Source organism: Stegostoma tigrinum, chromosome 33 (assembly GCF_030684315.1).
Source record: "Stegostoma tigrinum isolate sSteTig4 chromosome 33, sSteTig4.hap1, whole genome shotgun sequence".
Taxonomy (NCBI): Eukaryota; Metazoa; Chordata; class Chondrichthyes; order Orectolobiformes; family Stegostomatidae; genus Stegostoma; species Stegostoma tigrinum.
In genome coordinates, this window is record NC_081386.1 from 26,350,158 (window position 1) to 26,422,246 (window position 72,089).

At 44.5% G+C, this 72,089-nt stretch overlaps 1 protein-coding gene across 1 annotated transcript; it reads left to right on the top strand.

The window, feature by feature from the left end:
* The first annotated feature begins 15,469 nt into the window (after positions 1-15,469).
* On the top strand, positions 15,470-22,909 carry LOC125467140 (gonadotropin-releasing hormone II receptor-like). The gene is made up of 3 exons (XM_048562576.2): positions 15,470-16,021; positions 21,427-21,631; positions 22,326-22,909. The coding sequence occupies exons 1-3, from the start codon at positions 15,470-15,472 to the stop codon at positions 22,853-22,855; spliced, it is 1,287 nt and encodes a 428-aa protein (XP_048418533.1). The 3' UTR covers positions 22,856-22,909.
* The last annotated feature ends 49,180 nt before the right edge of the window (positions 22,910-72,089 follow it).

Here is a 72,089-nt window from a genome sequence, read left to right on the forward strand (position 1 = left end):
GAGTAGACTCGATGGGCTGAATTGCCAAATTCTGCTCCCACATCTAATGGTCTACCGTTAGATGATATCTATCAGCAGTCTGGGAGGATTCCATCGGTTTCATATTTGGGTTAGTTTTACTCTCCTGTTGAAAGCAATGGAGAGTAAATGTTGTGTCATATGTGTGGTATGCAAGTGAAAATGAGATCTTCAAACCTGACAAGTAAGGGTTAATTGTTAAAAAATAATGAAACATGGCAATAAGCAAGTGAAGTAAAAACAGAACTGGTGTAAAAAAAAGTCTGTTTTGACTCGGAAATAAGTGCCAAACCTCAATTGTTTGTGGGAACCATTTTCTTATGTAGTTAACACAGAGCCACCGGGAAATGTTTTCTGCACAATTGAACATCTGCAAAATTACTGAAAGTACTACGAAATGGTGAAATAGCACACAACCAGCACAGTATTAATATCAGAGATTCAGTCCCGTCTGTAGGACATTCCCATCGCACTGGGGTCTGTGAGACTGGGACATTCCCATCGCACTGGGGTCTGTGTGGCTGGGACATTCCCATTGTGCTGGGGTCTGTGTGACCGGGACATTCCCATCGCACTGGGGTCTGTGTGGCTGGGACATTCCCATTGCGCTGGGGTCTGTGTGGCTGGGACATTCTCATCATGCTGGGGTCTGTGTGACCGGGACATTCCCATTGCACTGGGGTCTGTATGACCGGGACACTCCCCCATCAAACTGTGGTCTGTGTGACCAGGACGTTCCAATTACACTAGGGTCTGTGTGATGGGGACATTCCCAACGAACCGGTGTCTGTGTGACCAGGACATTCCCATTGCACTGGCGTTTGTGAGACCAGAACTTTCCACATTAGATTAGGTCCTGTGAGACCAGGTCATTCCCCATGGGAATGTGGGCTGTGAGTCTGGAACTTTCTCCAACAGACTAGGCTCCGTGCAACCAAGACATTCCAATTGGATTGGGGTCTGTGAACCTGGAACTTTCCCCATCAGACTACGGTTGGTGGGACCGGGACATTTCCAGTGGACTGGAATCTGTGAGACCGAAGCATTTACCATCAGAGCAGGGTTGTGAACCAATGCTGCGGAATCTGAGAGAGATCTCTAAGGGCCAGCCATCACCTAGTGGTCCCTGTTGAGCTAAAGGCAGCCAGACTCACTCGGTGAACATGTCTAAAATAGTTTAAGTTGATTGGCTCACTGATTAGTTTACACATATCTAAAGTAGATTAAGTTAATAAACTTGCTTTATATCAAAGCCCATGTGCCTTCTTGTATTTATTTTAATCAGACCTTAACAAACCTGCTAGGCACTGTCAACCTAAAAATAGTGTGTAAAACTCATGTTCCACTAAAACCTGTGGGTTCCCTACATGGCAGATTAGCCTGAGTAACACAACAATTTGGTTGACTCTTAATTATACCCCTAAATGGCCGAGAAAGCTCCTCAGGATAGGCAAAAAATAGTTGACCTACTTTGCCAGCAACACTCATATCTTAAAAACCAATACCCTCGATGCCATCATTTTCGTGTTGCTATGAGGTTCTATCCCATTAATGAAAATCATTGTGTAGCTGCCTTATCTCTCAATCTTAATTGTCAAGCCCCTCCATGCTTGCATCTGTGTAATCTACTCCAGCCTCACAAACTCTCCAAGGTATCTAAGCTCATCGTATTCTGACCCCGGGAGTTCACCAGTTGTAATTGTTCCACCACTGGGAACAGTGTAAGCAACTGCCTGTGTCTAATTCTCTGGAATTCCTTCCCTCAACTTCTCAAAGTCAACCATAAAGATACTTCTTCAAAATGATCTCTGTGACCAAGCTTTTTGGGCATCTGCCCTGATGTCATTGTATACAGCCCAGTAACAAATTTTATAATGTTCCTGTGAAGCAGCTGGGGATGTTGTACAATACGTTAAAAGCATGAGCACACAAATTGCTGTAAATAGTAAACAACAGCATCAAAAAAAGTTTGACAAAGTTACATAAGTTCACACAAATAAGTAATTTACACTTTGCGGAATTACTTTGTGAGATATCTTGAAAATATAATTGCAGTTGCTAAGCTCTGACAGGCCTTTAAGTGATAGAATGCAGTCTGTTGACTTTAAATTTCTTATTTGCACCCAAGCACTCCATAGCACAGAATATTTAATTCTTCTATTTTTCTTAAAATATATTTATCCAAATAAATGTAAAGAGGAAAATGAGGCAAAAATAGCAGTAATGTATGAAATATTTATGCATAGGACAGAATTCAATTCCATTAATCTTTTGCTTTATGAATGGGATACTATATGAGCTTAATAAGTATGTTAATGAGGAGGTAAGTCTCCATTGATTCCAGTAGCCATGCTTTATCTTTCAAATGAATTATGACATTGTCTTTAGTTTTCACTTCTCTCTCCTGACAGCAATTGACTCCTGTTGAGCTATAATTTCACAAGCATTTGGCTCCTCAATAACCACAGTCTAACTGTGAACCTAGAGAATTAGTTCTGTTCTATCTTACCATGAAGAACAGTTTCTTTCCCCTCATTTCAGCCAAAAAGCATGAAAACCAGTTGTAAAACAGCATTAAGTGTCAACAGCTAAATTAGCACAGAATAACACAGATTTGTCAACCGTAGGTCTATTTGGCTCAGTTCTGGAGTCAGAAAGTGACATGCCACTGTAAGGAAATTGTAAAGCCATTTTTCAATGTAAACACATAATGGTACATTGAGAAAATGAGTAATTATGGCTTGGAAATGCGCAAAGACAATCTTTTACCAAATGTGTATTTTTAGAACTAACCCTATCCCCATTTAGAAGTAACTGGAGCTCCAGTTATCTCTAAATGCCCTCTCTGCATTGACATCAGGTCTCAGTTCTACCAATCTGAAAATGTTTGGTTCACTTTCAATAAGTGAAATAAGATTCTTTGTCCATTAGTCATTTGTAACCACTGGGCGTCAGGATACCTGTTACAAGTGAGTGCTTGGTGCTGAAGAATTGTACTGCATGCATTCTCAAGTTTAGATTGGCAATAAAGAGGCATAAAATGAGGAAGGTTTGTATTGATATAACACAATTTCTTTAGTTCAGGCTGTCCCAAATCCCTATTATCAAATTCTCCTGAAGTTAGAAGAAATGTAACAATGAATTTGCACACAACACGTTCCCAGAAGCTGCAATGTGATAAAGACCAGATCATTTGCTTTAAAAATGTCGTTGATGGTTAAATATTGACCAGGACACAAGGACATAGGACACAAGTAGGCAATAAGATGGCAAATCATTTCTGCCTTTTCTGGTGTCATTGTACTCATGCCCCAAACGAGGAGTATGGGATTGATCAGCTGTGTGTGGCAACTGTCAAAAAGCATCTAAATCCCTAATTCCTGAATTTTTGAAAATACACTAGTGCCTGAATCATGTTTAGAGACCTCTGTGAACATTTCACTTAAGATTCTCCAACTCAGCCTTATTATAACACAAATGTTAACTTCCTGATTTTAAATTGCTAACATCCATTTAAATATGGCAGCATTAATTTGTTCTGATATCTTCTGTGAAATTTAGAGGAGACACAGAACACAAAGGATGATTTATAGAACGTCTTGCTTTACTTCTTAGTATGATAGAATCCCTACAGTGTGGAAATAGCCCATTTGGCCCATTGAGTCCACACTGGACTTCCAAAAATCGTCCCACCCTAACCCACCCCCTTACTCTCTCTCTCTAACCCTGTACTTCCTGTGGCTAAACCATCCAGCCTGCACATCTCTGAACACTATGGGCAATTTAGCATGGCTAAACCACCTAACCTGAACACCTTTGAACTGTGGCAGGAAACTGGTGCACCCAGAGGAAGCCCACACAGACACGGGGAGAATGTGCAAACTCCACAATGACAGTCACCTGAGGCTGAAGTTGATTGCAGGTCCCAGCTGCTGTGAGGCTGCAGTGCTAACCACTGAACCACCGTGCCACCCTTTATGCAACTAAATAATAAATTGTATATATGCTGTAAAATATTACATTTTTGCAAAAAAAGTACAACATAAGAGAGCAGTGACTGCAATAGAATTAATGCAGGGTGACTTAAAGGATGTTGCCACTAGAATTATCAGTTTCAATTGCAAACTATGCGGTAAAGCAATTTAAAGAGCAAACAGTATGCTGGAAACCATAGAGTACAACTCTATCAATGTTATGCAGTATTACGCTAGACTAAGGTTGAGTACCATCATTTTTAATGAAGGGTTATTGGATTGAAAAGCTAATTGTTTCTTTCTTCACAGGTGCTGCCTGATCTGATGTTCTTTTTTTCATTTTGGCCAGATGATATCTTAATTTATTTCTGATCCTCACACTACAAAAGATAATGTACATGTATTGGAAAGGCTACAGAAAGGAGCAACACAATTGTGCCATTACATTTGTCTTTACTTATGTCAATTTCCACAGGTCACGTAGTTAAGGGCACAAATCAATTCTAAATTACAGGCTATGGCCTGAAATGTTCACATTCTAGTCATTATAGTTTCTTATGCAAGCAATTAAAATCCAACTTACTTTGGCTTGTGCTCAGTCAATGGAAATTAGAGTTTGTACCTTTAAAGGGGTATACCTGAACATTCAAAGAATAACACATTCTGAATTGTATACTATAATGCTACAATCTTTATAAACTAAAATGCCATGACTTTATCATGAACTATACTGCAGTGGATCCAATTGTAAGAAGATCTGGAGACTTCCTGTTACAAAGATATGATGAGTTACATTTTTTTAGAAAAAGAAAAATAGTAATTTCTGAGATATAAACGGTTAAAATGTGTTTTCATAAAGGCTTCAGAAACCATATTTAAATAGACACATTTGTAAAAATGTCTTTTCTGACTATTTCCTTAGATTTCCTTTGGTCATCTACAATGTCATAAACATAATATTGTAGAAATAGCATTGAATCTTGAGACCTGCTTTGCCAATTGGTCATCAGCTTCTTTGTAACACCTCACCTCTGAGTGATTAGGTGTTCAAGTTTGACTCCAGGACTTAAGCATGAAAATGCAGGCTGACACTTTGGTGCAGTACTGATGGACTGATTGGCTTCTGGAAGTGCCATCCCTCAGGTGGGGTATTAAACTGTGCACCTGTCTATCTTTCAGATGGGGTGCTATTTCGAGGAACACCAGTGATGTTCTCCTCAGTGACTTGCCCAATATTTATTCTGCAATCAGGTGCACAAATATGGATTAACTGTTCATTATCACATCACTGTTAGTGAGATCCCCCTACACTCAAATTGACTTTTGTGTTTCTTTCATAGTAACAGTGAATACCCTTCAAAAACAATCTGCTTTCAGGAGTTCTGGGTCTGCCAATGGCCTTGAAAGCTGCTATATAAATGTATTTTTTCTTTTTTCCAATTGACTTGAAATAGTGCAATTTGTTAGATTATAGAAATATGTTATTTAGAATCCCATGACTTTATTTTTTATAGCTTCTGTTGCTTTTAAAGATGCATGACACAAGCTGTATTTTTAATGATATGCCTCAGTATTGAACAGGTTGGCATTTTATTGACAGAACAATTTGCTTTACTAATATTATTCAGCTTTGTTCCTTATTAAAAATGGTTCTGCAGCAAAAGTAAAGTAAATGCATTGGTGGCTTGCTTGAAGCTTGATATTATTAGTTCTCCCATTATCTAGTATTTCAGCGCTCAGTGACAGTACAGTTCTACAGAAGAATACTTCTTCAAAGGTAACTTATGCTTATTTGCCATGAAGTCAGGATTCAAGAAAAATTATATTTGATACCTCTAACTTGTGTAGTTCCCAGTAGGCAGAATATTCATCGTAAGATCACCCATATTGAAATCTGTGAATTTTTTGTCACCTTTCATCTTGTGCTCAAATCTTTGCACTTCAGCCTAGATATCCAACAACTTTCTCAACACAACATTCAAACTTTTCTCTCTCAATCATGAAGTTTCTCCCCTTGCTTTATTTTAACAATAGATGTGGGTTTGGGGATTCAATAATGCTGGGTTTAAATAAAGAGGGATCTCCCTTCTCATGTCCTAAGCCACGTGTGTCCAGCCTGCTTTGGCTATAACAAGAGAGAATAGGCACATATTCTAAGACACACTTCTGATCAATGAAAAGGAAAATGAAGATGAAGAACCAGGAATGGCTCCCACCACTACTTCTCCCCTCCCCTTGCCCTTCAAACACCACAGCTGTTTTCCTCCAATCACAATGGCAGGTCTATGAATATCACCCATTTCTCCAGCTCCCCTTCTCCAGTAGAAAATTCAGCATATTGATGCAATGAGAAGGTGTTAGAACTTAGCATCATGGGTCTTTAGCTCGCTCTTCTCAGCTCTCACCCAGGATCTAAGCGTTTCTTGAGTGTATTGTGAAGAAATGCTCACACGCAGACACTCATAATTGGAATGGCTCATCTTTCTCAGCACTCATTCCTCTGTCAATTAACAATTAATATTCTCAACTTCTCTCATTTCTTCCTCTGTTCCCCACAACTGGTTAGTTATACTACAAGCCAAAGCTTTCAGTCGAGGTTTGTGGTTTCAGAAACAAAGTGTAATACACAATTTTTTGTTCTTGAGGGAAATCTCTTCGAAGAAAAAGCAATGGTTTAGCACTATATGCTTCCACTTTTTGAAGTCTAGGTTCAAATTTAAACTCACCTTTTTACAGGTGCACCATTGAAAGCATCCTATCTGGATGCATCACAGCATGGTATGGCAACTGCTCTCCCCGAGAACACTAGAAATTACAGAGAGTCATGAGTACAGTCCAGTCCCTCACAAAAACTGGCCTTCCATCCATTGACTCCATTTATACTTCCTACTGCCTCAGGAAAACAACCAGCATAATCTAAGACCCTTCCCACCCCTGTTATACTCTCTGTCACCCTTTTCCATCAGATAGAGGGTATAAGAGTTTGAATATATCTATGAACAGATTCAAGAATAGCATCTTCCCCATGTCAGACATTTGATCAGATCTCTGAAATGTTAATGTTTATCTCCCTCTCTGCACCATCTTTGCTGCTGTAACACTGTATTCTGCACTCTGTTCTACTACCCTGATGCCCTTTATATGGGATGATCTGTCTGTATAGCATGCAAAACAACACGTTTCACTGTATTTTGCTTCATGTGACAACAAAAAAATCACATAAACAAACAAATTTGCATTTTGGGGTAATTCTGTGCTTTATGGTGGCTTTGATGTCCCTGGTGAAATAAAAACATAAGAAGCTGGAACTGGAGTAGGCAATTCAGCCTGTTGAGCGACTCCATCATTTCATGTGATTGTGGCTGATCTTATCACAGCTTCAACTCCACTTGATCAGAAATTGTTCATATAGTGAGAAGAAAGTTTCTGATTTCTCTTGAATGGTCCAACAAGGCTTTAGGTTAATATTGTCCCTGAAAGACAATGTTGAATATACAGCATTTTGCCAATATGGGCTACAGTCTCCAACTTATTTATGTGCGACGGTCAAAGAGTGGAGTGGAGAGATTTATGAAGTTGTGATAAACTATAGAACTCTTCTTTTTAAACTTTCATGTAAAGCAGAGTAATACTGCAACTAAAACAGCAGAAAACACTGGAAGAACTCAGCAAGTCTCACAGCAGAGTCTTTCTCTCCACTTTATAGACACTGCTAGCCATTTGGAGCTTACCAGCATGTTCTGTTTCTATTTCAGAGTCCCAGCAACTGCAGTGTTTTGCTTTTGCACTGATTTGGCTTTTTGTTTTCTTGCAAATTCCTGCTGAAGCCAATGCCAAAGGGAAGAGGAGGAATAAACAGTAAGACAAAACCAGCAACTGAAACGAGGCATGAAGAACAAGATGGGTTTGTAAAGTGAACATTAATCAAGATAGAATAGAAATGAATCTTACAGGAATGAGAAATAAGAAAGGCAAAGCAGTACAACAGGATTTAAAGTCCAAGTTTAGACTCAGCAAATTCAAAGAGGAAGAAAACTATATGGGTCATTAAGGTTACGTAGAAAAGGAAAGTGAAGAGAGTTGGAATAAGGGAGGGCAGTCACATAAATGTGCTCCAAGGAGGGAGCTGTGGATTGGGATTTGTTTGAGGGGTTGGTGGGGTCAAGGGGGACAGGAATTTACAGCATGGTTTCTTTCCAGCTGAACTAGTTCTGAGATGTTACTCTAAGCAGTACTCAAAGAAGTGAGTTGACTCTCAGAAATGAACCGTACTACCAGTTGATCCAGGCGGATGGGCAGTCGAGGAAGATCAAATTAGTGCAGATGCTGGAATCTGAACTGAAAACAAAAAGTGCTGGAGATGACAGCAGGTCAGGCAGCATTCATGGTAGTATCTCCACCCTGTTCACCGTCCAAGGGCCTAAACAGTCTTTCCAGGTGAAGCACTGTTTCACCTGGACCTTCTCCAATCTTGTGTATTGTATTCACTGCACCCAATGTGTCCAACTCTACATTGGAGAAACCAAGCATAGACGGGCGACCGCTTTGCAGAACACCTCCGGTTTGTGCGCAAGCATGACCCCGACCTTCCCATAGCCAGTCATTTTAACACAGCGTCCTACTCACATGCCCACATGCCTGTCCTTGGCATGCTGTAGTGCTCCAGTGAATCACAGTGCAAACTGGAGGAACAACATCTCACCTTCAGACTAGGCACTTTATAACCTTCTGGACTTAATGTTTGACTTAATGTTGAACACATCTTCAAATTGTGAACCCATTCCTTCTTTTTCTTTTAGCTTTGCTTGTTACATGTTCTGTCACCCTCTCTCCCCTCCCCTCTGGACACTCTGTTCTTTCCAATCTGGTTGTTAGACACACCATTGTTCTGCCATTCTCACATTCCCAACACTTTATCTGAACGATCAACATCTTTTCTCCCCCATCACTCCACAACCCCACTCTCCACTATTGCATAAACGCTGGCCCCTCATACTTCATGTCAGCTCTGATGAAGAGTCATCTGGACTTGAACCATTAGCTTGTTTTCTCCCCATGGATACTGCCTGACTCACTGTGATCTCCAGTAATTTTTGTTGCCAGATCTGCAGTCAAGATGCGGATGTTTGATTAGGGAGCCTCACTGAATAATGGGAGCTGAGGGGGCATAAACCTCTCATTGTGGATTTTTATTTTCTTCACTCAGATTTTTCTATGTTACAATAGTGACTACAGCAAAACATATTTTGATAGCTTTGATGCACTTGGGGACATCCTTTTCTTACCACAGCTGTAATGCATCAGCTAGGAAAGGAAATTTAAAAATTTTTTTCCCTGCTAATAAGTCACGCTGTATTTGAAGTTAAACTTCAGTGTGATGCTGGAAGTTAAACTATACTAGACTAGACCAAGTGATCTCTCACAACCTATGAATTAGTATACCATTTCCTATATACACGTATCATGTAACTCTGAATATGATGAGCTCTGTCATTGTATTTAAGACTATGATCTCCTCCAAGAGTGGTAAAATAAACAATGCAGCAGCCTGTGCCTTGCATTAAAAACTATGGAATAATTTTATTACTAAAGGAAGCAGTGGAGAAAGCAACACAAGAGATGACAGTAGGTTACAGAACACAGCCTTTTTCACAATGAACTCAGAAAATAAATGGAAGCAATGCTTTTATAATGCTGTTATTAACACTAAGCACATAATACCATCATCATGTGATGACTTCCAATGTTCCTGCTTTTGTGTTGATAGCTTCAGCACAACCAATGAACTGAGGGCACAATCCCTGAAATATAAATTTCCATTCTTTGGCGATTGACTGGCAGCAAAAGAAATGGAAAGTATATCTTATAGAATCAAACAAACCTGCCAGTCAAGCATCAATAAAATTGCCAGATGACTTGTAATCCTGGTGATTAGCTGCTGGGGAGTGTCAGCTATGTCCACTTATGGTGCCAAACCAAAATCTATTGGACCTTTGACTCAAATTCCTTTCCACTGAATGTACCTTTCCCCAGATAAAAGCACATCATTGAGCCAAATGGTAATCATTTTCTCTTACATATACTATATTTAAATATTTGCCCTGAACATAACATTAAACAAAAAAAATGGTTGGACAACGAGGGAATTCTGTTTAATGGACTTAAGATACACACCAGTAAACAAGAGGAAAAAAACACTGCAGATCTTCAAATAGTTGCAGTTAAAAAGTGCTGGAAGTATTTAGTGAGTCAGCCCAGGAATCAGTTATAGAATGGTGCAGCATAGTAGGTGGGCACTTGACACTTTGCGAGAGCTGTTCACTAATGCTGTTTTCCCATAGTCCTGTCATTTTAACCCCCACCAGCGATGTGTTTCCCCAATGCCCCATTTGAGGCGACTGGAACTTCCCCCACCATCCTAAGTGCATTTTAGACCACATATCTGTGCAAAATCTGGCTTTGGAATCTTTTGCCACACATGTCAAACCTTTTTGTCACTGTGGAGACGAGTGACAACTTAACACTTCAAGCCCTTCATCTGTGCTAAAAGATATTGCTGTAAATTCATACTCCATTCTTTCTTCCTGAATGCTGATAGAAGGTTATACCTGAAACAAAAGTTTGCTACTTGACTCTATTAGAGCCACAATATCTGGGCATCCCTGAGGAACTGTGGGCCAGCAGCAGCAGTACAACCTACAACCTCTTGGCCTGCCATATTGTCTGCTCTACCATTACCATCAAGCCAGGGGATCAACCTGAGTTCAATGAAGAGTGCAGGAGGGCATACCAGGAACAGCACCAGGCACACCAGAAATGAGTTTTCAACCTGTTAAAGGTACAGATCAAGACTAGTTGCATGCTATGCAACATAAGAGCAAGAGATAGATAGAAATATATGATTCCTCAACTGATTGGTCAGATCTAAGCTCTGCAGTCCTGCTCTATCCAGTTGTGAATAGTGTGAAATGTTAAACAACTTACTAGAGGAGGAGGTTCCACCAGTACCCCCATCCTCAATGATCGGGGATCCCAATATATCAGTGCAAAAGACAGGGCTGAAGCGTTTGTGCCAATCTTCAACCAGAAATGCTGAGTGGATGGTCCATCTTGGTCTCCGCCAGAGGTCTCTAGCATCACAGATGTCAATCTTCAGCCAGTTCGATTCACTCCAATAAATCTCTCATTTTTCCAACCTCAAAGGGATAAGGATTCAGCTTGTTCAATCTCCCCCCATAAATTGAGCTACGACACATTCCAGATTTACATTTTATTTTGTATCCCAGCTGTGTTTTGAATGGAATTGAATTGTGGCATGACCTGAAATGAAAACAGTCTGTATCTACTGAATGAAGATATATTTTGACTTATTTAGCAATACGATGATGGTGGAACGGTGGCACCCTGGTTAGCACTGCTGCCTCACAGCACCAGGGACCTGGGTTCAAATCCAGCGTCTGTGTGAGTTTCCTCCTGCAGGCCAAACGTGTGCAGGTTGGTTGGATTGGCCATGCTAAAAATTTCCTCGTAATGACCAGAAATGTGTATATTGAGTGGATTAGCCATCGTGCAAAAGCCCATGCTGGTTTGCAAGGAGGGAGTGGATTTTGGGTGGAGTGCTCTGGGGAGCGTCGGTACATGCTCGACGGGCCAAATGGTATCTTTCTGCACTACGGGGGATTTTATGATTCCTAAACAATTGTGGCACCCTAAATGCTCCATACCCCTCATCTCCAAAGCTCGACAAATAATTGGGAGAATCAATCCTGGCAACCTGTGTTTTCAGTGTCTGGATGAGGTAAAATATCTGTTGCCCCGAGTATAAGTTGTGAGTCTGTGTGTGTGTTTCTTAAGGAGAAAGTGGGGCTTTGTCAGCAGTTGAGTTTGAGGAATTCTGAAGGTTAGGGTCAGGTTTCCACACGTGTCTAACATGCTGAGGAAAAAAAGACTGGAGTGTGGAAGTGGCGAGGTGCAGGAGGCTGTCTGTTCTGCAGTGCTGAGTGCAGTGAGTGTGCATGTTCGAGACGCATTGCCACTCTCGTCCTCTCTCGCTACACGGTAAGAACATTAATCCTTTCTCACTGCAGCTTGGATCTGCCCCCAACAGAAAGAACCTGAACTGAACAGAGATACTCCGGTTGACTGGAAGCGTACCTTCCCTCCGGACCTGCTCTGCCTGCAGAAAGCTCAGCATCTGGAAATCTCCTTGTCCCTTTCCAAGGTAAGAGATGATTAAAAGGGATATCAAAAAGAGTTATGGTTTTTTTCAGAAAACATTTTAAAGTGAGGAGCGGGACAATTGAAGAAGTAATGCGCAATAACACCGTTCGTGCTTTTAGACCTGCATAAACTTTTCCAGGTATTTCAGTGTGTTTCGATGAGAATAAAACGCTGAGCAGATGTAGCAGCAAATGATAGAGGTCTGTTGGTGGCAGCCTGCAATACAGTTTCTGCATCAGTCCATCTTCAACGCGAGAGAGTTACTCTCCAGAAATTCACACTCCCCCCAGCCCTCTCCATCTGGTCTATTATATCGTGCTGAAAATCATATCTCCTACTGGGTTAATTTTCATGTAATGATTAATGGGTCCTAGCTGTAGAATACACTTCCTAAATCTTTCTGCCCGTCTCTCCTCCCCACCCCACAAAAAATCCTCCTTTATCCTAGACCCGTTTCTGGAGCCTAGTTTATGGCTCCCTGATTTCTGTCTTTATACAGCTCAGCATCAAATTCTGCCTGATTGTGCTATTGTGGAAGCCCTTGGGACATTTTGCTATGTTAAAGAAGCTATTTAAATTCAACTTGTACATACACAGCAGAGATTGATTGATTTGGATCTTGCTTGCCCTCAGCAGTGGGATTGATTTATCCCTACTGGTTCCTTCCCCTATTCCCACTGTCTTTCTTTTGTTCTTTCTCAATGTTTGGTTTGTCAATTCTGAGCATGTTTTTGCAGGCAACCAGATTCCACTTTACCCTGGCCACTCATTCTTGCATTTGTAACTCTGTTGATCCATCCTTTCTTCCCCTCGTCAATACTCAAAAGCTGTTCCAATCCTCTTCTCTTTGGCCTCCTACAAAACCTTGCATTGTCATAGAGTCATAGAGATTTACAGCATGGAAACAGACCCTCTGGTCCAACTCGTCCATGTTGACCAGATATCCTAAATTAACCTGGTCCTGTTTGTCAGCATTTGGCTCATATCCCTTGAAACCCTTCCAATTCATATATCTATCCAGATGCCTTTTAAATGTAATTGAACCAGCCTCCACCACTTCCTCTGGCAGATCATTCCGCACACATACCACCCTCTGCATGAAAATGTCGCCCCTTAGGTCCCTTTTAAATCTTTCTCTTCTCACCTTAAACCTATGCCCTGTAGTATTAGACTCCCCTACCCTGGGGAAAAGCACTTGACTCTTCACCCTATCCCTGTCCCTCATCATTGTGCTGTTGTCTTCCTGAAATTGTCCACTGGGAAATGAGGTGAGGGAGCACGTGTCTTATTCTCATCTGTAGGAGCTTGTTCTTTGCGCAGAAATGAATTTAACATAAAGGTTAGGTTTGAGCAAAGGAAATTGAATTGTGCATTTTTAGGATAGGCTTTGATAAAATAAGCAAAAAACAACTGTTCCTATTCACTGAATGTACAAGGATGAGGAGACACAGATTTAGAATTTTTTGAGGAAGAACCACCAAGTGGTTATGAAGAAGAACTATTTTACACAGTGAGTGATGATGAGCTGGAATTTGTGAGCACGGTGGTAATGGGCAGTGAATGATTTCAAAAAGAAATTGAATAGAGAGAAATAAACTTGCAGAGCCATGAGGATAGATGAGGCTAGCTGGATTGTTCAACAGGGAGCTAGCATGGACTCAATGGGCCTAATTGTTTCCTCTATACCATTCGGACTCTAGGTCTCAAACACCAAGCTGGGTATCAGGTATTTCGCCAGCTCCTCATTTATTCCATCTTATCCTTAGTTTATTTTATTGCAACCTCTCCAGTGTGTGGTCCTGTTGTTTAATCTGTAGGCCATGTGGCTTCTTCTTGAGTTTCTTACATTTCCACGCATCACCCACTCCCCTATTCTAACGCAGCTTTCTAAACCTTTCAGTTAAGTTTCTGTGTTGTTTTATAGAATGAGATGATTGAAACCTCTGTGCTGCTCTCATCCTGTTCAGTCATGTTCAGGTGTTGGCCACTGGGATTATCGCTTGCAAGAAAAACAAAGTTGCTGGAAAAGCTCTACAGGTCTGGCAGCATCTGAGGAAGGGTCACCAGACCCGAAACATTAACTCACAGATGCTGCCAGACCTGCTGAGCTTTTCCAGCAGCTTTGTTTTTGTTCGTGATTTACAGCATTCGCAGTTCTTTCGGTTTTCATTTAGGATTATTGCTTGGATGTGTTAGTACCTGATTTCTGAAGTTTTCATCATTGCTGCCCCCAATTTCTCAGCTGTAAGTCTGATCCATGCTCGGGCACAAACCTTATGAGTGCTCCCACCTTTCGGTTGGAAAGTTGTGAATTCTAGCGTTTTCAAGACATGAGCAAAGCAGTAATGATGATACCTCACTACAATACTGGTAGAGTATAGCACTGCTGGAGGGGCCCTTCTCTCAGTTTGATATGTCAAAATGACTGCCCTCTCTGGTAGATGTAATGATCCCATTATTCTGAATGATATTTATCCTGCAATTAATATCACCCAAAAAAAATTGTCATGATTATTACTATTTTTGTGAAATATAGTTATGTTTAGCTATTGCATTTCCTGTATCAGTTTACAAGGAGTTAATTAAGTAAAGCATTGTGAAATGTTCTGCTTTTCTTAATTCAACATGTGCAGGCATGTTATGATACATGCCTTAGATAGGTGGGACTTGACCGTGGATCATCTGGCCCAGGGCTGGGGTCACTACCATTATGCTGCAAAAGCCCTCCCTGAAATGTTGTGAGATTGAAAAAGGTAACTGTATATACATGTAAGTCTTTCACTGAGAAAAGGCGCCATTGGTGACCCACAGTGAAGGCTTCACTGAGTCGAGATTCTTTGTGAAACTTGCCCATTCATAGTCAAGTTTAATCTGTCCCCATCTGACACTGGTATATTTGTACGTCCTGTAGAAGTCAGGGATTTAGTGAGGGGGCTCTAGCTGTGTTTTCAGGAGCATTAAGACCAATTGTAACAACACAATTGCCAACGAGCCAGAGGCCAGCTGCATTTGCAGAGACAGGCAGTTATGATTGTGTCTCTGTCGATGCTGTTTTGTTCAATATGTAACATTCCTCTCATTTACTTACAGACCCTAAGGACTGGGATACCTCCTCAGCTCAATATTGATGTAAACAACTATGTGCATTTCCAGTTTTAAGATTCACATGATCACCTGCCTGTCGCAGAAGTGCTCCCACTGTGATTGAACCCATCAAACAGATACCATATTACATATTGCACATCATAGCATTCAGGATGAATGTCAGTACTGAAGACACTATCAACCCTTTCCTGAAACAGACTCTTTTCTATGACTATAATGGTACGTGCCTGGGCACTTCCTTGGGGCATGCTTGTAACAAAAGCAGTGCCTGTCACCTTCAGCTGCCAGTCTTCACCAGTGCAGCGAAAGTTAGAGTCGGGATCACTATTCTTGTTTTCACTATTTCTGCAGTCTGCAACCTTGCTGTGCTGTGGACGACCACTCAGAATCGCAAGAGTAAATCCCACATAAGAATTTTGATCTTGAATCTAGCTGCTGCGGACCTCCTGGTAACGTTCATCGTGATGCCTCTGGACGCAAGCTGGAACATCACAGTTCAGTGGCAGGCTGGGGACATTGCCTGTCGGCTACTGATGTTCCTAAAACTCATGGCTATGTACTCCTGCGCTTTTGTCACTGTGGTGATTAGTGTAGACCGGCAATCTGCCATTCTAAATCCTCTGGGCATCAGTGAAGCCAAAAAGAAGAATAAGATCATGTTGACAGTAGCTTGGATTTTGAGTGTCATCTTGTCCATTCCACAGGTGAGAGCTGCTTAGGAATTGGGAGTGCAAATTGCTTAACATTTGGTGCTGTTGTTTCTTTTTTGCAGTTGAATCGAGGAATAACCTTTGTACAAGTCCAAACAATATTCCAAAAAAATTGAATGGATGGTGTCTAAAAGCACCATATTTTAGCCCCTGTAGAGACCTTCTATTACAACTGAACTGCATAACATACCACTCTCATGGTTGTCCAGGGTCAGGAACTCTTGAGTCAGTTCTTAGGCCATTCTAAAGTAATGGTCCCCATGTACGTAAAGGAAGTGACAGTGGGATTTCCCATTGGGAACACATATCGCTAGCCTGATGGGTTCGTGGAGTCTGGGGCTTGTTCCTGTCATTGTGCCTTTCAGTCAGGAACTGTCCTGGGAATTCAACTCGAGTCTGAGAATCTCAAATGTAAGATGTATTCAATATTGACAGTCCAGTGTTTCAGATCAACTGAAGAAAAATCTCTTTGTTTTAAAGTACACTGTTTTCAATAGTTTAACTTAGAAACAAATGGGGCAGGGTGACAGAGAGAGGCTCGAGAGCTGATATATGATCTTATAACTGTTCCTCACATTTAGGCAATGAACTTGTCTTAAGTATCTTTTCCCTTCATCACTGTGCACCTCAAAGTGAGTGATTTTGGTGTTAGAGACTGGAACATGCTTTTCTCTGGAGACTCAAAGACAATGGCAAATGTTTTAATGGCAATGTCTGGTTAAGCACAGATTACATACAAAATAAAATTCCATCTACATTGTACACAAAATCAGGTCAAGAGCAACAAAAGTTTGATGTAACCATGAGCTCCTTTTATGCACTGTTGCAATAGGGTGATGTTCCTCGATTTTCTACATGTTATTCAGTGTCTTCCTTTAGGAGATTAAAAACTCATGCCAACCAAGCAGCTGCATGGAAGAAAATTTCCTTTCATCATCTTAGGCTGGATTAAGATGTTGTAGAAACATGAGGAATTGGATTGAGTACTTTCTTAACCCAGCCTCTTACTTTAACATCCCAGAAATAAAGGGTTAAATTCTGCCTTCCGTTCTCTGGTGGGACAATGTTACGTGAAATTTTGCCATGCTTTCTTTTTAAAGCCAAATCTTCAAATTAACCATGCAATTTTTAAAAATGTAAGCATAGCTGGCTGAACCAGCTTTTATCACCCTTGAACTGATTGGCTTGCTAGGTCTTTTTGGGGCAGCTAAGAGTCAGTCACATTGCTGTGGCTCTGGCATTATATGTAGGCCCCAAACCAGGCAAGAATGGCAGTGAACCATGTAGTGCTTACATCAGTCATTAAACTCACTGTTAGTTGGAGTTTAATTGAATCCAGTTTCATGGATTTGGACCCTTGCTCTCAGAACAATAATCTGGGATGCTTATTAACAAAGTGATATTACGACTAGGCCACCATCTCTGAACAGACCACTCAGATCCTCAAGGGACTTTTTAAAAATAGTTTATGGAGCATCATTAAAATTGCAGCTTAGATAGAAGACTGAAGGAGTTTGTTCAGCTTGTAGACCCTGGGATACGACTAGTGAGAAAATAAACTTCTTTTCAGACACTAACTGAGATGGCTGTCAATTCAGCATAGTGTCTCTCTGGAGGTCAAACAGCAACTGATGTAGAATTCCAGAGTGTAGCTATTTTACATCACCGCGTTCGACTTGTTACAATATATATCCAAGGCGGGTGGGACTTGAACCCAGACCTTCTGGCCCAGGGTTGCAAGGGAAAACAAACTCTTTGATAGTTTCACTCAACCTGTTCAGCGATGTTATTAGACAGCTGTGGTGCAGATGGCATTTGAACTGGAGTCTCCTGGCTTAGAGGTACGAAGACTACCACTGCATCATAAGAAAACTCAAGATGGAACAGGTAGTTTCTCAATGAGTTTTGATTTAAACACAGTGAGAAGTCCCTGTTCTTGGATCAAAAGAAACAAGTTGTAGAAGCTCACCATATCGGTGATAAAATAGAGAAAAAGGCTGAGATTAGAGCTTAGAGTTGAGCAAAGGACAAGTTATCAGATTCTGAGATAGTAGGAACTGCAGATGCTGGAGATGACAAGGTGTAGAGTTGGATGAACACAGCAGGCCAAGCAGCATCAGAAGACCAGGAAGCCTGACATTTCAGGCCATTTCTGAAGAGGGATCTAAGCCCGAAACATCAGCCTTCTGCTCCTCTGATGCTGCTTGGCCTGCTGTGTTCATCCAGCTCTACACCGTTTTATCAGATTCTGCTTTTTTCCCCCCACTCTTTATCCTGCCCAGAAACATTTAGAAATGCCTTTTTAAAAAGCTTTCCCAGAGAGGGGGACAGCATTAAACTTTAAGGTACGATAAAAATCATGCATTACTAGACTGAGCTTGCACCCACAAAATCCTATTTAATCAGTGAGAAACGCTGAACAAATCAATGCAAAATCATTTTCAGGAGTTGAGTTCAAACATTGGATTATCCTTTAAAATCTGTGCATAGTGATTTTACTGGGTCTGTCTATTCCTGACCATAATGATGAGAGAGTCATCTATTCTTCTGTTTTTTTCTTTCCAAAATCTGCTCCATCTTTTAACCTGTTCTGGGTCTGATGAAAAGTTGTTAACCTGAAACATTAATTCTGTCAGGTCTGGCAGTATATGCGGTGAGAGAAACACAGACAATATTTTGTCTTCAGTGTGACTTCTTCAGAACCAGAAAGGGCTGGAAATTCTGTTTTATACTTTAAACAGAGATGGAGGAGGACAGAGGGGAACAGATGGTGTGGAGGCCCAGTGGAAAAGACAAAGGGGTTGCAAAGTGTAATGAAAGAGAAACGGAAATTTCAAATGAGTGTAAATTAAGGTGTGAAAGGTGGAAAATAGGAGAGCAAAGTAGACAAGACACAAACAAGACAAGACTATTAGGGGGGATTGGGGACCCCGGGGGAATGTAAGAAAAATGAAGAACAGGCATTATCAGGTCATGCTCTGAAGTTGTGGAATTCAATATTGAGCCCTAGAGGCTGTAAAGTGCCTAAGCAAGAAATGAGGTGTTGTTCCTTGCGTTTGTGTTGTGCTTTATCATAATATTGCAGCAGGCTCATATCAGAAATGTCAGCTTGAGAGCAAGGTGGGTTATCGAAGTGTCAAGCAACTGGATTTCGAGGGACAGAATGGAAGAGTTCCACAAAGCAGTCACCCAGCCTGCGTTTGGTCTCACCAATGTGAAGGAGGCTACATTGTGAAAACTCAGCAGGCTAGATTGAATGAGGTGCAACTAGAATACTGCTTCACCTGGAAGTTGTGTTTGAGGCTTTGGACAGTGAGGAGGTGAATGGGTTAGTGTCACACTAGATTGTCTGCAATTGCATTGGAAAGTGCCTTGGAGGCGTGAAGAAGCATTAGGATGGAGGCATCACCTAGGTTGTTATGGAGAGAATGGTCCCAGTGGATCAATGACAGCAGCAGGTAGGGGAAGGTACATTGGTGGTGGCATCCTCCTGGATAATGATCCTTTAAAGGGAAGACTAGTTAGGTGGAAAGTGAGGACGAGGGGAACCCTGTCATTGTTCTGGGAAGGATGGGGAATGGGGTGAAGATAGAAGTGTGGGAGAGGGTTGAGGGCCCTGTCAGCCATTGTGAGGGGAAGTCCTCAGTTGAGAGGGAAAGAGGTTGTGTCAGAGGCACCCTGCTGAAAAGTGCCATACTCAGAACAAGCAAAATGGAGATGGTGGATCTGAGAGAATGGAATGAAATCCTTTCAGGAAGTAGGGGATAAGGAAAGTTTCATGCTAACACAAATGAAGCATAGTGCAATCTCGAGGACAGCATTTCATGTTCCAGTTTAGCACTTTACAACCTCAATATTGAATTCCATGGCTTCACAGCCTGACTCCATGATGCCTGTTCTCTACTTTTCTTACATTTCCACATACCTACCACCACGGCCTTGTCTTGTTTGTGTCTTTTCGCACCTCTGTTACATCTCTGATCATCTTTCCTCCCAATTAACGACGCTTTTGTCTTTTGCTGTGGGCCTCTGCATCATGTGTCCCCTTACTCCTCTTCTGTCAAAAGTATAATAAACAGAAGGGTGACATGGTGGCTCAGTGGTTAGCACTGCTGCCTCACAGCACAAGGGCCTTGGGTTCAATTCCAACCTTGGATGACTGTGTGGAGTTTGCATGTTTTCTCCGTGTAAACATGAGTTTCTGCTGGGTGCTTCAGTTTCCTTCCACAGCCCAAAGATGTGCAAGTCTGGCAGCATTGGCCACCCTAAATTGCCCATAGTTTGCAGGGTTAGGTAGGAGGATGGGTCTGGGTGAGATGTCCTTTGGAAGGTTGGTGTGGACTAGTTGGGCCAAATGGCCTGTTTCCACACTGTGGGGATTCTATTTAATGAAATACTTTCCAGTTCTGAAGAAGTCATAACAGAGTGAAAAAATAGAACTGTTTCTTTCTCCACACATCCCACCAAACCTCTTTAATTTCTCTGTACTTGTTTCAGATTTCTAGTGTCTACAGGATATCACTCTTATTGCATGCAGCCTGTTTCTGTTTCCACAAATGCTGCCTCACCTATTGAGTGTTTTCAGCACTCTGTTGTTATTTGAGTTTGCATGAGAGTTTGATATTGCCAACTTCAGTCAAATATACTTCACTTAAATCCCATAGTCATTACAAATTCTCAACAGCAATTTTCAAATGAGACAAACCAAGGGTAAACAAACTCTCACAAGGTTGGCACTCCTCAGATATCCTAAGCTGTTCTCTTCACAAATCCGATGACATTACCATAGCACATGGTGCTTGTAGACTCCTCAGTATTAAGACTTTAGACCGATATGCAAATTCTCACTCTGCCTACCCAACTTATTCTCTCTCTCTCTCCTACCCTTTCCCATCTTCTTCTTTATATAGCCTCTCCCCCTTTAAAACCTGCCTCATTTTCATTAGTTTTGTACACCCAACTTTTCCTTTGGCATGACATCTATGTTGCTGATTCCCCCTTGTACAGTCTTTGGGAATTTTAAAGCACGTTATATATATCAATACAAATTCTTCTCTTATGGTAGATATCAACAAACCTTGTGTATCCTGTAGCAGTTTAAGCGGATGTCATTGAGAACAGCAGCATCATTGTACATTGTAAGGAATAATTGTGACATGAATAGCAGAGAACTATTTAAAGTTCTTATAACTGGAAATTTATATTCTTCTGACATATTCAGTGGCAGCATAGGCAATTATTAAAGAAGCAGTGAACAACATCTACACAGAAGTAGTTACAGTGATATAGAAAGAAATTTAAAGTGGTAATGCCTAATCTATTCTTCTTTGCACTGAGGTAGTTGAGTTACTTGGAGAGATGAAAGACTGTATTTGAAAATTCATGCTTTTTTCTTATAGATTGTCTTGTTCCACACTGTAAGTATTACTGAGCCGCAGAACTTCACACAGTGTTCCACAATGGGGAGTTTCAAAGAACACTGGCAGGAGACCTCGTACAACATGTTCACTTTTGTTTTCCTGTTCCTCGTGCCACTGGTGATCATGATATTCTGCTACACCCGAATCCTGGTGGAGATATCAAAGAGGATGAACAAGGGAAATTGTAAGTTGAATATTGATTGTTGCCTGTGTTTTCATCTTTACATGGTGGCTGTACTGAAATCCAAGATATATCTCACAATCTCCTGCTACATTCTTCCATCTTAGAATATCACAAATTTCAGACTTTTAGATTCTCCCCATGATTTATTAATCTGTTGTCCAATAATTTTGAGCTTGATGGTGTCCTGAATCAAAGGACTTCTTCGTTTGCCTTGATTTCTCAAAGGTTTTGTGCATTCATGCATAGTGCTGGGTTGTGTTGAGTTTCATTGACTGGGAAGGTGCAATGTTCAGTCACAAGTTTGTGATGATCTCAGGGTGTGGAGTAACTATAGCAGGCATATTTCCCTAGGCTCAGAAGGGAGAAATAAACAGTGGGGATTCCAACACCAATTACTCTCAAGAATCTTTGGTGGGAAACTTTTCGCATGTAGTTGTTGGATGACAGTAGGAATAGTCTTAGATGTAATGCTCTGGAAAGCCAAATAGCCGACAATTCTTCACTTCCTAGGCTCTTAGGTGGAAAATGGTTGCTTCATGAAAGCTTACCAACACCTGTGGATTGCATGCCTGTCAGAAAGGAAGACAATTAGTATGAAAAAAATCCTCAAAGTGATGACTTATTTCTGTAAGTTTTTTGTAACCCTCGTGAAGGTCTTAGAGGTCATATTATTTTGTTTTGTGTCCTCTTCCAGTGTCCTCAAAAGATGTGCATTTAAGGCGATCGACAAATAACATACCAAAAGCACGAATGAAAACTTTAAAAATGAGTATAATTATCGTGACCTCTTTCATAGTGTGTTGGACTCCATATTACCTTCTAGGACTTTGGTATTGGTTCTCGCCAGAAATGCTCTCAGAAGGAAAGGTCTCCCAAGCATTGAGCCACATACTCTTCATTTTTGGCCTCTTCAACACTGTTTTGGATCCCATCACCTATGGTCTCTTTACCATCCATTTCAGGAGAGGCTTGCAACATTGCTGCCATTCTGCTAAGATGGTATCCAATTCAGATCTTAATTCTACACTGACCAGATCGTTCAGGTGCTCTGCATCATCGCTTCGCCTCAAAAGGTTAACTGCACTCACTCAAGAAGATCACAGATCGATGGCAGAGGATGAACATCAGAGTAAAGGCAGTTGCTACAGCAATGGTTATCTTGACATTTACAAAGGTAATGCCAGGAAAAGTATCAATGCAAGTGCAGAAAATACTCTGAGATAATGGGAACTGCAGATGCTGGAGAATCCAAGATAACAAAGTGTGAAGCTGGATGAACACAGCAGGCCAAGCAGCATCTCAGGAGCACAAAGGCTGACGTTTTGGGCCCAGACCCTTCATCAGAGAGGGGGATGAGGGTTCGGGAATAAATAGGGAGAGAGGGGGAGGCGGACCGAAGATGGAGAGAAAAGAAGGTAGGTGGAGAGGAGAGTATAGGTGGGGAGGTAGGGAGGGGATAGGTCAGTCCAGGGAAGACGGACAGGTCAAGGAGGTGGGATGAGGATAGGAAGGAAATGGAGGTGCGGCTTGGGGTGTGAGGAAGGGATGGGTGAGAGGAAGAACAGGTTAGGGAGACAGAGACAGGCTGGGCTGGTTTTGGGATGCAGTGGGTGGAGGGGAAGAGCTGGGCTGGTTGTGTGATGCAGTGGGGGGAGGGGACGAACTGGGCTGGTTTTGGGATGCGGTGGGGGAAGGGGAAATTTTGAAGCTGGTGAAGTCCACATTGATACCATTGGGCTGCAGGGTTCCCAAGCGGAATATGAGTTGCTGTTCCTGCAACCTTCAGGTGGCATCATTGTGGCACTGCAGGAGGCCCATGATGGACATGTCATCTAAAGAATGGGAGGGGGAGTGGAAATGGTTCGCGACTGGGAGGTGCAGTTGTTTATTGTGAACTGAGCGGTGGTGTTCTGCAAAGCGGTCCCCAAGCCTCCGCTTGGTTTCCCCAATGTAGAGGAAGCCACACCGGGTACAATGGATACAGTATACCACATTGGCAGATGTGCAGGTAAACCTCTGCATAATATGGAAAGTCATCTTGGGGCCTGGGATAGGGGTGAGGGAGGAGGTGTGGGGACAGATGTAGCACTTCCTGCGGTTGCAGGGGAAAGTGCCAGGTGTGGTGAGGTTGGAGGGCAGTGTGGAGCGAACAAGGGAGTCACGGAGAGAGTAGTCTCTCCGGAAAGCAGACAGGGGTGGGGATGGAAAAATGTCTTGGGTGGTGGAGTCGGATCGTAGATGGCGGAAGTGTCAGAGGATAATGTGTTGTATCCGGACGTGGGTGGGGTGGTGTGTGAGAACGAGGGGGATCCTCTTAGGGCGGTTGTGGCGGGGGCGGGGTGTGAGGGATGTGTTGCGGGAAATGCGGGAGATGCGGTCAAGGGCGTTCTCGACCACTGTGGGGGGAAAGTAGCGGTCCTTGAAGAACTTGGACATCTGAGATGTGCGGGAGTGGAATGCCTCATCCTGGGAGCAGATGCGGTGGAGGCGGAGGAATTGGGAATAGGGGATGGAATTTTTGCAAGAGGGTGGGTGGGAGGAGGTGTATTCTAGGTAGCTGTGGGAGTCGTTGGGCTTGAAATGGACATCAGTTACAAGCTGGTTGCCTGAGATGGAGACTGAGAGGTCCAGGAAGGTGAGGGATGTGTTGGAGATGGCCCAGGACCTCCCACTTCCTACAGACAAAGGGGGTGGCCATGGGCACCCACATGGGCCCCAGCTATGCCTGCCTCTTTGTAGGTTACGTGGAACAGTCCCTCTTCCGCACCTACACAGTCCCCAAACCCCACCTCTTCCTCCGTTACATTGATGACTGTATCGGCGCCGCCTCTTGCTCCCCAGAGGAGCTCGAACAGTTCATCCACTTCACCAACGCCTTGCACCCAAACCTCAAGTTCATCTGGGCCATCTCCAAGATGACATGTCCATCATGGGCCTCCTGCAGTGCTACAGTGATGCCACCCGAAGGTTGCAGGAACTGCAACTCATATTCCGCTTGGGAACCCTGCAGCCCAATGGTATCAATGTGGACTTCACTGGCGTCAAAATCTCCCCTTCCCCCACTGCACCACACAACCAGCCCAGCTCTTCCCCTCCCCCCACTGCATCCCAAAACCAGCCCAGCCTGTCTCTGCCTCCCTAACCTGTTCTTCCTCTCACCCATCCCTTCCTCACACCCCAAACCGCACCTCCATTTCCTACCTACTAACCTCATCCCACCTCCTTGACCTGTCCATCTTCCCTGGACTGACCTATCCCCTCCCTACCTCCACACCTATACTCTCCTCTCCACCTATCTTCTTTTCTCTCCATCTTTGGTCCGCCTCCCCCTCTCTCCCTATTTATTCCAGAACCCTCACCCCATCCCCCTCTCTGATGAAGGGTCTAGGCCCGAAACGTCAGCTTTTGTGCTCCTGAGATGCTGCTTGGCCTGCTGTGTTCATCCAGCTTCACACTTTATTATTCGCAGAAAATACTCTGTAGGCTGATCGCAATCACGATGCAGCCTTGCAGCACAGAACAAGACCACTATAATCTTTTAAATAATGGCTTAGTTTCAGCGCGCATGTTTTAATTTTCCTAGTTCCCCTTAGTGGTTTACATTTTCATTTCTTTTCTTTGTTCCAATACTTGACCTTGTGTGTTGCTTATTATTCAAAAGTAAGTCATTTCTCTATCTGTAAAAGCTGGAAACAAAGCCACTGGCTCTCTCAGATTACCACTGATATCAAATAACATTGAAATGTATTTAACACTGTATTGATCCTTATGGTAGAAAGAAACATTTCGAAGTATTTCAGCTCTTTCAGATGTCAGGTAATATGAAACATTCAAAAGCCCTGAGATTCCACTGCTAACATTGGTTATCCTGAGGATCAGTAAACTGAATATTATTAGCTCCTCTGATTGGAGAAGGATTGGAAAAGAACACCTGATAGGGAGTGCTTAAGAATGGATAAGCGTCATTACCTCAGCCAAAAAAGAATATATAAGAAATATTTGCTAATCTATGGAGCAGAAAAACAGCCTGTGCAGGGCTCACAGACAATACTGACATGTTTAATGAATTAGATCGATTGTTCAGGTGGGGAAGAGCATAACGATACGGACTGAGAGGGCAGGAGAATGATCTTTAAAGAGGCCATTTGGGAATGCCCAGAATGCCAAATGGAGGCGTATGTGTTAAATATTCTTTTCTTTATTTGTGAAATATTAACCTTTGATCTCACAGTTGGAAATTTAAAAAGGAATAAAACTATCGTGAATGCTCAGTCACAACAGGGTCTTGGATTGTTTTGCTTTGGTTGACAATGACAAGTTTGGCCGAGATTCACATGACAAGACTGTTTTGTTGCAGTGGTTCTTTGCTTCTGGCACATTGCCATATATTACACACACAATGTCCGGAATGCAAGAAGCAGTGAATATGGTACAAAATATTAACAAAGCCAGCGTTGCCTTGCATCAGTGCTGACCAGTAACAGCGGCTTACTGACTTAGTGTCTTCTGGCTTGTAGGTGTGTGTCCACCTCCTTTGGTTTTCTTCCATTGAGTTAGATACAAGAGTTTTAATGTTATCGTTACTGCTGATCCTGTGGTTAAAAATAAGCAGCAAGTGGTCTCAGTTGGCATTTATATCTTAACACCTGTTTCACTTGTAATACTACAGTCTCCACTGATGCAGAGCAAATCTTCAGCAGTCTAATTGGGTCCCTGCTCAGAAAAATTCCTACTTGAATGGACCCAAATACATCTTGCAGAAGATGTGCAAAAAGTTAATTAAACATGTCCCAGATCATGGTGCAGGATATCATAGAGTTTCAGATTGTTTTCACTTAGTGTTAACCCTGATCTTGCATGAAGAACATTAAAAATAAATTCTGTTTCTGCAAATGGAATTTCCCGAAAGAACAGAAATGGGAATTTGCGGCCTATTTTTGGCGGCGCTAGAGTTTAATTTAGACGCAGTGGTTAAAGGGAAAGTGTATACATCACAACATCGCAGAATTGCTACAAGATAGAAAGAGGCCATTCAGCCCCTTATGCCTGTGCTTGTTCTATCCCCGAGTGCCAATCTCCTGCCATTTGCCCATATCCCTGCACACTATTTCTATCCAAATAATCATCCAGTGGCCATCTTGAATTCCTCATTTGAATCTGCCTGCCTCCACCACATTTCAAAGCAGTGCATTCCAGACCAGAACTACTCGCTGTGTGAAAAAGTTCTTTCTCACATCACTTTAAATCATGCCCTCTTGTTCTTATTTTTTTGCACGAACAGACTCAGCTTCTCCCTATCCAATCTGTCCAGCCACTCATGACTTTGAAAAGTTCTATCAAAAGCACAATACAAATATTTGAAAAGAAAACTTTAATTTATGGGGGAATAGCAGTGAGATGGGATAAAGTGGCGAGCTGTCCTAATGGGGGAGCACAGATCCAAGAGGTCAAATATCTTCCGCCAAATGTGAGAGAATTTGATAGATCTAATCAGATATGAATTGGGGGCACAGTGGACTTGATGGGTAAAATTACTTTTTGCTCCTGGTAATGTGTTCACCAGATCAGATACTAGGGATGAAAAAGAAGTTTCTGGAAAAGCTCAGCAGTTTCCAACAACTTCTGTTTTTGTTGCTGATTTACAGCACCTACATTTCTTTTGGTTTTTACTTCAGATACGAGGGATAGTTTGAGCCCCATGATATGGGTAAGGGGAGGGGATAGAAGTTAAATTCTGGAAGTTAACCCCAGTCCACTGTGAATCCAGTTTTTGGTTTAATCTTGTTGGGATTTTGAGTGGTGCAGGTGACAGCATGCACTCAAGGCAGGAGCAGAATGTTAGATGTGCCATGAGATAGTTCACCTCAGATTTTAACAAACCTTTGAATGTAATGATCATGTTCCAGGTTCCCTGATCCACAGGGCTGCCACTGGAGAAAGGAATACTTGTTGCAACAGGGAAGTAATTTTCCATCATTGCTCATAGGCCAGGAGGAGCTGAGTTAGGAACACTCCCCACAATTTGTCCCCAGCAATCTTTCTCCAAGATAACTTCACCCTTCCCCGCTCAAATATTTTACCCCAGTCCAGTGTAATCCTTCCATCACTCAATCCCTCTTTCTTGACCACTCCATTCCTGGAGTCTGTACATCTAGTTCTGCCCTTCTCTGAAGCCATACAGTCAGTTCGCTTCCGAGATATAGATGCACAGCACAGAAGAAGGCCCTTTGACCCATCATGTTTGTGCTGGTCATAAACAACCACCTAACCACTCTAATCCCACTTTACAGCTTTTATTTTACCTCGCTGTTAGGCTTCCTGTTGCTGGGAAGCAAATTGTAAAATGTGAAATGAGTTCATGTTACAAAATCTAGCGCAACCTTCAGCTTTCTCAACCACCAAAACACTACTCATCATTTTCAGGGTTTTCTTCAAAGCATTTTTCCCTGACTCATTTCATACGCAATCTGCAATTTTATCTCTTTAGCACATTAGATGACGGATGAACATGGGCAATTTGCAAGTTATAACTAAAACCTCATTCAACTGCAACAGCATATTTACACTTGAAAATGTGGGAAATGCAATTTATATTTGCAAAATCTTTCTTAACTCACATGTTTACAATCCAAGCATAAATGTGTTGATTTAATACTTGTGTTATACTTTACTTGTAAAAATGACTTTTATTGTTGTCTCGTTTCCTAAAATCAATTATGATGAATTGAATTTACCATGTGGATGAAGTATTTTTTCTTCTTAATAAAGTGACAAAATCTCCATGTAATAAAACAATGCTTAAATATGATTGTGTTTGTATGGATTAGATTTTATTCAAGAATACTTTGGCAGTCTCCTGACTCACCGGGTAGTCGTTTTCACCTTAGTGGTTAAATTCAGATGAATAAGAAGTGTTCTTATTGAAACATGTACAATTCTGAAAAGACTAGACTGGGTGGATGCTGATCTAGGAGTCACAATTTAAAAAAAAGGTCTCTCCCATTTAAGAGGGAGATGAGGAGAAATCGTTTCCTTCAGTAGGTCGTTAATCTTTGGAATTATTTGCGCCAGAAGGTAAGAAAGGCTGGGTCACCGAATATTTTTAAGTCTGAATTAGATTCTTGACTGAAAAGGGAGAAAAAGGAAATGTGGAGAAAGCAGGAAAGAGGAGTTGAGAATGCAATCCGATCAGCCCTGACCTTATCAAATGGCAGGGTAGGCACAAGGGAGCAAATGGTCTGGACCTGTTCCGAATACATTTTTAAGCATTGCTCGGCTTGACTAAGAACATGTACACTGGCATGGCAGTCTCTGCTGTGTTTGCTGGAGGAGATGACAGTGGGCTGAGAATTGGCGCAGGATTCACTGGCTCATTCTCCAGGCCCCTTTGTCCACCAGCTGAGCTTTCCATTTCTCCTCATCTCTCCAAATTCCCAAGAAACCATCAGTCTCCAGAGGTCACAGCTGTCATCAGCGTCTCCCAGTTTCTGTGTTGATGTTTGTCACCTTCGAGTCTCTCTTAAGGATACCTTTGTGAGAGAGACACAGAAGTCCAGCTGGCTTGTACATTGTACAAAACATCTTGACCACACATCTATCATCAATTGGATGAATGCAGGGAGTCAGCACTGATGTCATTGGCTGAGTGCATGAGAATCATGTGAAAACAATTGGCAAATTCCTTCAGTATCGCTGGGTCAAAATACTGGAATTCCTGTCCAAAATTACATTGTAGGTTCACCATTTGGAATTTGGCTCAAGGAGGAAACTCACTGCTCGAGGGCAAATGAGCATAGGCTGCAAATGCTGGCCCGGCCAGTTACTCTCATATCACATGGATGAATAAAACTAAAGTTGCAGCGACATTAGTAATTACCCAGTAGTTCGTTCCGTCTGACTTTCCTTCCAGCTGCATGGCTGCCACCATTGGAATTGGAAGGCAATGCTGCAGTCAGCATACTGACACCAATTGCTATGCTCAAAATATCAGAGCGCAGCTTAGAGAGAATATTGATCAGTTGACGAAGGCACCATTGTGCAGTAACTCACAGGAAGAACATGCATTATTCGGCTGAAGACTGTGACGGAGGACTGGGGAAGATAGTAATGCCAACAGGACTGCTGGGCAGATGCACAATGGGAAGTTAGAGGAGGACGCTGCTGCTGGACGACAATTAGACAAAGTTCTTATCCAGAAATAGTGCCATATCAATAACATTGCCAGATTAGTAATCTACAGACCCAGGCGAGTGCCTTGGAATCATGCGTTCAAATCACTCAATGCCGGAGGTGAAACTGAAAGAATTAATAAAATCTACAACTGACAACTTGTCTCAGCAATGGCAACCGTGAAACTAACAATGATTGCCATAAAATCCGCATTACTTTATGAAAGGCAATCCGTTGTCCTTAACTGGTCTGGCCTACATGTGACTCCTGACCCACAGCAATGTGGATGATACTTAACTGCCCTCTGAAATGGCCTAACAAATTGAGTGGTTCAAGGTCAGTTAGGGATGGGCAAAATAAGCTGACATAGGCATTGCTACCAATGTCCTATTTGAGAAAACATTCTTAAATCCTTTACCATTGGCTGACAAGTGGTCTTGGGCAGCGACAATACAGAAACTGCTAGCTAGAGCTAAAAAAAGGGATAGACTGATTCCGAACAGGAGCCTGGAATTATTGATTGGCCATTAATGTTTGAAATATTCATGAATTCACAGGGAAGTAGCAAATGACTTTACTAAAAATGCAAGTGTTGGCTCTCCTCTGGTAATATTAAACTGTGAGCCCCCCCTTTCATCAGTTGAGATTGGCTTGAAATGAAGGAGTTGAGTAGAATCTGTAAAAGTATGAAAATATGACTATGTGCAATAAATCTATGCTCAGTATAGCTAGTTTAGGAGGAAAATGCCTTTCTCTTCAATTTAATTAAAACTTAAAAATAACTATTGATGCACACATCTGCTAACATGGATCTCAAGTGATTTAAGTCAATGGCTACACAATTTTACCTTGTTGAATGACCCCTCTTCAAATGGATGAATAATCGTACTCACCTCCAAGTTATAATATCTAATATTAATAATATGAAAGTTTTGCATAGAGAGAGTCTTTTAATGTGGTTTTTGAGAATGGAGGTGCACACACGCACACACGCACAGAGCCCCCTCTGAATTGACAGCAGCAGCCCACTCTTCTTGTGACTTGCCTTCAGCTGCTATCTTCTGCTCCCTCCTGGCTCCCCCAAAGGCTGTCTCCAGTTGCTCCCAACTTGGTTACTCATGAATATCTCCACCTGAAAATTTTCAACCAGTCCAACAGGTCTGTAAACCACAGTTTGTGAACTGCTAATTCAAACCAGCAAAAAATTAAATGCTACTTTCTCAAGATTGGAAGTACAGAATGCAGCAGCTTTAAAAAAAAGAAAAGTGGCAGTCTGGAGAAGTCAAATCAGGTTGATATCAGCTATGAAGGAACTGTCTTAAGAGGAGGCGTCTTGAGTCAATTGGGTTTAAACTTGTTAGAATATAGAAAATGCGACACAGCCTTATTGAAGCATACAAGGTGTTTTGAGGACTCAACAGGGTAGATGCAGAGAAGCTGACTGTCCTTTGTGGAAGCGTCTAGGACCAGCGTCTATAATGTCAGAATGAAAGGTCACACATATAAGACACAGATGAGGTGGAATTTGCTCAGAGGGCAAAGAATCTGTGGAATTTTTTAACACAGCACTGTTCAGGCTGGGTCATTAAGTATAACAAAGACTGACATAATTAGATTTTTAATCAGTAAAGGAAAGTAGAGTTGAGGATTAGCAGATCAGCCATGATCTCATCAAATGGCAGAGCAGGCTGGATGAGCTGAATGGCCTACTTCTGCTCCAATGACTCACGGTCTTTTGGTCTAATGTTGTGTACCTCACTAATTGTTTGAAATAAAAAAAAGACGATTTAAAGAATTAGAAGATCAAGTGAACATTTTGATGAACACCTCTGTGCTGTAATTACACTCCACTTTGAGAACAGAATCTCAATTCATTCACAAAGACAAAATAGAGAAATCTTGGAGTGTAGGAACCGGTGTAGTGACTAATACAAGAGGAGAGCCATTATCAAACATCTGCTTCCTAGGTTTGGGGAGGATACTGGAAAACTTGGCTTGTTCACCTTGATCGCACTTATCTAATGGGCCATCTCATTAAAGTATATAGAGATAATCTGGCAAATAATTTCAAACTAAGTTGTGGGAACATGAAAAGGAGGCACAGATCCATTGTAGTGAAAGGTAAATTTAAGGCTGATATTAGGAACTGACTAACAGGGATCAGTACAAAAAGAAAATCGGTACCATGGTGGTGACTGAAAACCATGTGATCACTGTGGCCTCAGAGGTACATTAGCATTTTTCAAAGCAGACCAACAAAGATGAGTCGAATGACCTCTGTACCTGAGACTAATTTATGCTGTTGTGATACGTATTAAGTGTGAAGACTATGTTGACCTTCCAGTGCAGTGTTTCGGGCTGTTGCATTGCCAAAAATATTACATTTGAATGAGCTGTGAATCTAACATTGCTCCAGCCTGCTCAAGGGGTCACAATAGATGACATGTCCCTAACCAAAGAAGGATAAGCAGCGCATCCAGTGTGAAAGTCATTTATGCATCAATCGAAACCCACAAAATAAATAACTCATCATTCTTTTGTCGCTGACAGTACCACTACTGCTTCCTCCAACAAGATTGCAGTGACTGCGCACAATTACTTATCATTAAAGGTCTTTGAGCCATTCTGAGGGTGTGAAAGGTGCAATTTCAATACAGGCTTTACTTTCTAAGCACGGAGACCTGTATTGGCGCTTAACTGAAAACAAACTGCTGAGCTGAAAGAACTCTTTGTGATTGCAGATGCTAGAGGAATAGATAGCTACGTGGTTATTTAATTGTTCTGGGAAATTGTCAAACCACAGTTGTTATTTTTCTCTTCACACACCTTCCTCTTCAGAATCATTGCTTGAATAAAGTTCCAAGGTTGTTAACAGCTTTGCCATGTCTGGCTCTGAGAAGCTATTCAGCACATGTGGCCCAGGCCATGACCTTTTGCTGAATAAAAGCCAAAAATGCTGGAAATAGTCAGCAGGTCTAGAGGCATCTTTAGGGAGAGAGAGAGAGAGAAAGACGCAGAGTTAATGTTGAAACCTTAACTCCACTTTCCTGTCTGCAGACACTGAATGATCTGCTGAGTATTTATAGCTTTTTCTGTTTTTCAATTTCAGATTCCAGCAATTTGAGGATTTCTTTGCTGGAGTCTGACTTACAGTGTATTTGACTATGAGACACATCACTGAGTTTAGTCCTGGGCTAGCTTTGATACATAGCACTTTAATGTCAGGGTGCTGGCATTGTCCTTGAACTGAGTGGCTCATTAGGCCATTTCAAAGGGCAATTAAGAGTCAACTACATTGCTGTGGGTTTGAGGTCACAGGTAGGCCAGACTAGGTAAGGATGGCAGATTTCCTCCCCTAAGGACATTTATGAACTTAAAGGGTTTTTAACTGGCAATCAAGAATACTTCATGATCGACCATTAGGTTAACTGGTTTAGTTCTAGGCTTTGGCCGAATTAAAATTTATGTTATGGTGATTTTTTAATTCTGCTCCCAGACCATTTGTCTATTGACAATACCATCTCCACTTTAGCTGACATCATGACACATAAGAACAGAAGAACTAGAAGCAGGATTAGGCCTCTGGCCCCTCAAGCCTGCCTGCCATTTAATTAGACCATGGCTGATCTTTTTGAGACTCAGCTCCACTTACCCATCCGCACACCATAACCCTTAATTCCTTTACTGTTTAAAACAGTATCTAGTCTTGCCTTAAAAACATTCAGTGAGGTAGCTTCAGCCACTTCACTGGGCAGGGAATTTCACAGGTTCACAACCCTTTGGGTGAAAAAGATCCTCCTGATCTCAGTCCTACATCTGCTTCCGTTTATTTTGAGGCTGGTCCTGTTTTCACTTGCTAGCGGAAACAATTTCCCTGCTTCCACTTTATATATTCCCTTCATAATCTCATATGTTTCTGTAAGATCTCCCCTCATTCTTCTGAATTCCAATGAATATAATCCCAGTCTACTCAGTGTCTCCTTATAATCCAACCCTCTCAAGTCTGGAATCAACTGAGTGAATCTCCTCTGCTCCCTCTCCAGTGCTAGTATATCTCTCCTCAATTAAGGAGACCAAAACTGTACACAGTACTCCAGGTGTGGCCTCACCAGAACCCTGTACAGCTGCAGCATAGCCTCCCTTTTTTTAAACTCCATTCCTCGAGCAATGACAGACAAAGTTCCATTTGCCTTTTTAATTACCTGCTGCACCTGCAATCCCACCTTCAGCGATTCATGCACAAGGACATCCAAGTCCCTCTGCACAGCAGTGTGCTGCAATTTTTTACCATTGAAAACATAGTCCATTTTGCTGTTATTCCTACCAAAATGGATGACCTCACACTTATCAACATTGTACTCCATCTGCCAGAACTTTGCCCACTCACTTGGACTATCTACATCCCTCTGCAGACTTTCAGTGTCTTCTGCACACTTTGCTCTACCATTCATCTTAGTGTTATCTACAAGTTTTGACACACCACACTTAGTCCCCAACTCCAAATCATCTATATAAATTGTAAACAATTGCGGTCCCAACACTGACCCCTGATGCACACCACTAGTCACTGACTGCCAACCAGAAAAACACCCATTTACCTCTACTCTTTGCTTTCTACTGATCAACCAATCCTCTATCCATGCCAATATATTACCTGTAATATCGCGCAACTTTATCTTATGTAGCAGCCTTTGATATGGCACCTTGTCAAATGCCTTCTGGAAATCCAGATACACCACATCCACAGGTACCCCATTGTCTACCATGCAAGTAATGTCCTGAAAGAATACCACCAAGTTAGTTAAACCTTAAAATTAAAGTTAAAGTTAGTTAAAGACACATGACACTCAAGGATAAAATGATTCCATCGTATTGTCTGTCTGCCAATCAGTTAGCCTCTTGTGGTTAAATAGCCAGCTAGTCAGTCAGCCATCTAACAATTTACATAATGTAATATTAATATAAATATGTGTTTAACCCAGACTAAAAATAGCTCTTGTGGTGTTGCAATAGTGTCCCCATCTCTGAGCCAGGAGACCTGGGTTTAAGACTTACCTGCCCCAGGTATATAGAACAGTACAGCACAGAACAGGCCCTTCAGCCCACAATGTTGTGCCAACCATTGATCCTCATGTATGCACCCTCAAATTTCTGTGACCATATACATGTCCAGCAGTCTCTTAAATGACCCCAATGACCTTGCTTCCACAACTGCTGCTGGCAACGCATTCCATGCTCTCACAACTCTCTGCGTAAAGAACCTGCCTCTGACATCCCCTCTATACTTTCCACCAACCAGCTTAAAACTATGACCCCTCGTGCTAGCCATTTCTGCCCTGGGAAATAGTCTCTGGCTATCAACTCTATCTATGCCTCTCATTATCTTGTATACCTCAATTAGGCCCCCTCTCCTCCTCCTTTTCTCCAATGAAAAGAGACCGAGCTCAGTCAACCTCTCTTCATAAGATAAGCCCTCCAGTCCAGGCAGCATCCTGGTAAACCTCCTCTGAACCCTCTCCAAAGCATCCACATCTTTCCTATAATAGGGCGCCCAGAACTGGACGCAGTATTCCAAGTGCGGTCTAACCAAAGTTTTATAGAGCTGCAACAAGATCTCACGACTCTTAAACTCAATCCCCCTGTTAATGAAAGCCAAAACACCATATGCTTTCTTAACAACCCTGTCCACTTGGGTGGCCATTTTAAGGGATCTATGTATCTGCACACCAAGATCCCTCTGTTCCTCCACGCTGCCAAGAATCCTATCCTTAATCCTGTACTCAGCTTTCAAATTCGACCTTCCAAAATGCATCACCTCGCATTTATCCAGGTTGAACTCCATCTGCCACCTCTCAGCCCATCTCTGCATCCTGTCAATGTCCCGCTGCAGCCTACAACAGCCCTCTACACTGTCAACGACACCTCCGACCTTTGTGTCGTCTGCAAACTTGCTGACCCATCCTTCAATTCCCTCGTCCAAGTCATTAATAAAAATTACAAACAGTAGAGGCCCAAGGACAGAGCCCTGTGGAACTCCACTCACCACTGAATTCCAGGCAGAATATTTTCCTTCTACTACCACTCGCTGTCTTCTGTTGGCCAACCAATTCTGTATCCAAGCAGCTAAGTTCCCCTGTATCCCATTCCTCCTGACCTTCTGAATGAGCCTACCATGGGGAACCTTATCAAATGCCTTACTGAAGTCCATATACACCACATCCACAGCTTGACCCTCATCAACTTTCTCTCTTGTCTCTTTCTCCCTGATTTTTATCTGCATATCATCCTCTCTCAAGTGAACATCATTCGAAGTATTTATTTAGAATCTTCTTCCACACACCACCACCCTTCCGCACCCCTGGCTTCACACACAAGTATGTGAAGCCGTAAAGGTTGGGTCGCTGCCTATTTTTAACAGAAGTGTGAACAGATTCTTGTTAGCACAGGAAATAAAGAGGATATAGGACTGTGAAATACAGAACACAAACGGATTGACCACGATCACATCTAATGGTGAAGTAGCACTGTGGAGTGAATGGCCTGCTTCTAATTTGTCCTTGTGTCACTTAGTAGCAGCTGCAAGATGGTGGAGAAATGCCCACCTGGGATCACGGTTGTGCTTACCGCACAGTGGTAGAAGATGTCGCTTAGTTTGCGGCCTTCCACCTCATCCAGTGCCATGTACTGGCTGAGCCCAGTGTGAATGCAGAACGTCAGCGGGAGGCAGTGCTTCAGGCCTTTGCGCAGCTGGAAGCCCCCTGCAGCTGTCTCAATGTCCAAGAGATCCTCAGAGCGGTAGTGACTAGAAAGTGCCATACTGCCCATCAGCCTATCAAGTGTGGAGGATTTGGTGAGTGGTGGGGCGGGGAAGGGGGGGGGGGAGGGAAAGGGGAAAGAGTGACAGGGAGGGAAAGAGAGTGAGAGTGAAGAGATGGAAGGGGGTGATGGGGGAGGGGGGGGAAGGAAAGGAAGGGGACGAGGGGGTGGGGGGTGTAGGAGGGGGAGACGGAGAGGGGAGTGGGAAGAGAGGGAGAGAAGGGGAGGGTTCAAGGAAGGGGGAGAAAGGGGCGGTGGAGAGAGACAGCGGGGAAGACAGAGGGCAGATATAGATGGGGGGGGGGGATGAGAGATGGGTTGGGGGGGGGGGGGAGAGAAAGAGAGAGAGAATAATATGTCATAATATTTCCAGCTAGGTTGACTAAATTATACATTATTATTATACGTATTATACATGTAAGTCTGAAATATTATGTTAGTTTTCAGTTAGCTGTTAATACACTTCTATATGTCTATTTCAGTATGAATTCTGTGGTATATGTCATGTGGGCAATCGTATGGAAAGCAACATAAGAGACTAGCTGAACTTTAGATCGAGCACAATGTTGCTCACATTCATCTAATATGAAACAGACCCTGCGCTGAACCAAGCACCCTGCTAAAGACTAAATAGGATCTTGTGGCCTTAACAATTAATCTATCTAACAATCCTGATGGTATGAATGTTTTATTTGAGAAAGCTCTATCTCTCAAAAATCATTAGGAATTGCGGTGTGAGGAAAGAAATATGGCTGTCTTGCAATAAACAGCTTTTGGCATACAATTTTTATTGTGCTATTGCCTTTGTATCTTTGTCTCTTAGCAACATGTCAAGGTATTTCACCCTTAAGTGTATAGAAGTTTTTGAAAATTATTTAAAGCACTGTGCTGGAAACCTGACACACGAACAGTAAAAAGAAAAGGGTTATCAAATTGAAGCATTAGCCACGTTTCATACTCCACAGATGCCACTACTCCTACTAATTATTTCCAAGGCTTCTTGATTATTTTTTAACCTGCATTTATGCAAGATCTTACGTAACTACAGAATACATCAAAGGACAAAACTCAATGAAGGAGTTTAGAAGTGTAATGCTAAATAGAAAATCAATTGGTGCACATAATCTCAATCAATAGCATGTGATGATAGAATATTGGCAAAAACAGAGAATAACTGCTCTACAGAGAAGACAGCCACAATGAGCCCTGCCGCATCTTCACCATCCCCCCAGGCCTCCCACTGACTGAGGACGAACGGTCAGTCCTTAGTAAGGGGCTCACCTTTGTCCCCCTACAACCACACATCAACGAATACCAGTCACGGTTGGACATAGAGCAGTTTTTCCGCCGTCTTCGCCTCCATGCCTACTTCTTCAACCGGGAACCTAACCCTCCTTCCACTGACCCCTTCACCCGCTTCCAACACAAGTCCTCCACCTGGACACCACCCCCAGGCCTCCTACCCTCCCTCGACCTCTTCATCTCCAACTGCTGTCGAGACATTAACCGCCTCAACCTCTCCACCCCTCTCACCCACTCCAACCTCTCCCCCGCAGAACGGGCAGCCCTCCGCTCCCTCCGCTCTAACACCAACCCCACCATCAAACCCGCAGACAAGGGTGGCGCAGTGGTAGTATGGCGCACTGACCTCTACATCGCCGAGGCCAGACGCCAACTCTCCGAAACCACCTCCTACCACCCCCTCGATCATGACCCCACACCCGAGCACCAAACCATCATCTCCGACACCATTCACGACCCCATCACCTCAGGGGACCTCCCACCCACAGCCTCCAACCTCATTGTTCCCCAACCCCGCACGGCCCGTTTCTATCTCCTTCCCAAAATCCACAAACCTGCCTGCCCTGGTCGACCCATCGTCTCAGACTGCTCCTGCCCCACCAAACTCATCTCCACCTATCTGGACTCCATTTTCTCCCCTTTGGTCCAGGAACTCCCCAACTACGTCCGTGACACCACCCACGCCCTCCACCTCCTCCAGGACTTCCAATTCCCTGGCCCCCAACCCTCATATTCACCATGGACGTCCATTCCCTGTACACCTGCATTCCACATGGAGATGGCCTCAAGGCCCTCTGCTTCTTCCTGTCCCGCAGGCCCGACCAGTCCCCCTCCACCGACATTCTCATCCGCCTAGCTGAACTCGTCCTCACACTCAACAACTTCTCTTTTGACTCCTCCCACTTCCTACAGACTAAGGGGGTGGCCATGGGCACCCGCATGGGCCCCAGCTATGCCTGCCTCTTTGTAGGTTACGTGGAACAGTCCCTCTTCCGCACCTACACAGGCCCCAAACCCCACCTCTTCCTCCGGTACATTGATGACTGTATCGGCGCCGCCTCTTGCTCCCCAGAGGAGCTCGAACAGTTCATCCACTTCACCAACACCTTCCACCCCAACCTTCAGTTCACCTGGGACATCTCCAGCACATCCCTCACCTTCCTGGACCTCTCAGTCTCCATCTCAGGCAACCAGCTTGTAACTGATGTCCATTTCAAGCCCAACGACTCCCACAGCTACCTAGAATACACCTCCTCCCACCCACCCTCCTGCAAAAATTCCATCCCCTATTCCCAATTCCTCCGCCTCCGCCGCATCTGCTCCCACAATAAGACATTCCACTCCCGCACATCCCAGATGTCCAAGTTCTTTAAGGACCGCAACTTTCCCCCCACAGTGATCGAGAACGCCCTTGACCGCGTCTCCCGTATTTCCCGCAACACATCCCTCACACCCCGCCCCCGCCACAACCGCCCTAAGAGGATCCCCCTCGTTCTCACACACCACCCCACCAACCTCCGGATACAACGCATCATCCTCCGACACTTCTGCCATTTACAATCCGACCCCACCACCCAAGGCATTTTTCCATCCCCACCCCTGTCTGCTTTCCGGAGAGACCACTCTCTCCGTGACTCCCTTGTTCGCTCCACACTGCCCTCCAACCCCACCACACCCAGCACCTTCCCCTGCAACCGCAGGAAATGCTACACTTGCCCCCACACCTCCTCCCTCACCCCTATCCGAGGCCCCAAGATGACATTCCACATTAAGCAGAGGTTCACCTGCACATCTGCCAATGTGGTATACTGCATCCACTGTACCCGGTGCGGCTTCCTCTACATTGGGGAAACCAAGCGGAGGCTTGGGGACCGCTTTGCAGAACACCTCCGCTCAGTTCGCAACAAACAACTGCACCTCCCAGTCGCAAACCATTTCCACTCTCCCTCCCATTCTCTAGATGACATGTCCATCATGGGCCTCCTGCACTGCCACAATGATGCCACCCGAAGGTTGCAGGAACAGCAACTCATATTCCGCCTGGGAACCCTGCAGCCATATGGTATCAATGTGGACTTCACCAGTTTCAAAATCTCCCCTTCCCCTACTGCATCCCTAAACCAGCCCAGTTCGTCCCCTCCCCCCACTGCACACACAACCAGCCCAGCTCTTCCCCCCCACCCACTGCATCCCAAAACCAGTCCAACCTGTCTCTGCCTCCCTAACCGGTTCTTCCTCTCACCCATCCCTTCCTCCCACCCCAAGCCGCACCCCCATCTACCTACTAACCTCCTCCCACCTCCTTGACCTGTCCGTCTTCCCTGGACTGACCTATCCCATCCCTACCTCCCCACCTATACTCTCTCCACCTATCTTCTTTACTCTCCATCTTCGGTCCGCCTCCCCCTCTCTCCCTATTTATTCCAGTTCCCTCTCCCCATCCCCCTCTCTGATGAAGGGTCTCGGCCCGAAACGTCAGCTTTTGCGCTCCTGAGATGCTGCTTGGCCTGCTGTGTTCATCCAGCCTCACATTTTATTATCTAATAACTGCTCTACACTTCTTTATCCTTACATTGCTTTAGCATCTCATCTAAAAGTTATGATATAGAAGAGGGTCATTCAACCCATTTAATCCATGTCAGAGATAGTAGGAACTGCAGATGCTGGAGAATCTGAGATAACAAGGTGTAGATCTGGATGAACACAGCAGGCCAAGCAGCATCAGAGGAGCACGAAAGCTGACATTTCAGGCCTATATCTCTGTCAGCTGTCTGTGGAGCTACTTAATTGGTTCCAATTCTCTATCTCCAGAACCCTGCAGCTTTATTCCCCTCAAGTGTCAGTGAAATCACTAATTACCTCTAGTTCCAATACCCTTGTAATCAGTGACTTCCAGGTCATGACAACTCACTATGTAAAACAAAAACATTTTTCCTCATATTCCACCTGCATCTTTTGTCCAAAATCTTAAATCTGTGTTCCTCCACCCTTTTATGATCTTTGCGTTTTTATTTTATTACTTTATCTAAACATTGCTCGTCTCTTTTCAAACCTCCCCTCAGTCTCCTTTGGCTCAGGAGAACAGCCGGAGCTTTTTCAACATAACCTTATAGCTGATACCCTCCAAGCCCTGGGACCTTTCTGAAAATTTGCCTCTGCATCCTTTCAAGAAGCCTGACATTTCCTGAAAGTATGGTAACTTCAGAGATATGAATGTCAATCAAGAAAAAGGAGAAATGAGGAATATGAATGAAAAATTTAGTCAGAGAGATGGGACAGGAGGTGTTCTCTTTAGAAAAAGAGAACATTTTGGAGGCAAAAATGCATTAAATACTCAGCTTTGTTCATATATTTAGTTTTAAAGTGATCGATCTATCCCTGTAAAAGTGGCGGAGGGAGAAGTTAATTATGATTGAGGGCATTAAGTGATCACTGATATTGCCAACAATAATTTCAACCCTGAGGGTTTTCTTCTGCTTTTTACTTTCTCTCTTAACCTGGTCACCTTGAATCAAAGCCCCTGGCTGCTCATTGATTTTCTCAATTCTGGATGATCCCCATCGGACAAATGCAGAAATATTTTCACAAAAAGCAAAATGTTGCAAGTTTGGAACAGTGTTACAGCACAAGTGCTCAACATATGAATAGCAAAATCTTTTTTCTACTCTCAGACTGCTTCTGTTAAAATAGCAGAGGGAGGAAATTTACAGAGGTGTATTATTCATGGTTGATTGAGTGATTGATTTCTTGTCACGTCTCAAAGTGCAGTGAAAAGCTTTGTTTATGAGCAGTACAGGCAGATCGTAGTAAGCAAAGATGTACAAATCAGAGGATGTCAAAAGACTTAGACAGAGGCATACAGGTTACATTGCACAGGGCGTGTGCTATTCAAGATCAACGTTAGCAAGATCAGCATTATTTGAGGCTAGAGAGTCCGTTCAACAGCCTAATAACGGCTGGGAAGAAGCCGTTCCTGAAGCTGCTCATGTGCGTGCTCAGGTTTCTGATTCTCCTGCCTGATAGAAGAGATTGTGGGTGTGATGGGTCTCGCTGAATTTTAACTCATCATTGTTAGATATCTGTCCTACTATGGTGGCGTCATCAGCAAGCTTATAGATGGCATTTGGTTGGAATTTGGCAACACAGTCATAGGTGTGCAGGGAGTACAATAGGGGGCTGAGGAAGCATCCTTGGGGACTCCAGTGTTGAGTGCTGTTCTAGAGGCAGAGCAGTTACCTACGATTGCGGTCTGTGGGTCAGGAAGCTGAGGATCCTGTTGCAGAGGGCAGAGCCGAGACCAAGGCCACAGATGTTCTGAGGAATGAGCACAGGACTAGGGATATGGCATCCGCTGTGGACCTGTTATATCGGTAAGCAGATTGCAGGGGATCAAGGCAGGTTGGGGAACTGGAGTTGATGTGGGTCATGACCAGCCTCTCGAAGCACTTCATGATTATTGATGTCAGAGCCACTGGGCAGTAGTCATTAAGGCACACTGCATTGTCATTTCTAGGCTATATTAAGGTGTTAAGTTTTATCAACATTAACTCCTCTGATGACTCTGTTGATCTTACACCACAGAATGTGTCCTGGAGACAAGCAGAGCTGGTAGGCTCCGAGTTTGATTCTTGACCTGTATTGAATGTATTAAGCAGTATAGGAACTAGATAAGGCCATTCAACCCAAGTTGAGTCTTGAGGTTGGTTGGCTCGCCAGCTGGTTTGTTGTTCCGCAGGAATTTCGCTACCGTGCTTGGTAACATCCTCAGTGCAGCCTCCAATGAAGTGTTGGTGTTGTTTTCTCGCCTGGTTTTTAAACTCTGGGGTCTGTTGCAATGGATTGCCTCAGTTCGGGGTTTCCTCCACAGTGGAACGTATATGGGGTTGAGTTCAATGTGTTTATTAATAGCCTGCTTTGTGGAGTGCCATGCTTCCAGGAATTCTCATGCATGGATATCCATGCCTACAGGAACAGCATCAGGAAGATTCTACACGCCCCAACACACTCATCACACTCCCCAACATCAGGAACACGTCAGAACTCACCACAAGACTTCTACAACTGCTGGGCATCAGAGTGACAAACCCACATCAATCCTCTGACAAGTACTCACCCGAACTAAAGACCCACTCCCCGCCATGGACAGGACCAATGTCATCTACAAGATCCCTTGCAGAGACTGCAAGAAACACTACATCAAACAAACAGGAAGGAAACTAACAACAAGAGAACATGAACACCAACCGGCTACAAAAAGACATGACCAGTACTCACTCATCTCAATCTTCATGGACAAGGAGAACCATGACTTTGACTGGGATAACACCAAGATCCTGAGACAGGCGAAGTAGAGACAAGCGCGAGAATTCCTGGAAGTATGGCACTTCACGGAGCATGCTATTAATAAACACATCGAACTTGACCCCATATACATTCCACTACAGAGGAAACCCGAAGTGAGGCAATCCATCGCAACAGACCCCAAAGTTTAAAAACCAGGCGGGAAAACACACCGATGCTTCATCAGAGGCTGCACTGAGGATGTTACCAGGCATGGTAACAAACATCTGCGGAACAACAACCCAGCTCGGTGAGCCAACCAACATCAACACCCTCAAGCCGAGCTACAGATCTACTCTAAAACTTTAGACATGTTGAGTCTGTGATAATGGGAACTGCAGATGCTGGAGAATCCAAGATAACAAAATGTGAGGCTGGATGAACACAGCAGGCCCAGCAGCATCTCAGGAGCACAAAAGCTGACTTTTCGGGCCTAGACCCTCGAAACGTCAGCTTTTGTGCCCCTGAGATGCTGCTGGGCCTGCTGTGTTCATCCAGCCTCACATGTTGAGCCTGTTCTGCTAATCAAAGCCATGGTTCTGAAAGGGTTAATGTTGGAGAATGTACTAAGCTCAATCCAATCTGATAATGTTATGAGGATTTGGATAGGGAAAGCTATAATGTCTTAGGATCTTGTAGGGCGAAGATTGTATCTTAGCTATGCTTGAGGTCTTACTAATGTGTAACTGATACCTGATTGTGATCATGCAATTAGACACATGTTTAAGGCAAGAATCTCTTCTCATTAGAACTCACTAGTAGTTTTCCTGTATCACTGTAAACCAAGTAACCCTTGTACCCTGTCTGGGAAAGAGGATGATGACAGCTAATGGCCACAATCACATGGTTGACAAACAGCTCACACAAGACAGTGATCAGTTGGACAGATTGCAATATGACTTTACAACACCATACTGTTGTTCTAACATTCAAATGGATACAGGCACATTGCTTTGGTTCCATAATTCCTAATGTCCTTTCCTAATGAAATCCATTGATCTCTGTTTCAGAAATTTAATTGACCCGCCAAGCCCCGACAGCTTTTTGGGGCAGGTGGATAATTCCTGAATTGCTACTATCATTTCGATGATGTCTTCTTGCCATCACCTTCTGCACAGCTGGACTTTGAGATGATGTTAGAGACAAAAAAAACTGCAGATGCTGGAATCCAGGTGGACAAACAGGAGGCTGGAAGAACGCAGCAAGCCAGGCAGCATCTGGAGGAAAGGAGCAGCCAAACCTTCAGATATTATCTGGGTCCTGAGGAAGGGTAATATCTGAAACGTTGACTGTTCCTTTCCTCCAGATGCTGCCTGGCTTGCTGTGTTCTTCTAGCTTCCTGTTTGAGACTATTTTCCTTAGTTTTCTTCACTCTAATTTCAGGTAGTAATGTTTCTGTCTATAATCCTTACTGCTCCATTGACCATTTTAAACATCTTGATTTGGTTACCCCTTGAGGATATACAAGCTTTGTCTGTGAAATCTGGTTTGATAGCAGAGTAATAGTCTGATCTCATTCTGGTTAATCTATGCATCTAAACTATCCCATCCAAAGTCAATATATTAAGTTAGCTGATGATCAAGGAGAGAATGGTGATTATAATGTTACAGTCAGTCACAACACATGAAGGGAGAGCAAAGTCAGTGCAGGATCCCATTCCTGAGCTATGTGTGATAATGATTTGTTGGAAAACTGAAAAGGGGGAGGCACAGGCCATACCCTGCCCTGCCACAATTAAACAATTGGTTAGTTTTACAGCCTCGATACCTACACACATGGGAGGAGGGTGGGGGAGGCCTAGACTGAGGTAATGAATGCTCCACTTGATTTCCACTTTCTGCTGAGTGATGGGCAAATAGACAGGCTAGCTGGTGTCAAGGACGGAACAACAGCAGTAAGGGAGATCCCTGAAGCATGCCTCTGCTCGTCACAACAGGAAAATTTGGTATTCAGGTCTTCTGGGCTCGTGAAGGATACATGGAAATGTATGTGGAAAGAAATATGTGGAAGGAAATGCCTGTGATATGGACTTGGAAAGGGTTGGAGTAGCTGTGACCCCCAAGTATTCATATTTGTCTCTCTCCCTCAGATAGAAGCAGAGGCAGAGTCATTGAATATTTTTAAGGCAGTGGTAGATATTTCCTTAAATGACAAGGAAATCAATGGGATAACAAGGCGTAGAGCTGGATGAACACAGCAGGCTAAGCTGCATCAGAGGAGCAGGAAAGCTGACGTTTCAGGCCTACAAGAAGATTGAGCTCTACACCTTGTTGTCTCAGATTCTCCAGCATCTGCAGTTGCTACTATCATGGAAAGCAAACGGTATTGGCGATAGGCAGGGCAGTAGGATTAAGGTCAGAATTAGGTCAGCCACAATCTTATTGAATTGCTGCAGGCTCAAGGAGCTAAATAATGTATGCCTGCTCTGAATTTGCATGTTTATAATATATTCATATGATCAGCTATAGACAGAGACCAGATTATAAGCATTCCCCATGGTTTTATTTTAAGTTCCTTCTACCACCTCTTCTCAGAAGATTGATATTGCAAATGATAGTTCTTGAAATGGACTTAATGGCTCTAACCATTTGGTATTATGTTCTTGGATCGGTAATTGGCATTTGAAACAAAGAGAATAAAAGGATGCTAATTGCTTAATAAGTCAAAGTCTGAAAGCAGAAGTGCAATGTGCCAGAAGCTCAATTTATTTCCCCCATCAAGAATTATTATTAAAATGCTGAGATAATATGCTACATGAAATAAACGGCAAACTTAAATTAAGGTCAATTGATGAATGTGATATAGTGTAACTGGCTTAAATATTGACTCTTGTGGCTCATCACTGTAATAAGCAATGTAGATATATTCCCAAATCTGGCTTGAAATCTAATTTGAACTGTTCTGTTTCACTACTGATGTGATCTTTGAATCTGCAGAGTCTAAATTTCCTCCTCTGTGTTTGGGTCCCCTCTTAGGTTGCTTTTTTTAAAAAAATCTTTGTTGGGATGTGTGTGTCACTGACAAGGATGCCATCTGTTGTTCATTCATAACCATTAATGAGCTAAGTAATTTACCAGGCCATTTCAGAGAGCAGTTAAGGATCTGCCACAACACTGAGGATTGGGAGTTACATGTAGGGCCAGAAGGAAGGAACATGTATATATACTGCATCTTTCCCAACTTAACAAACTGGGCAATGCCATTCTCTGATTCTAGAGTCATAGAGCCATGCAGCACAGAAACAGGCCCTTCTGTCCAACCAGTCCAAAGTGACCATAATCCCAAACTAAGTCAGTCCCACCTGCTTGTGTTGGCCCATATCCCTTCAAACACTTCTTATTCATGCAGTTCTCCAGATGTCTTATAAACGTTGCAACTGTACCCGCATCTTCCACTTTCTCTAGAAGTTCATTCCACAAACAAACCACTTCCTGTAAAAAGAAATACTCCTCACATCTTTTTTAAAATCTTTCTTCTCTCACCTTAAAAATGTGCTGCCAGTCTAGAAATCACCCACGCTAGGAAAAAGGTACCTGCTATTCACCCTATCCATACCCCTCATTATTTTATAAACCTTCATAAGGTCACCCCTCAACCTCCTACACACTGGGGAAAAAAAAAGTCCCAGCCAACCCAGCCTCTGTCCATAACTCAAACCCTCCATTGCGGGCAACATCCTGGTTAATCTCTTTTGAACCAATTTAATAACATCCTACCTATAACATGGCCACTGGAATTGGACACAGTACTCCAGAAGACCTTACCAACATTCTGTAAAACCTCAACATAACATCCTGACTTCTATACTCCACATTTGAGCAATGAAGGCTAGCATTCTAAATGCCTTCTTAACTTCCCTATATCTATATGATGCAAATTTCAAAGAATTATGTACCTAAACACCTTAGTCTCTCTGTTCTACAACACTAAGCAAGGCCCTACTTTTCATTATATATGTGCTGCCCTTGTTTGTTTTACCTAAGTGCAATACCTTGCATTTATCCAAATTAAACTCCATTTGCCATTCTACAGCCCATTGAGCCAGTTGATCAAGATTCTTTGTAATCTTGGATATCTTTTTCATTGTCCACTATACCACCAGTCTTGGTGTCATCCAAAAACTTACTAGCCATTCATTGTTCAGGGCAATACAATGACCAATGACAGACAACTTGTATGGTTTAAAATTTAAACAAAGTTTGACACTTAACAGTGATAATGGGAACTGCAGATGCTGGAGAATCCAAGATAACCAAGTGTGAAGCTGGATGAACACAGCAGGCCAAGCAGCATCTCAGGAGCACAAAAGGTGAAGGGTCTAGGCCCAAAACGTCAGCTTTTGTGCTCCTGAGATGCTGCTTGGCCTGCTGTGTTCATCCAACTCCACACTTTGTTATCTTGACACTTAACTGTCATTCATCATTAGCTATTGAGGCAATGCCCTGACCAATCAACGTCCATTTGTCAATCAGCATTCTCCTGTCATACAGTATAAATTTTGATTTGCCTTTACTTTTGAAATTCTTGCAAATTGTCCTGATATGTTTAAGACAGAAAAGCTTTGATGAAATGTGCCTATTTTTCAGCAATGTGCAAGCCCAGACTATTGAGTGACCCTTAACAGAATGCGATGTAATGTATATTGTTATACCTCAGGTCACTAGATTGTTTTCCTCACCACACAAAGGTATAATGTGCTATCTGAGTTTTAGTGAATGTGTGATGCAAGCAAGGTAGGCCATATGTCCCAGTGACTGCAGAAACAACTCAAACACACCCCTTAACCATGTGCACTGACAGCATGCTGCACATACTCAACTATCCCATGCTTGCAAATCTCAGGGAAGAATATTCATCGCTAGATGGGAATCTGCTGCTGGAAATTATTTATTAAATCTGGTTGTGCAAAGAGTTATACTGGAAACCAGCTAGTGATAATCGGCTGAGATCACAGTGTGCGTGCTAGAGTCTATATGTATAAATTTTCAAGTTTCTGTTTAATGCGGGCAACATGAATTTGTAAATATATTGCAGCTTTTTTTAAAAAAAGATAAAAGGTCATGGAGCCTGCCAAACTCCACTATAATCCCATGACCACATTCTGACCAATCAGAATCTACACACCTGCACTGAGAATTAAGATTGACAGCTAACTGACATTATCTGGATTTGAAACATTAGCTTGCTCTCTCTCGTGAATGTTGCCTGACCTGTTGCGCTTTTCAGCATTTTCTGTTTTCAGTGACAGTGCTCTATTCTTGTTGCTTCTCCACGCCAATAATGGCCCAACCAATCAACAACAGCCTCTTCTCATACTGCATCTCTTTCTTTCTCAGTCTATTACTTGCATCTTAGTTTTGATGAGTGTGAGATGAAAAGCTTTAATTTTTAGTCTTCTTTCAGGACTGCCAAGCATTTATTTATATGCCTGAGATGAAAAGGTACAACAAACACTAAATTAGGGACATCAACAACATAGTTAGATTCACAAGAAGGTTAGGAATGATAAAATTATTTCTCTTAAAAATGCATTTGATCCAAAGTCTTGCCAGTGTTAACTTCCTGAGCTAAAGAAAGATACAGTCTTGCAATTGAATGGGCTTTTATGCAGTGAGAACAGTTTCAGCAGGTTTACTAATGTATGGGTCTGAAGTGTGTAAATTTCTTTCATTCTGTGATTCAATCCACTTATGCCTTTATATTGCCTTAATAGGCAAAGGCACCATAAACAATATCCACTTGAAACACACCCGCACTGTAAACAAATAGTTTTGTAGTGTAATGAATGATGCTGCTAAAATAGCGATAAATTATTTTTTAATTACTTTCTGTAAATTAATTCTCACTCATGGGCTCATCTTTGCTGCACCCTTATCCTGTATTAAGCAGGAAGGTTTTGTCAAGTTTAAACTCCTTCATTACCAATTAGCTCATCATAAACACCCAGTGCTCAACATGGTTCTGAAAACGCTGAAAGCTCTCCTTCAGACCCGGCACATGCATTTTGTGGAACACCCAATGACCCGATGGATTTTACATGGCACGCAACTGGCTGGCAGCCATGTGTAGACTCAGGGCAAACCCCAATCTATGTATATATATAAACCTTTGACAAAGGGACTGGAGCAGTCAGACTCAAAAAATGTGACTGCGTCAACAAAATGACATGTGCTCAGTGATGGTGCCAAATTCATAACCAGAGGACTTGCCCTGACCCATGATTGTTCAGCCGTGCTTGATAGCAAGCTACAGAAGCACTTGTCAGACCTGTGTAAAAGTGCTAAGCTGACGGGTGATATACATGACAAGATTTTTCCTCATAGTTCACTATATCCACTTGTGCATGCCTTACCCAAGACACACAAAAGCAAAGTCCCCTCACATCATAATCTGTCTGTGGAGAAAAGCTTCAACTTCTAGTCTCCTTTCAACAATGTTCATAACTTTCAGTCTTTAAATTGCTTTATGGAGACTCTGACCTACCGAGTTTTGAGAAGATTTGTAGCTCAGGTTGAGGTTCTGGATGTGAGTTTGCTCGCTGAGCTGGAAGGTTAGTTTTCAGACGTTTCATCACCTTTTTTTTATTATTTGAAAAAATATACTTTATTCATAAGATGTACAAAAAATAAAACATATTTATACACCTACCCAGTCACGAAAGCCGCTCCGGGTTGTCCAGGGGGTAAATACACCAACTAAAGGAAAAAAACAAACAAAGAAGAAAAAAAAACAAAGCAAAGAAAACGCCCCGGCAGTCGTCACCCCGCACAGTCCCAGTTGGCCCCCTGACCAGTTGGAGAAGGCGCCAGCTGGGCTCAGTTACCAGATAGGGCCGTTTTTACCATGCTGGACAAGGGGTTTCATACCGTGGTCTATACCCACCGCGCCTTGGCGGCGGCTGCCCCAAGCTTTAGCACATCCCTCAGCACGTAGTCCTGGACCTTGGAGTGCACCAGTCTGCAACTTTCGGTCAGGGTCAGTTCTTTCAGCTGGCAGACCAGCAAGTTGCGGGCAGACCAAAGAGCATCTTTCACCGCATTAATGGTCCTCCAGGTGCAGTTGATGTTAGTCTCAGTGTGCGTCCCGGGAAACAGCTCGTAGAGCACGGAGTCCCGCGTCACGGAGCTGCTCGGGATGAACCTTGACAAATACCACTGCATCCCCCTCCAGACCTCCTGCGCATAGGCACACTCCAGAAGGAGGTGATTGACAGTCTCATCCCCCCCGCAGCCACCTCGAGGGCAACGTGCGATGGCGCAGAGATTCGGGGCATGCATAAATAGTCTCACTGGCAGACCCCCTCTCACCGCCAGCCAAGCAACGTCCTTGTGCTTGCTTGAAAGTTCTGACAATGAGGCATTCTGCCGAACAACTTTGGCAGTCTGCGTGGGGAACCACACGACGGGATCCACCCTCTCCTTTTCCCGAAGGGTCTCGAGGATACTACGTGCTGACCACTGCCTGACGGCCTTGGGGTCAAAGGTGTTTCCTTTCAACAGTTTCTCCACGAAGGACAGGTGGTACGAGACGGTCCAACTACTCGGAGCGTTCCGCGGCAACGAGACCAGGCCCATCCTTCGCAACACCGGGGACAGGCGGAACCTCAGTAAGTAGTGACACTTGGTGTTTGTGTACTGAGGATCTACGCACAGCTTGATGCAGCCACACACAAAGGTAGCCATCAGGGCGAGTGTGGCATTCGGTACGCCCTTACCCCATTTTCCAGGTCTTTGTACATGGAGTGCCTGCGGACCCGGTCCATCCTCGACCCCCAAATGAAGTGGAAGATGGCCCGGGTGACTGCAGCGGCGCAGGTCCAGGGAATAGGCCAGGCCTGCGCCACATACAACAGTACCGAAAGCCCCTCGCACCTGACAACCAGGTTCTTACCCGCGATGGAGAGGGATCGGAGCGTCCACCTGCCCAGCTTCTGCTTCAATTTGGTGATACGCTCCTCCCAAGTCTGAGTGCAAGCCCCAGCTCTACCAAACCAAACACCGAGCACCTTCAGGTAGTCTGTCCTGACGGTGAAGGGTATGAAGGAGATGTCGTCCCAGTTCCCAAAGAACGTGACCTCGCTCTTACCCCTATTGACTTTGGCACCCGAGGCCAGTTCAAACTGGCTGCAGATGTCCAACAGCCTACTCACTGACCGACAATCGGTGCAGAAAACGGCGACATCGTCCATGTTTAGGGAGGTCTTGACCTGAAGGCCTCCGCTGCCTGGGATAGTCACGCCCTTCAGGGTCACGTCCTTCCTGATGGATGCGGCGAAGGGCTCCACACAGCACACGAACAAGGCAGGAGAGAGCGGGCAGCCCTGCCAGACTCCAGATCTGACGGGAAACTGTCCGATTCCCACCTGTTGATCGAGACTGCGCTAACGATGTTGGCGTAGAGCAGCCGGATCCAATTGCAGATGCCCTCCCCGAACCCCAATTTGGAGAGGACGCCCCTCATGTAAGCATGAGAGACCCTGTCGAAGGCCTTCTCCTGGTCCAGGCTGACGAGGCAGGAGTCCACCCCACCTGTCCTGTACGTAGGCGATCGTATCCCTGATGAGCGCGAGGCTCTCAGCGATCTTCCTGCCCGGCACAGCACAGGTTTGGTCAGGGTGAATCACTGACTCCAGGACAGACCTGACCCGGTTGGCTATGACCTTGGCCAGGATTTTGTAGTCCACGTTCAAAAGTGAAATGGGACGCCAATTCTTAATTTCTTCCCTCTCCCCCTTCCTCTTTTAAATGAGGGTGATGATGCCCTTCCTCATGGACTTGCACATTTCCCCTGCCCGAAGCGCACTATCGTACACCTCCAGCAGGTCCTGGCCGACCAGGTCTCACAGAGCGGAATACAGCTCGACCGGTAAGCCGTCACTCCCGGGAGTCCTATTCCTCTCCAAGGACTTGAGGGCTCTGGTCAGCTCATCCAGGGATATGGGCCAGTCCAGCCACTCCCTCGTGCCGTCGTCTAAGACCTCCGTGATAGACGACAGGAACAACTCGGAGGCCTTGCTGTCCGTGGGCTTCATGTCGTACAGTCCGGCATAGAAGGATCTGTTGATCCTCAAAATGTCGGGCTGAGACAACATCACCGAGCCGTCGTCCTCCTTCAGCCGGCTAAGCACAGAGCTCTGTTTGTGCACCTTCTGAAAGAAGAAACGCGAGCACGTCTCGTCCTGCTCCACGGAGCGGACCCTGGACCGGAAGTTATCCTGGAGGCCTCCGTGGCGAAGAGCGAGGCTTGCTGGCCCCTCACCTCGCGGAGGTCGTCCGTGACATCGACCCCCGTCAACTGCAGAAGGAGCAGGTTCTGCACCCTTTTCTGGAGTCGCGAGAGGTTTCCCCGCCTCTCTCTCGCATTCCGAACACCCTTGAGGACAAAGAACCTCTTGATATTCTCCTTCACCGTCTCCCACCAGTCGCCCGGAGACTCAAAGAGGGGTTTCACGGTTCTCCAACCGGCGTACTCCCTCTAAAGCTCCTCGACGTTCTCTGGTATCAACAGAGTCGTGTTGAGCTTCCATGTCCTCTTGCCGGCCTGCTGGTCGTCCTGTAAGGGACAGTCCGCCAGCAGGAGGAAGTGGTCAGAGAAGAACACCGGCTCAACGCCGGTGGACCTGACCGAGAACGCCCGTGACACAAACAGGAAGTCTATCCTTGAGCGAATACACCCGTCTGGCCGTGACCAGGTATACCTCTGCTGCGCTCCGTCTGCAGAGGTGCTGAAGACATCAAGCAGCTCGGCGTCCTTCACCGTGCCCATCAGGAATCTGGACGTGACGTCCAGTTGACTCCCCCCACCCGATCTTCCATCTGCATCAATGATGCAGTTGAAGTCTCCGCCCAGGATGACCGGCCTGGACGTAGCCAGCAGGGGTGGAAGCCACTGCAGGACGGCCAACCGCTCACTCTGTACCGCTGGGGCATACACGTTGATCAGCCTCAGGGGAACGTTCCTGTAGGTGACATCAGCCACTAGGAGACGCCCTCCCACGACCTCCTGAACTTGAGAGATGGTGAAGTCGCGCCCTCCGCAGCAGAATAGCCAGGCCCGAGGAGCGACCGTCGTTACCCCCCGACCAGATCGAAGGCCCACAGGTCCAGGCGCCAGGCCATTTCCCGTACCTGCTGAGGTGCGGTATCCCGCACTCCTGCAGAAACAGGAGGTCCGCCTTGACCGTCGTCAGGTAGGCCAACGTGGATACACATCTTGCGGTGGACTTGACGCTGCACACATTAATGCTCGCAACTCGTACCCCCATTGTGGGCAATGACCGCAGTACCCTCCCCAAGTCCAAGGTCCAGCCCCTCCATCAGTCCCTTCTTGCCCATTGTCCGGGCTAACTGCTGGACGGTCTCCGGGCTCAGGAAACTGTCCGTGCTGCCTTCCATGTGGCATCCCCCCGTCGGGGGTACGGAGGCAGGAGAGTCCGGCTCTGGGTCAGGCTGGGGACGCGCTGTTTCCTCCTTCCCGCCTGGAAGTTCCGGGAGGCCCTCCAGTGCCCCAGCAGCACGTGACTGGGTGTCAGAGGGAGCCTCAGGACGCCTCCCGTCACCTGGAAGCTTGGTGCTGCTTTCCTTCTCCCTTGAGGACTTTAACATCTGCTTCGGGCGGGCCCTCTCCGAATCTTCCTTGTCAGAGGAGCTCTTATAGGCCCCCTGTAGCTGCCTCTTCCCGCCTGATGGCTGCGGTTCCTGGGCCCGCCGACGCACCTTCCTCCTCGCTTTCCAGACTGTCGTCCACTCCCCTGGGTCGCCTGTCGCCGCCTCCATCGACTCCGGGTTGTTGGCGGGGAACGGAGCCTGCAGGGGCGCTTTGCTGGCCTCGGGCCCATCCAGCGGGGCTGGGCCCTCCTGCACGACCTGGCCCTCCTGCACATTAGTGGGGTCCTTGCTGGTCCCTGGTGCCTTCCTCTCCTCCGGGGGGGCTGGTCCCGTATTGCCCCTGCTGGCGACCTGGGCGTAGGTGGTCGCCCACTGCGGGCATGCCCTATAGAGGTGGCCCGCTTCCCCGCAAAGGTTGCAGCGTTTCTCTTGTGGGCAATCCTTTGCAAGGTGTCCCTCCTCCCTGCAGTTCCTGCAGATGGTGGCTTTGCAGTCGGCCGCCACGTGACCTGACCTACCACAGGCATGGCAGACTTTAGGTTGCCCTGTATAGGTCAGGTAGCCCTTGCTCCCGCCGATTGCGAAGCTGGACGGTGGGTGTACGACGTTCCCGTCCGTGCCCATCCTCAGCGTCACCTTGACCTGCCTCTTACTGGTCCAGATGTCAAAGGGGTCCATGATGTCAGTTAGGTCCCCTTCCACCTTCACGAACCTTCCGAGGAAGGTCAGGACATCAACTGCTGGCGCATGCAGGTTGTACATATGTACAGTCACCATACGGCTCCTCTGCGCTAGCATCACAAACAGTAGTACAGCGGTCAATACAGAGTTGGGGCCTTCACCTCCTTTCTCCTTGAAAACCTCCATGAAGCACTCGCAAAGCTTGGCACTCCTGAAGGTCACGTCGTAAAAACCACCTCTGGGGAAATCCTGCAGGCAGTAAATGTCCGCAGCAGCGAACCCGCAGCAGTCCAACAGGACCCTCTTCACGAAGGAGGTGCGGTCCACAGGTGCACCTTCATCCACCTTCTTTACGGAAACACTGATGGTGTTCCGGACCCCCTGACCTGGGGCACGAGCGCTTGCCGCAGCCATTGTTGCAGGTTGGCTGCTCCCCTGAATCAGCATTAGGCCGAAGCCAGCATTAAGATCCACTGGTTGCAAGGGTGCACAGCCAACCTGACGTCCTCCTTCCACCTCCAACACAGTGCTCTCCTCCTCTCGGTCCACAAGAGAGTGGGTCTTTATTTTGTTCCAGATGTAAGCTGGTTCACTGAGCTGGAAGGTTTGTTCCCAGATGTTTTGTCACCATTCGAGGTAACATCATCAGTGAGCCTCCGACGAAGCGCTGGTGTTATGTCCCGCTTTCTATTTATCTGTTTAGGTTTCCTTGGGTTGGTGATGTCATTTCCTATGCTGGTTATGTCATTTCCTGTTCTTTGACATAACAGCTCTGTTCACATCCATCAACATCAACCTGGCCAAAGAAACACTGACTACACTATTAGAAGAACAGAAGACACATACACCAGACACCACCAACCTCATCAGCAAGGACAACATCATCAAGCTTGTGGACCTATGCCTCACCACCCACTTCACTTTCAATAACAAAACCTGCAGACAAACCAACGGTACACCCATGGGATCTCCGATACCAGGGTTCTTAGCAGAGGCAGTAATGCAGAGACTCGAACAAACAGCTCTACCAATCATCCAACCCAAACTTTGGGTCCGCTACGTGGATGACACCTTTGTCATCATTGAACAAAACAAATTAGAGGAAACCTTCAAGACCATCAATAATACCCTTTACTGGCATAACATTCACAAAAGAGGAGGAAAATAACAACAAACTGCCATTCCTAGATGTCACAGTAGAGCGAACAGCCAATGGGGAACTTCAAACCAGCGTCTACAGGAAAACAACACATACGGACCAAATACTGAACTACAGGACCAACCATCCCAACACCCACAAACGAAGCTGCATTAGAACATTATTCCAACGAGCCACCACACACTGCAGCACAGAGGAACTACGCAGAGCAGAGGAAAATCACCTATACAGCGTATTCAAAACAACAGGAAATGACATCACCAATGCAGGAAATGACATCACCAACCCAAGAAAACCTAAACAGACAAATAGAAAGCGGGACATAACACCAGCTCTTCATTGGAGGCTCACTGATGATGTTACCTGGAATGGCGACTGATTATCTGGGAACTGGGCCCAGCTGGCGCCTTCCCCAACTGGTCAGGGTGCCAACGGGGACTGTGCGGGGTGACGACTGCCGGGGTATTTTCTTTGCTTTGTTTTTTTCCTCTTTTTTTTTTCCTTTAGTTGGTGTATGTACCCCCTGGGTAACTCAGAGCGGCTTGCATGGCTGGGTAGGTGTATAAATATGTTTTTTTTTGTACATCTTATGAATAAAGTATATTTTTCACAAATAAAAAAATAGGTGACTGATTATCTGGGAACAAACCTTCCAGCTCAGTGACCCAGCTTACATCCGGAAAAAAATAAAGACCCACTCTCTTGTGGACCGAGAGGAGGAGAGCGCTGTGTTGAAGGTGGAAGGAGGACGTCAGGTTGGCTGTGCACCCTTGCAACCGGTGGATCTTAATGCTGGCTTCGGCCTAACGCTGGTTCAGGGGAGCAGCCAACCTGCAACGATAGCTGCGGCAAGTGCTCGTGCCCCAGGTCAGGGGGTCCGGAACACCATCCGTGTTTCCGTAAAGAAGGTGGATGAAGGTGCACCTGTGGACCGCACATTCTTCGTGAAGAGGGTCCTGTTGGACTGTTGTGGGTTCGCTGCTGCGGACATTTACTGCCTGCAGGATTTCCCCGGAGGAGGTTTTACGACGTGACCTTCAGGAGAGCCAAGCTTTGCGAGCGCTTCCTGGAGGTTTTCGAGGAGAAAGGAGGTGAGGGCCCCCTTTTTGTACTGACCGCTGTCCCGCTGTTCGTGATGCCAGCACAGAAGAGCCGTATGGTGACTGTCCACATGTACAACCCGCATGTGCCAGCAGTTGATGTCCTGAACTTCCTCAGAAGGTACGTGAAGGTGGAAGGGGACCTAATTGACATCATGGACCCCTTTGGCATCTGGACCAGTAAGAGGCAGGTCAAGGTGACGCTGAGGATGGGCGCGGACGGGAACATCATACACCCACCATCCAGCTTCGTGATTGGCGGGAGCAAGGGCTACCTGACCTATACAGGGCAACCTAAAGTCTGCCATGCCTGTGGTAGGTCAGCTCACGTGGCAGCCGACTGCAAAGCCACCATCTGCAGGAACTGCAGGGATGAGGGACACCTTGCAAAGGATTGCCCACAAGAGAAAAGCTGCAACCTTTGCGGGGAAGCGGGCTACCTCTATAGGGCATGCCCGCAGCGGGGGACTACCAACGCCCAGGTCGCCGGCAGGGGCAATGCGGGGCCAGCCCCCCCGGAGGAGAGGAAGGCACCAGGCCTCTGCAAGGACCCCCCTAATGTGCAGGAGGGCCAGGTCGTGCAGGAGGGCCCAGCCCCGCAGGACAGACCCGAGGCCAGCAAAGCGTCCATGCAGGCTCCGCTTGCCCCCCGCCGACAACCCGGAGTCGATGGAGGAGGCGACAGGTGACCCAGGGGAGTGGACGACGGTCTGGAAAGCGAGGAGGAAGGCGCGCCGGCAGGCCCTGGCACCGCAACCGTCAGGCGGGAAGAAGCAGCTACAGGGGGGCTATAAGAGCTCCTCTGACAAGGGAGATTCGGAGGAGGCTGCCCAAAGCAGAAGCTAAAGATCTCAAGGGAGAAGGAAAGCAGCACCACGATTCCAGGTGATGGGAGGCGTCCTGAGGCTCCCTCTGACACCCAGCCACGTGCCACTGGGGCCCTGGATGCCCCTCCCCCGCCCCGGGAAACTTCAGGCGGGATGCAGGAAACAGCGCATCCCCAGCCTGACCCAGAGCTGGACTCTCCTGCCTCCTTACCCCCATGGGGGGATGCCACCCGGAAGGCAGCACGGACGGTTTCCTGAGCCCGGAGAGCGTCCAGCAGTTAGCCCGGGCAATGGGCATGAAGGGACCAATGGAGGGGCTGGACCTTGGACTCGGGGAGGCTAATGCGGTCACTGCCCAAAATGGGGGTATGAGTTGCGAGCATTAATGTGCGCAGTGTCAAGTCCACCGCAAGATGTGTGTCCACGTTGGCCTACCTGACCACCATCAACGCGGACCTCCTGTTTTTGCAGGAGTGCGGGATACCGCACCTCAGCAGGTACGGGAAATGGTCGGGCGCCTGGACCTGTGGGCCTTCGATCTGGTCGGGGGGTAATGACTGTCGCTCCTCGGGCCTGGCTATTCTGCTGCGGGGGCGCAACTTCACCATCTCTCAAGTTCAGGAGGTGGTGGTGGGGGGCGCCTCCTACTGGCTGATGTCACCTACAGGAACGCTCCTCTGAGGCTGATCAACGTGTATGCCCCAGCGGTACGGAGTGAGCGGTTGGCCGTCCTGCAGCGGCTTCCACCCCTGCTGGCTACATCCAGGCCGGTCATCCTGGGCGGAGACTTCAACTGCATCATTGATGCAGATGGAAGATCCGGCGTGGGGACAGCAGGTGGGGGGAGTCAACTGGACGTTACATCCAGATTCCTGATGGGCACGGTGAAGGACGCCAAGCTGGTCGATGTCTTCAGCACCCCTGCAGACGGAGCGCAGTGGAGATAGACCTGGTTGCGGCCAGATGGGTCTATCCGCTCAAGGATAGACTTCCCGTTTGTGTCACGGGCGTTCTCGGTCAGGTCCACTGGCGTCGAGCCGGTGTTCTTCTCTGACCACTGCCTCCTGCTGGCGGACTGTCACTTACAGGACGACCAGCAGGCCGGCAAGGGGACGTGGAAGCTCAACACGACTCTGTTGATCCCAGAGAACGTCGAGGAGCTTAAGAGGGAGTACGCTGGCTGGAGAACCGTGAAACCCCTCTTTGAGTCGCCGGGCGACTGGTGGGAGACGGTGAAGAAGAACATCAAGAGGTTCTTTGTCCTCGAGGGTGTTCGGAAGGCGAGAGAGAGGCGGGGAAAGCTGTCGCGACTCCAGAAAAGGGTGCAGAACCTGCGCCTTCTGCAGTTGATGGGGGTCGATGTCACGGAGGACCTCCGCGAGGTGAGGGGCCAGCAAGCCTCGCTCTTCGCCGTTGCGGCCTCCAGGATAGTCTTCCAGTCCAGGGTCCGCTCCGTGGAGCAGGACGAGACGTGCTCGCGTTTCTTCTTTCAGAAGGTGCACAAAGAGAGCTCTGTGCATAGCCAGCTGAAGGAGGACGACGGCTCGGTGATGTCGTCTCGGCCCAACATTTTGAGGATTGGCTGTGACGGGCGCGATGGCTTACCGGTCGAGCTGTATTCCGCTCTGTGGGACCTGGTCGGCCAGGACCTGCTGGAGGTGTACGATAGTGCGCTTCGGGCAGGGGAAATGTGCAAGTCCATGAGGAAGGGCATCATCACCCTCATTTACAAGAGGAAGGGAGAGAGGGAAGAAATTAAGAATTGGCGTCCCATTTCACTATTGAAGGTGGACTACAAAATCCTGGCAAAGGTCATAGCCAACCGGGTCAGGTCTGTCCTGGAGTCGGTGATTCACCCTGACCAAACCTGTGCTGTGCCAGGCGGGAAGATCGCTGAGAGCCTCGCGCTCATCAGGGATACGATCGCCTACGTACAGGACAGGCGGGTGGACACCTGCCTTGTCAGCCTGGACCAGGAGAAGGCCTTCGACAGGATCTCTCATGCTTACATGAGGGACGTCCTCTCCAAATTGGGGTTCGGGGAGAGCATCCGCAATTGGATCCGGCTGCTCTACGCCAACATCGCTAGCGCAGTCTCGATCAACGGGTGGGAATCGGACAGTTTTCCCGTCAGATTTGGAGTCAGGCAGGGCTGCCCGCTCTCTCCTGCCTTGTTCGTGTGCTGAGTGGAGCCCTTCGCCGCCTCCATCAGGAAGGACGTGAGCCTGAAGGGCGTGACTATCCCAGGCAGCAGAGGTCTTCAGGTCAAGACCTCCCTAAACATGGACAACGTCGCCATCTTCTGCACCGATCATCGGTCGGTGAGTAGGCTGTTGGACATCTGCGGCCAGTTTGAACTGGCCTCGGGTGCCAAAGTCAATAGGGGTAAGAGCGAGGCCATGTTCTTCGGGAACTGGGACAAACGCTCCTTCATCCCCTTCACCGTCAGGACAGACTACCTGAAGGTGCTGGGAGTTTGGTTTGGTGGAGCTGGGGCGTGCACTAAGACTTGGGAGGAGCGTATCACCAAACTGAAGCAGAAGCTGGGCAGGTGGACGCTCCGGTCCCTCTCCATCGCGGGTAAGAACCTGGTTGTCAGGTGCGAGGGGCTTTCGGTACTGTTGTATGTGGTGCAGGCCTGGCCTATTCCCTGGACCTGCGCCGCTGCGGTCACCCGGGCCATCTTCCACTTCAGTTGGGGGTCGAGGATGGACCGGATCCGCAGGGACACCATGTACAAAGACCTGGAAAATGGGGGAAAGGGCGTACCGAACGCCACACTCGCCCTGATGGCTACCTTTGTGTGCGGCTGCATCAAGCTGTGCGTAGATCCTCAGTACGCAAACACCAAGTGTCACCACTTACTGAAGTTCTACCTGTCCCCGGTGTTGCGAAGGATGGGCCTGGTCTCGTTGCCGCGGAACGCTCCGAGTAGTTGGACCGTCCCGTACCACCTGTCCTTCGTGGAGAAACTGTTGAAAGGAAACACCTTTGACCCCAAGGCCGTCAGGCAGTGGTCAGCACATAGTATCCTCCAGACCCTTCGGGAAAAGGAGAGGGTGGATCCCGTCATGTGGTTCCCCACGCAGACTGCCAATGTCATTTGGCAGAATGCCTCATTGTCAGAACTTTCAAACAAGCACAAGGACATTGCTTGGCTGGCGGTGAGAGGGACTCTGCCAGTGAGATCCTTTATGCATGCCCCGAATCTATGCACCACCGCACGCTGCCCTCGAGGCGGCTGTGGGGGGACGAGACTGTCGATCACCTCCTTCTGGAGTGTGCCTATGCGCAGGAGGTCTGGAGGGGGATGCAGTGGTATTTGTCGAGGTTCGTCCCGGGCAGCTCCGTGACGCGGGACTCCGTGCTCTACGGGCTGTTTCCCGTGATGTACACCGAGACCATCATCAACTGCACCTGGAGGACCATAAATGCGGTGAAAGACGCTCTTTGGTCTGCCCGCAACTTGCTGGTCTGCCAGCTGAAAGAACTGACCCCGACCGAGTGTTGCAGACTGGCGCACTCCAAGGTCCAGGACTACGTGCTGAGGGACGCGCTAAAGCTTGGGTCAGCCGCCGCCAAGGCGCGGTGGGGAAAGACCACGGTATGAAACCCCTTGTCCAGCATGGTAAAAACGGCCCTATCTGGTAACTGAGCCCAGCTGGCGCCTTCCCCAACTGGTCAGGGGGCCAACGGGACTGTGCGGGGAGATGACTGCCGGGGTATTTTCTTTGCTTTGTTTTTTTTTCTTTTCTTTGTTTTGTTTTTTCCTTTAGTTGGTGTACGTACCCCCTGGGTAACCTGGAGCGGCTTGCATGACTGCGTAGGTGTATAAATGTTTCATTTTTTGTCCATTCTCTGAATAAAGTATATTTTTTCAAATAAAAAAAAGGTGACACAACGTCTGAAAACTAACCTTCCAGCTCAGCGACCAAACTCACATCCAGAAACTCTGACCTACCTTAAACGCTTTGTTTTGTTTAAAAGAATCTCATGAGAAGGCTGCCAACAATTACTTGCCTTGTTCAGTCACAGAACATTTTGGAATACACTTCAGAGTAAGTTATAACTATGATACACTGAGAGGTGTTCTTGCAGTTCCTATAATGATGGAAAGTCATTGTCGCAATTTAGTGAGCTTTATGGTCATTGTAATAAAATGACAAACTGCAGGAAATTACACACAGTGAAAGCATTTCCATCATTGTCCTCTAACTTTTAGTATTCTCTGGTAGCTTTTCTATGCTGTTTCTTTATCGGCTTCATTCTGAGTTGTTATATTGTCTGTTTATTAATCCTCAGGAGTGGGCTTTGTTGACAATGACACTTCACTGTTGCCCTGGATGTTGCAGTCCATGTGCTGAAGGTACTCCAACTGTGTTGTTAGGGTGAATTCTACAGTTTTTCTGAGCGACAAGGAAGGAATGGAGATTTTTGTCCGTGCTTTTGTGTGACATAAAGGGGGAGGCTTACGATTAGTAATGTACCCAAATGCCAGCCCTTATCCTTCCAGATGGCTTAAGCACCGGTATATGATGGCAAATCTTCAGCCAGGCTATGCCAATAGTCTGGGGGCTGGATGTTTCAGCCACTGAATAGATGGAGTAATTTGATTCATTCGTGTAACTTTACAGAACAACAGTTTGAAACTTGCACGTGAAATTGTTTTGTTCAGGTCACTACTAAATTTAGGGCCTTAGATCACTCTTGTAGCTGCTTAGAATTAGCATAAGCTTAATTTTCTTCACATGCTGCTTGCAATGTGCGCAGACTCTAATTCTTACTGCTGGCCAGGCTGCCCAGAACTAAGGATAGCAGTTCTTAACACAGCACTAATGAGCTTGGTCTCTCTTATAATTTTCTGAATAGCTTCGGGGAGCTGTAAAATGTCTTACTTTGAACTTGTGCAAAGTACACAACAAGTGCACCACGCCAATGGTTATCTAAAATATTCATGCAACATAATTTTAAAAAAAGGCAACAGGTCTCAGCAGTTGCAGGAGTATAGCTTGCTTTCAAAGGCTGTGTATTAAACACATACTACATTAACAATTCTTGCAATCTTTGCTTTTTCTTCACTGGCAGCTAGAGAGTGAATGAACATATGTCATGGGTCAGTTATTTTTATTGAATCTATCAGCGCGTTAAAGCTCACCAAGCAAAAAGATATTCTGCTTGCCTGTCTTTGAGAGAGATGTCACCGGGCACAGACTTTAGTCAATCACCTTTGAAAGCTTATTAATGCATTAAAGTGTCATATATGTTTTGAGTGCAGAAGGCTTAACGCATAAATATCATACAAATTTGGAAAAATGTGACTTTTAAAGTCATTCTGATGACTGAATTCAACTTCCATTTAAGTCAGCAAGTACTTCCATAAACAGAACAATTCGGCAACAAGATGCTAAGTTCAAATCACTTATTAATGCTTAAGTTGTTTAAATTGGGTGCACAGTGTAAACTGAAGTTTACCCAATAACTATCCCACAGTGCATATGAAAAATGGCTTTACATGGAGTCAACGATGTTGGTTATTTGGCCATTGAATTACAGACTAAATTCAAAGACCCACTAACCTCATTGAGAACCTGGTAGGGGTCAGAGATGGTGTTAGAGCGTTCAAGCACTCTGTAGTGATTGTAAGGGGATCAGCCATGTGGACGTCATTGAATATGAGTCCTCTGATAGAATCAGATTAACAGCGCCAACCAAGGACCCCTGGCTGACAGACATAAACAGGGGTGTCAGACATCCTGATCACTTTGACAGATGACTCTGAAGAAGCTGGATCAATGTCAAGACTTAACACGTGTAAATAAAGGGTGACTTGGTGACAGGATATCGGCCTCTGTGGAGTTATTTCACACACAATTCCTGATCTCTGTTCCCCTTTTGCCAGTATTGGAATGTTGAGTAAAACATGATGCGCACTCTCGCAATTCCTTCCTGACAGCAATGTATTTTACTTACACAGTGAAAGAAAAATGGAAGATGCACTGGAGAACTGGCATTGAGCTCTTCCTGTTTTCTGGTGTTATTGCACGGTGAAGTAACCTCAAGAGGGGACTTTAGCTGCCAGAGCCATTTCTTAGCGTTGGTGTGGCTGTTGTGATGTGATGTATGTGCACCTTTAAGTGTCATAGAGATGCACATCATGGAAACAGACCCTTCGGTGAAACTCGTCCATGCTGACTAGAGATCCGAAATTAATCTAGTCCCATTTGCCAACATTTTGACAATATCCCTCAAAACCTTTCCTCTTCATGTAACCTTCCAGATGCCTTTTAAATGTTGTAATTGTACCAGCTTCCATCACTTCCTCTGACAGCTCATTTCATACACCGTTCCACTGAAGTTTTAAATACATTTTGCTGTACGTGCTATGACCTATTGGAAACCTCATTAATCATCAGTTTGAACCCTTTTGGATTAATTCAATGTAGGACTGATATTATTTACTATTCCTCAGGCAATACCACCAATCTCTCCCCTTATTTGCTTCCAGCAAATTCCAAAATGCTCTCCTTCTCACTTGAAAAACATTGCTCTCAGTTTCTGGCATCCTGCTTCTCATCTTTCGTTCTCCATCTGTTTCCCACTCATTGGCTTCCCTGTGTCCTGCATTCACTTCTTTCCTCTCCTGATCACTATCACTCATTTCACCCCTTCTTTCCTCATCATTTGCAAATATTTCTCTTCTACTCTCCCAGCTACACGATCTCTAATCTTGGCTGATACCCTCCTTCTCCCCACCCTCACTAGGTCAAAAAACATCAACTCTATTCTGCCTGGCTTAACAAATTTTACATTTAAATAACTAATCCTTCATCTGCTCCTTCAGCACACTTACAGGCTTTGTTTTAAACTGCAACTGGGTCAATTTATCATTATCCTATTACATTGAAACTACGACTAGGCCCAGACCTATTCCAGTTGATCTAATGATGACATAGGAGCACGTGAAGTTCAGGACTCTTTAATAATTTCATTAAGTGTAAAGATAGAACTTAAAGAGATTAATCAAAGCCACATCACACCAAAAGTAACTTATACCATTAAGGATAATTGCAAACATGCACTAGTCTTGAAAGCAAAGAAGGCCTGTCATATATAATGGTATGGGAGACAATCACATTAGGAGCTTGATTGAGGGTAATGAAGGGAAAACATAATAATGACGCATAGTCATTTTAAAGTGCCATCTAGGTCTTTAGAGCAGTCTGAAAACAGCCACAACTAATCTAGCAGTGGCCTGAATTTCTCTGTAATTTGGGCACAGCACTATGCCCTGATAAAGCAGTAATCAGTTCAGTAAGATGAATTAAGGGGCCATTGTGATAGATGGACTTTGCTACAATTCGCAAAATTCGAGAAGAATTGCCAATCACAAACACAGCTGAACAAATCACACACAAAGTATCCATTTGTTTGATTTCATGGCTTAGTATATCCTTCAAGATCAGATTTAAAATTCTTAACTTTAATGTTTTAACTCTCTTTATATGGTCTTGTCTTAGTCCATCTCTCAAGCCCAAGCCCAATCTAACACAATTCTCTATTCCCTTGATTCTGGTCTCCAGTGTACTCATGGTTGGCCATTCTTCTGCCTGGGCCTAAGGCCTCGAATTCTCTCCCAAGACTGCTCCACTTCTCCTCCTCCTTTGAGTGCCCCTTTGAAGTCTCTTCCACCAAGAAATCTGCAGTGCTCCTCATTAGCTAATTCTTTGCCTATTCTAGATCTCCCATCACTCCTGGGAGTAATCCATTTGTTTGGATATGCATGACTTGAATATTTCTTTTTCTCTGTTTGACAGTGTGAACCTTATCTACTTTCATATTCAAATAATATGTTATTCATAAACATTATTAAAATTACTATTAATGCCAATAGAATTAATAGGATCAATTCCCATGTTAATTGTACCCCATTGACAGGAAGAAGTGGACATAACCAACGAGAAAAATAGATTAAGACTCTTCTTAAATTTCCTCCCATTTAGAATCATAGAATAACGGAGAGTCACAGAATCCCTACAGTGCAGGTAGAGGCTATTCAGCCCATTGAGTCTGCACTGACCTTCCAAAGAACACCCCAATCTACCTTTGTAACCCTGCATTTATCATAGACCTGTTCAGCAAACCCCATTCTAATTTTTCGCTTGAGGTTTGCACTGACACAGAAAATAACCACAGAAATGATCTGCTGCTTCCAAGTTTATTGAACCTGCTGTTGGACATTGTCAAACATTTGTGTTACCCAACTTTTTTTTTGCAAAGCTTGGTGCACTGGTGCCATTAGTGGTACTCATAGAGGCTGGTACCAATTTTATCACACAGGTGGGGACTCACATATGTCCTGAAAGTGATTTGTTAAACAGACAAAGATAGCACTCAGTGTGCAGATCAAGATTCCACCATCAAACCAGTTAACCCATTTTAGTGGCAATGTTGAGCAAGACAATTTGGACATTGTCTTAATCTTCTGTAGAGCTAAGGGACCATTCACGTCCTGTGAGAAAACATCTCACCTCAGTAAGGAGAGATGATGGTCAAGTGGTAGGATCACTAAACCATTAATTCAGAGGTTCAAAACCCATTATGGCGGATGGTGGAATTTGAGTTCAATAAAAATCTGGGATTAAGAGTCTAATGATGACATGAAACCATTACTGATTGTCAGAAAAACCCATCTGATTCACTAAAGTTCTTGAGGGAAGGAAATCTGTCATTCTTAACCAGTATGGCCTACATGTGACTCCAGACCCACAGCAATGTGTTTGACTCTCCACTGCCCTCTGGGAAATTAGGAATGGGCCATAAATATTGGCCTGGTCAGTGCTGTCCATGTCTCATGAGTGAATTTTAAACAAAAGAAAATTTCCAATAATAGAGAAATCTAGTGACTCCACACCGAAGTATTAGATAGATTGTGTAATCAAACCCCTTGTACAGGACTTGAGCAGGTGACCTTCAAACTCAAAGATGAGCATAAATTGAAGTAAATCTACAGATATCAGAATCTAAGTAATTGTTTAAGCACTGATAACAATGACAATTAAAAAAGAGGTTGACTGAACTCTTCTGGAACCCTAACGATTTCTCAAATCCTGACTCTCATTATTATAACAGCTGGTGATGTAGAAACTGAATTTCTTGTTGATTTACACCAAGTTACGACAGTAGTGTAGACTCATGGGTGAACAATGCCTATCAGAGTGTTGTTGAAAATACTTCTGACAATCAATCAGTGGAGATTTTTTACCCCGGTTCCAACTGATTCTAGATTTGTTATGGCTTCCTGCCGAAATACTTGATCTATAATGCTGCTTCAATAACAGTCACTGTCACCTCAACTCTGTTGCCCATGTTGAAGCAAGTCTGTAATGAGGGGAACAGTTACATAGTGCAAAGGGTGTCAGTGAGCTGGTTAATATTTAACGCAGTCAAGAGACCTGCTTGTGCCAGTTTCAGTTCCTCATGGTCCATGAGATGTGAAACTTTTCTGGGAGACATGGTGTTTGCTATATTTGTAATAGTAAATTTCTTCTCTGTTTTCAATGTGTAAAATTGCACAAATAAATCAAGTGGATACTTCAAGGGGTACAGAATTACAAAGTAATCTTATAACGGCCTTAGAAATTTCCAAGTGTCCATGTGCTTGCAGTTGCTCCTCTGTGTATGAATGTAATAATTCTCTTTAAATGCCAAGTGTTCCTTCCTGTGAGAAGATGAGAGATTCAGCTGTAGCTCTGTGATTACCACAGCAGAGAACTGCTCTCACCCTACAGGCCCTTTAAATCAGTGCAAAGTTGACACCCATCAATTTGTGCAAACTGAGAGCTTTGGTCTTTGATATAAGCTTTGGAAGTTATACTGGGGAGCTGAGGGTCCTTAAAATGCTTCAGATAAATTCGGCAAGAATGCTCAGGGAGCACAATGTGATTTCTCGCAGAAAAGCACAACACCTTGTCACCTAGTCACCTATTTGACTCAAAAGGCAACGTGAGAATGTTATGAAACTATTTTCCTGAAACAAAAGGCTTGCCTTTAAGAAAGCAGAACAAATGCATATTATGACTTGAAATTTCTGAGGACACATACCTTTTTCTTAAACATTAGAAAGATGTATTGACAGGAGTTATTTATCCGGTACTGGCTTGAGGCAATCTCAAAGCAGAGAATTGGATCAGGAGGTGGCAAGAGACAAAGACCACAGAAAGAGGGATGGAAATGATTACTGGGAAATAAATCTTAAACATTCACCTCTTATTTGTTCTTGTGATCTTTAGTGGCAAGATTCAACTGTTATTCAACACCCTGGTAAATTAGCAGGAATGGGATGTAATATCCGAAAAAGTAGTTTCTATTTCATAATGTCACTCAAGCCTTTGGAAAACTATCTCCCCTCTGCATCAGCGTATTCTGATCCTCAGTTGACACTGTAACTACTTCCCAAAGATTGCAGGATTTGCTGGGCTGCTGCTCCACAAGATGACCAGCTTTCTGGAACCTTGTCCATGCAGGCATTCATTTTGCATATTTCTTGACAATGAACCTCAATAATTAGTTAATTGACGAGTAAGCATCAGAGACCAAACTATGTTGAATAGCTTTTCAGAAGCTGCAAACGGTGTTCAAATTGTTTGATGTCCTTTGTTATCCTTGCACCTCCTTGCTCTCCTCCAGTTCAGAGGCTCAAGGGTCAAATGGAGCAGTAATTTGTAGCTGTCCTATAGGGCAGTTCACTGAACACACTTCAGAAATCAGACTTGGGGTCATTGCTAGACTTTATGGTTTAGTAGCACGCCAACATCTGTGTGGTCTTGCAGTTACTCATAAGTGTGGCACAATCAAATGGAAGTCAATCGTCAAGAAAATGAGGGCAGGAGAAGCTATACAATAGTCTTGAGATGAGGCTGCTCAGTGAAGTAGTATTTTTGTACCATACAACAACTCCAAATGTAGCCAATCTATTTTGAATCATTTTCAGCAGTGAAAAATGGGAGCATAACCACACAAGTTATTAAAAACCTTGCAGCTTCAATGTTCCATATGAAATTTCATGGAATAGAATACAAATAGTCTTATTAATTCATTACTCTGTTAATTCATTCATTTATTCATTCACTCTGTTCTATTATCCTGATGTACTTCTACAGTACAGTCTGCCTGTAAAGTGCACCAGACAACACTTTTTATAGTACCTCGATACATGTAGCAGTAATAAATCAGAATCAAATCACCTGTATCCCAAATATATCTGCTCTCTTCTAAAGACGATAACTGGGCCAAAGGGTCTGTTTCCGTGCTGTGTGACTCTATGACTGCAGTTGGGTTTTATAGATACTGAGAACCATAGTGATCTTGCTAATTTATGCATTTGCTAAACATTCCTTTCCCTATTCCAGGAGTTCTGAGATCTCCCATAATGCCTACTCTCAATATCCTTGCTGTTGTCAGCTAATGCAGTAAAGCTTGATAAGGAGCTCTGATGAAGAATCACTGAATTCAAAATGTTAACTTTGCTTTCTTTCCATAGACGCTGGCTGAGTTTTGCCAGCAATATCTGTTTTTGTTGCAGCACAGCTTGAATTGGTGTCTTTGTGACCAAGTTGAAAAGCTCATCTACATGCGAATGTATGCTATCACTGGTTTATTGACCATAAGTTGGATACCACTTCTGGCTTATAAGTGAAAATAGTGCACATTAGTTCTTATTGTCGTATTTTTGAATATTAGAAAACTGATGAAACAATTCTTGTAAGCTTCTGAGCACACAGTGAGTCAGACTGCAGCTAAAGGCCTTGTGTTTGGAGATGAAATTCAATCTTCTTCATGCTACCGCTGTTTCAGAAATATCAGCAATTCCAAATTACAGGAAATGGCAATGATTTGTATTCTATCCACCTGAATGATCATATTTACAATCAAAACTCTGATCTTTAAATTTGCATATGCCTTAATTTAGTGTTGACATTAAAGGGCGTTGAAACCAGCCCCATGATGTGAAGGAACACAGCATAACTTTCACTATCAGGTTCAATATAAAGATTTGCCAAAATATGCAAGTTTTGTCAATAATTGTAATTATATCCTCTATTGTAGGTCCCAGGGTCTCCTGCACTACTTGAGCTGCTGTTCTTAAATTAACCTGCAGAATTTTAGAAAGCTCATAAGTAGTTCCAAAAAGCTAGTTCACTCAGCCCCACATGTTTCCAGCCAGAATAACCTAAATAATAGCCACTGGGATTTACAGCACAGGTGGAAACCTTTTAAGGCTCATTGTGTCTGTGACAGGTTTTGCTAGTGCAAATCAAAACCAGTTACATTCTACCAGTTTCCATTTTCAAAGCTTTTACCATCTCTACTTAATATTCTGCTCATGTTCCCTTGCATACATAATGGTCTCAGCCACAAGTCACTACATGTTGACAATGTAGCCCATGTTTAAATAACCCTCTGAGCAACAAAGTATCTCCTCAGCTCTTCCCTTCTTAATGACAAGTTTAACCTTATGACTATTGATTTTCCAAAATGAAATTGTGTTTTAATATAAAAAAAAGCTGTGGACACTGGAAATCTGAAATAAAAACAGAAATTGCTGGAGAAATTCAGAACATCTGAGCATCGGTAGAGAGAAACTGGAGGTAATGTCTTGGGTCCTGTTCGGAAGTAGGACCCTTAGCTTTGCTTTCTCTCTGCAGATGTTGCCAGACATACCTACTAGGTTTCCTCAGCAATTTGCATTTTTGTTTGTCTTTTATTCACCCGGTCAAAGCCTTCATTTTGAAAATCCTTTCAAATGTTATCGTGGCTTCCTTTGTTTCAGTGGAAGCTGTCCTAATCTTTTAAACCTCTACTCATAATGTTAGCATCTCTGATATAATTCTGGTGAATATGAATGATGTATTTTCTATAAAGCGAACAAAACTGCACACAGCCATCTTAACACTGAACCAACCAATACCTCATTTGAATGTTTTACTAAATCTTTAAAATTGGACCATGTCCTTGTTTTGTGCAACCTGAGATTGAAATGCCTGTTCCAATGGCTTAATGCACCAACACTAGCAAGTTTAGAGAAGCATGAACAAATGTGCCTAAAATACAAGTTAGTTTGCAATGTTTCTAAAAGATTTCATAAAGTTCTTTATACTAAATAAAAACTTGCATTTATACAGTGCGTTTTCTGACATTTGGAAGTCTCAAAGCACTGTACAGCTGACAAGGTACTTTGATTTGATTTGATTTATTGTTATCACATTTACTGAGATACAGTGAAAAGTGTTGTTATGCATGCTATACAATCAGATCGTACCATGCAAAGTGCATCAGGGTAGCAAAACAAAATGCAGAAAACAGTGTTACAGCCACAGAAAAGGTGCAGAGTAAAAGAGATCAGAATTAGCATTTAAGAGGTTCGAATTAGTATTTAGAAGTCTGATAACAGCAGGGAAGAAGCTATTCTTGAATCTGTTCATACATATATTCAAACTTATATGTAATTTGCCTGACCGATGGAAAATGCAAGCTTTTCCTCTGAAATGTAACTATCAAATGTCTAGCAGAGGTCATTTATTTTACTGTTCCTATTTCTCTGAGACAAGGAGCTAACTTTTTTTGGTGATTAACGGTGTAAGGTGTGACCATATTGTTGCTTTAAAAGGGTTTTTTTGCCCTGCATAATTTTGAAGAGAGGTTTTGAGCCATTGATGTAAAGATGTCTCTTCTAAGCCAATAAAGTAAACAGCTTGTGAGGCCTTGCTTATTTTTAAAGTTGGAATAATAGAAGCAGCATGATTGGGTGGGATCAGGCTCTCACGGAACCAGGGTTTTATTTTAGTTTTCAGTTGTTGCTGGGTTTTGCAGCTAGTTGTGAAAGCTGCTAGATGTCTTGCAGCAACAACTGAAAGCTTGGATTCTCTCTTGCTCTCTGCTATCAGAACCAAATGTGAGACCATCAGTTTCACTGACTTTGCCTTTGCCAACGATGCGTTTATGGGATGTCACTATATTAGAATAGTTGCTGTTCAGTTCTTAAATAATCTATTGGGCTTTTAAGTGTTCCAATGCAGTGAAGTTATGCCAATTCTTCTTTCTTTAGTTTATATTTTAACTGTAGGCTTAGAATATACTGTGTTTTTCTTAAAGCTGAGTAGTATAACCAATCAAACTACATCTGGAACACAGCACTTTACACTTGCCTTTTAATAAGATAAAAGTTAATGTCTAAGCCATCTCCTTGACATATTTGAAGGGTGTTTAGCCTAGTCCAGAGTAAAATTTCTAAAAGGTTTAATATTGAAGAGTGCCTTAACCACCAACCACCGTAATGTCACAGGAAATTGGAGGGAGAACAACTTAGGGCATCAAAGGAGTAAGACTTAACATTAAAGTCCTCCTTACAGTCTTTGTAAAAATGTCTATCTGTGTAAGCTGCTTTTAATAGCTAAGTG

Coding starts and splice junctions, on each gene's coding strand:
- LOC125467140 (XM_048562576.2), top strand. CDS start 15,470: ATGAATGTCAGTACTGAAGACACTATCAACCCTTTCCTGAAACAGACT. Junction 16,022..21,426: donor TCATCTTGTCCATTCCACAG/GTGAGAGCTGCT, acceptor TTTTTCTTATAG/ATTGTCTTGTTCCACACTGT. Junction 21,632..22,325: donor GAGGATGAACAAGGGAAATT/GTAAGTTGAATA, acceptor GTCCTCTTCCAG/TGTCCTCAAAAGATGTGCAT.